This window comes from Nicotiana sylvestris, chromosome 3 (genome assembly GCF_000393655.2).
Source record: "Nicotiana sylvestris chromosome 3, ASM39365v2, whole genome shotgun sequence".
Classification (NCBI taxonomy): Eukaryota; Viridiplantae; Streptophyta; class Magnoliopsida; order Solanales; family Solanaceae; genus Nicotiana; species Nicotiana sylvestris.
The window spans coordinates 133,559,251-133,631,339 of NC_091059.1; the positions used below are offsets into that span (position 1 = coordinate 133,559,251).

The window sequence follows — 72,089 nt, forward strand, 5'->3', positions numbered from 1 at the left end:
TCCTTCCACACCAGGCCGAAGCGAAGGGCAAGTTCGCCCCAAATTGGCAAGGGTCGTTCATTATAACAAAAGTGTTGTCCAATGGTGCTTTGTATCTAACAGATATCGAAGGCAAATGTGTAGACATGGCTATCAATTCTGATGCAGTCAAGAGATATTATGTATGATTTCTTTGGTTCAATTGTTGATTGTTTGTACTTGGCATTGTTTCGAAGATTGGAATGACGAAGGCAATTTGTTCTGCTATCTAAACACTCTACCCTTTGTTTCCCCTTTTGAGCCTTATTTACTTTATTTCATACCCCTCTTTTGGAATCAATAACAAAAAAGAGAGAAAAGAAAGAAAAAAAAGAGAAAAGAAAAGAAGCAAAAAGAGAAAATACAAGAAGACAAAGAAATTTAGGTGTGAACTATGTTTGACCTGATTCCTGTTAAGGATACGTAGGCAGCCTCACGGCTCGGTCATATCATATCAAAATAAAAATAAAAAATCCCTAAGCAAGAAACTGGGGCAGAAGTTGTGATTGTGGTAAGAGCTCAGATTCCAAAAGTTGTAATTTTGACCCATTTAAGTTGCTTTGAGCCTTTTTGATACCCTTTTCTTTCCAAACATATCCAAAAAGCCCACATTACCGTCCAAAGAAATACCTACCGATCAGTCTTCGAGAGATGCCAAGTCAAGCAAGTAAAGAGGATTCATATCAGGGGCAACACTCCGGTTTAAGCAAGAGAAATCAAAAAATGAGAGAGTCTTATTGGTGAAAACCCTCGTGGGCACCATGAGGCGACGAAAGCTAAGAGAAAGTAAAAATGAGAGAGTCTTATTGGTGAAAACCTTCACGGGCACCATGAGGCGACAAGGAATTGAGGAATGAACAAATGAGAGAGGTTTGTCGATGAAAACCCTTCAGGGCACTGCAAGCCGAACAAGGTCTGTAAGCTGGCGGTAAAGTAAACATCGGGTTGCGGAGATCTTGGAGCACAAAGTAAAACAATTGGAAAAGTGATTGGTTAAATAGACTGGGTTGATTAATCCAAAATTCATACCATGATTATTGGTGCCAGTTACTCCACTCAGATAAGTTTCTTTTTCTCTCTCCCACAGTCATCCAAATTTGGATTTTCTTCTTTATTCTTAATTCTCAAAATCGTCGCATTTCATTGCTGTTAATTTTACTCCTCTAAAGTTCTTCCAAGGTTAGCCTTGTTTCAACAAATAAGAAGGAATTTCAAAGTTTATTACCAGTTTCAAAATTGCACAAAGCAAAATGCGGCTAGGACATGCCAGAGATAGTGTGATGAAAAGTGGGACATAGAGTGTAAGCAAAAGTTAAATCGGTGAAATGGTTCACTAATGTCGCGGGAGATGCAGAGGTCAGAAATGAAAAACAACGGTTGGGGTGTAGAGCACTCAGATCATCTAGGGCCCTGGGGTTAAGGATAAATAAGGTCAAACAATTCTCAACCGGCTCAAGGCAGCCAGTCAAAGCAAAGCATGGCAAAGGAAGAACCACCTTAGCAGGAATGCCACAACTAACCACCACGTTTTAAACTGACAAGATTTTTTTTTGATTTGAAATAGGGGCAAAAATTTCATTTGTTTCGGTGAAATTCTACGTGAAGAAAGAGCAAGTACCAAGCAGGTTTGATCGTAAAGTTCTCAGGACCCTCCTGGAAAATGGGACTTAGTTTAAAATTCAAAATAATCATGAGTAGCAGAATCTAGCATAAATGTACCCCAAAGGAATATAAGCGGAACTTCGAAGTTTGCATGTTTAAGGTAGGATTCACTAGAAATTTTTAGGACCCTCCTGAATAATGGGACCTAGCTTTAAGAACTCCATTAGATAACAAGATTTAGCGTAAGTTCTACTATAAGGGAGTATAATTTAGCCATAAAAATGTCATTCTTAAGATAAAACTTGATTTTGATTTTCAGGACCCTCCTGGATAATGGGATGAGTTTTAAGTCTGTCTTAGATAACAAGATTCAGTAGATGTCATACCTTTAGAAGATATAATGTAGCTTTGAAACAGGCATTTTGCTAGAAGTTTTCAGGACCCTCCTGGATAATGGGATCTAGCGTTCAAATTCTTATACATATTTGGTAGCATGATTCAATTAACACTCACGGATATGCCTGTCTACCAAACTGGGGCAGAAAATTTTCTTTTGTTTTGTCTATTTTGTGGAAGTCAGGTGCCCATCTGAAGAGCATGGAAGGACAACACTAGTTTCAAAGAATAGAAAGCAGTTCATACCCAAGAAATCAGGAACCCGCCTGGAGAAACAAGGGATGACAAGTCAAAGAAAAGTAGTTTCAAGAAGAAGACAGTTCAAGTCAAGCAATCAGGAACCCGCCTGGAGAAACAAGGGATGACAAGTCAAAGAAAAGTAGTTTCAAGAAGAAGACAGTTCAAGTCAAGCAATCAGGAGCCCACCTGGAGAGCAAGGGAATACAATTCAAGTTTTAGCAGTCAGGCACTCACCTAGAGAGCAAGGAAATACAATTCAAGTTTCAGCAGTCAGGCGCCCACCTGGAGAGCAAGGGAATACAATTCAAGTTTCAGTAATCAGGAGCCCGCCTGGAGAACGAAGGGAAGAAGTACAATTCAAGTTTCAGCAATCAAGCGCCCACCTGGAAAGCAAGGGAATACAATTCAAGTTTCAGCAATCAGGTGCCCACCTGGAGAGCAAGGGAATACAATTCCTGTTTTACCGGTCAAAGAAAAGTAGTTTCAAGAAGAAGACAGTTCAAGTCAAGCAATCAGGCGCCCACCTGGAGAGCAAGGAAATACAATTCAAGTTTCAGCAATCAAGCGCCCACCTGGAAAGCAAGGGAATACAGTTAAAGTTTTGGCAATCAGGCGCCTACCTGGAGAGCAAGAGAATACAATTCAAGTTTTGGCAATCAGGCGCCACCTGGAGAGCAAGGGAATACAATTCAAGTTTTGGCAATCAGGCGCCCACCTGGAGAGCAAGGGAATACAGTTCAAGTTTTGGCAATCAGGTGCCCACCTGGAGAGCAAGGGAATACAGTTCAAGTATTGGTAATCAGGAGCCCACCTGAAGAACGAAGGGAAGCAGTTCAAGTTTCGAGGAAAAACATTGCAAGTATTGGAAATCAGGAGCCCACCTGGATAACGAAGGGAAGCAGCAAGGTTCAAAGGAGTTCAGCAATCAGGAACCCACTTGAGAAATAAAGGGAAGTAGTTCAAGTTTCGAGGAAAAGCAGCGCAAGTGTTGGTAATCAGGAGTCCACCTGGAGAACGAAGGGAAGCAGCAGGGTTCAAAGGAAGACAACAGTCAGGAGCCCACTTGAAGAACAAAGGGAAAGCATCTCAGAATTCAATTCAAGTCAGCAACAAAGGAATCTCACTCGGAGAGTACAAGTCAGCAGGGCAGCAGAAACTGCAAGTTCAAGTTTGAAGATATAGATAGGAATTCTTGTAATTCGTATATCATAGTTTAGTGTGGCTTCTTTTATTTTGTCACGGTGTAATAAGGAGTTCAGTAAGCAAAAATAGCATCAATAGCAGCAAAATCACAGCTCTTCGGTAGTATCAGCTACCAAAACTTCTTGAACTACACACGACCTGATTCCCCTATAACCCGGGATATGTAGGTTGTCCAAAACCAAGACTCGGTTGCATCCTTTCTCTTTTCTCTTATCCTTATTTCTTCCCTTTTGAATAAAAATATGTTCAAAAATTAGTTATATGGCTCACCTTATCTTTGCTTGAAAACTCTTCATGTTTCCAAACAAAGAGGGGCAGCAGTGAGCACCTAATTTTTGACAATATTTAATTTTTTATCACTTCTTCTATGTAAATATTTTAGGGGTTTTAACCTACAATTTTTAGCTTTGTTACACTTTTTTATTATAGGGTAAAAATACAAAATTTTAAAAGGTGAATTATTACTATTAATATTATTTTATTTTTATTTTTATTTTAAAATAATAAAAACAAAAACCGAAAAATATTAATTTTTTTTAATTTTCAGGAGTAATTTAAGAAATAAGAAAAAGGAAAGTATTGAATAAAAAAAATAAAAGTAAAAGTAGGTGGAATTCTCTTTTAAAAAGTAAAAGAAAGTAGAAAATTAAAAAAAATAAAAGTAAAGGTTTGTGAAAATTTTAAAAAAATAAAAAGTAAAAGAAAGTTTGAATTAAAAAATAAATATAAAGGTATCTGAAAATTAAAAAATTTAAAGTAAAAGAAAGTAGCATTTTTAAAAGAAAAGCAAAAGAAAGTGAATTGTTTTTTTAAGAAAAGTTAAATAAGTGGAATTCTTTTTTAAAAAGTAAAAAAAAGTGGAATTTTAAATAAGATAAAAGTAATTAAAGTTGGAATTTAAAAAATAAAAGTAAAGAAAGGTGGGATTTCTTTTTATAAAAAAATAAAAGCAATTTGTAAGTGGGATTTCTTTTAATTAATAAATAATAAAATATTTTAAAACAAATCTGAAAAATCTCGAAAATTTTGCTATAAATAGAAGAGAAAATTTGAGGAAAAAAAAAAGAAGAGAGCGGGAGGAGAGAAATTTAGGTTGAAAATTTTCATTAAATTTTTCTTTCAACATTTCGGGCCTTGAATCTTGGGTTTGAAGAAGAGTTGATAGAGATTTTGTTGTTGCTGCTGTATTGACTCTACAACTTTTAGATTTTATTCATTTGAATTCACTCTCTTGTAGGTATGTAATTCAAGCTCTTGAGTTAAAAAATGTCGGAGCATCTTTATTAAAGCAGAAGCAAATTGATTTGGTTCTTTTGATAAAGTTTCTTTCGTATTTGATCTGTTTGCATGAATGATGTTTCTTTGATTGAGTGAATTGAGATTTGCAAATGTTAACGTTATTTTAGTATGTTCATGACTCTATTTCGTTTTTAATTTTTTTTCTTTATTTTTTTTCTTTTTTGTATTTTTCTTGGCTTATGACTTGTAACCAGCAGGTATTGTTTTGTTTACATTTAGATTTCAAGCCCATGTAGGACCATGTTCATATTTTGAAATTTAAAGAAGTATGTGAAGTTAAACAATTTGTCAACATTAAAAAAGAAATAGATTGCATTAGTGGAAGGATCTTATCTTCAAGTTATGTTATTGGCTGCATATTTTCTTAGATTAACCGTGTGAAGATTCAACTTCCTCTTCTTCAAAATGGTACTGTAGAAGTTATAGTGGTGATACTACAACTTTCTCTTTAGCATAGTGTTAAATAAATTAATTACTTTAAGTGTTCTTTGTTATAATCAAGTTTAAAATGCATTTTTATATGTTTATGTTTGTTTTGTTCCTTCTGGTTCATCCGAATAGTTCTCAGCATGGTTTCCTTTTCTTTTTGTGCTCGTATGGTCATTTAAGATGCATTATTTTGTTATAAAATTTTGTTGGTTTCTTTCTAGAATTTGAAAACGAAAGTCTGTCTTTTGAAAATGATATGGAGAGGAACCCAAAGCTGGCATCTGTCTTTTGTTATTTTCACATAAATGTCAACTCCACCTTTCTGAATTGTAGTATGCTATAACAAAAGGCTCCAGTGATATACATGTAGCTAACCTATTTCTTTAGGCCTTTTGTACTTATCAATTTATACCACTCCATCCACAATAAAACCTCAAAACTCATGGTCCTCATTTAATTAATTTTAAATCCTTAGAATTCGAGGCATGCCATTTAACGAATTTTCTATGGCCCTCGCAAAGTTGAAAAATGCGTAGTTGCTTTAGGCGCGTAATTTAAAATTACCTTCCTAAACTCGGGTGTGCATTTCATGTGACCCAAATCCAAATCTAAACAACGTTAAATAAAATGTATCTCGGACTGCAGGTGTATTTCATGTGGCGTGTTCCAAAGACGTGTTTTAGATGACGTTGAAATCTTCCTTAAAAATAATTAAAAGCGATTTAAAGTTAAAAATGCACATAGGTTTAAAAGTGTTTTAAAATCAGATAATTGAGCCAAAAATAATAGTTGAGCGACCGTGCTAGAACCACGGAACTCCAGAATGCCTAACACCTTCTCCCGGGTTAATAGAATTCCTTACCCGGATTTCTGTGTTCGCGGACTGTAATACAGAGTCAATCTTTCCTCGATTTGGGATTTGAACCGGTGACTTGGGACACCATAAATTATCCCAAGTGGCGACTCTGAATTTTTAATAATAAATGAATCTTGTTTCGATTGTCACTTAAATTGAAAAAAAAAACTCCCTTATACCCTTACGGGGGTGTAGTAAAAAGGAGGTGTGATAGTAACACTGTGAGTAATACCTAGTGTTGGTTAGTCGTCCTGCTCGTTTGCTTGTTGCACTGTGTGGGCTCTTGCAGTCTCTATGGTCATGCATAGAGCAGGTTTGTTGAGCACACTTGCTAACGTAACGGTCATCCACTCTTCGATGAGCTTTTTCATAACCAATGGCATACCCTTTCCTGTGGACCTAGAGGCCCATTTTCCATTTCATTTTGTTATGCTGCAATGGGGGAAGCGACCTCTCCCACCTAGGGGAGGCAGTGGGTGTCACGTCATCGCCTAACATTTCACAGCTCTCGTTGATAGTGTCCATGAGGTTGCTGGGAAAGTCACATGTCACTTTAGTCATATCTTCTTGGTTACCTGCCATGTAGGTTTCCTTACATGCGGAGAAAGAGAAAGAGTCTGTTAGGTTAGTGACTCACGCGAGTTGTAGATCTAAAGGAAACTAAAAAATTAGCTAAGATGTCCCGATAGTCAGCGGCAAACTGTTTGACCCAAAATTTAGATCCGGGTTCAACCAATTAGATTTAAATAAAGTAGAATCAATCTAAGCTAATATTAATATCCAAAAAATAAAATAACCGATTTTGTAATAGATAATATGTATGTTCGAAAGGCAATAACTATGGACAACAATAACAATATTTAATGACCTAAAAGGTAGAAGATAGCATTAAATAATAATAAACGATGATGAATGGCATCCAAGTAAATAAGAACATGTGAGTCACCCGAAAAGGGGGTGAGATTTGCGGATATTCCTTCTGACAATGATGAATCATTGATGAGCCATTGAATATTCAAGTAGTTCTTGGATCAAGTGGAAACTGGAAAGGTTGTGCAAGAATCTTAGTGAAAAGATATTTCTCGTGTGCTTATGGTAGAGCCAAATTCTCTCTAAAATCAATGTATTTTCTTACAAGTGAATAACTCTTTTGTGTCATATCTTAAAATTAGTCGTTATAACTCTGTCTAAGATGCTCGACCTCGAACTTGATTTATGACGTCTTTTCGGCCGTGATCTTCACTGACTCTTCGAACGCAACGTTCATCGCTTCATGGACCACTTCAACCTTGGGCAGGTCTTTATTGAAGTTGTACTGATAACATGTGGTAGTTTGCGAGTGCCTCTTTAATGTTAACATGGTCTGATTATGTCAAAGATAATTTTTGACCCATACAGTTTGCATCTGCTTCAAACTCAATTATACATCTTAAAAATAATTCACGAATGAAAATGTTCAAGATATCGGAAAGCAAAATAATTTTCGAAACCATACAAAAATATACTTCTAGGTGAAGAGTGCTATGCCTACTCTAAAATTTTAAACCATCTACCTTTTTATTTTATACTCCATCAGAGATAAAATTTCGCTGTCTAGTCCTGTCAAAGAAAAGTTTGATTCTCGCCATTGTAAAATCTTGAAAAAGACGATCTTGGTCGAATGTGCAAAGGAGTACAGTTCAAAATTAATAAGCTAAAAGGGAAAGGGTATAGAAAGAAAACGAAAGTCTAAATGAAGGGTGAAGATGGTACACTAACAAGATACGCAATATCAAAAGATAAGTAGAAATTAAGATTGATATGGTAGGGCCTCTAATAGCCTGTGCTAGTAGGATTTCTTTTATGATTAAATGATAAGAATTGAAAGGATTTGGTTGGAAGATTGTGGTGAGCACGACTTTCATCCACATGGAACTATTAATTGATTGCCACAACTCCCTGTAATGTAACCAACAAAGGTTGTGGTGCAGTGTAAGTATACTTTCATCCTTATTTGGAGATGTCATGTTGGATCCTTGGGTATGGAAGTATTTTTGCTAGGGATTATTTTACCCCATAATATAGAATTTTCCAATGCGAAAATAAATTTATTCGGGCCTCGATGCGGCACAGAATATCGCCTAAAAAAACCTCTCAACAATGAATCCATGCTCAAGTCACCAACCAAATAAGGCTTAGCTGTTCAAAATTTCCAAATCATGCCCAAAAAGAGGAGCACTGAGTACAGGGAATTATTCATGTTTTTCTGAACTATAGTCTTATCAAGAAAACACAAAAAAGGAATGCACTCATTTGCCATGCACGAGAAGGCAGGGGTGTACAAAGTAAACCGACAAACCGCACTAACCCGATAATTCGAGTCAAACCGAGAAGAAAAACCCGACTATAGTTTGGTTTGATTTGGTTTGGTATTGGAAAAAAAACACGATCATAATTGGTTTAGTTTGGTTTAGTTTTAACTAAAGAAAGTCAAACCGAAACCAAATCAACCCGACATTACATATATAGAAATTTTAAATATATTTAATATATAAATATACTTATTGTGATGTAATTTATAAACATTTCTCAAACTTTTTCATAATTTTATCTTTTAAGGTATTATTTCAAAGTTGGACTTAGAACTTTTGAATATTCCAATTAGTTTTATAGCCATTAATATTAGTAACTTAAATAATGCTAACAAAAGGCCAAACCACAATAAAATCAATATTAATGCTAACAAAAGATATTTAATTCAATACTATGAACGGCAATGTATTGAATATCTATTTTTTATTTTACAATAATTTAGATGAATATGCATAATCTATTTATTTTTTAACGTTTAGTCATGTAATTAATATTCCCTTATTAGTCTACTTATTTTAGCATGACTTAGTACTTTTAGATTATGTTTATTTTTATTATAGCTTTTAATTAGCAATATTTATATTACAAGAAATATTTTGAGCATAAGTTATATGTTTTGTGCTACGAAGATTTTACCGGAAAAAAAAATCGAAAAAATTCGAATAACCCGAAAACCTGAGAAAAATTGAGATTGAAAAATCCGAGCTTTATTGGTTTGGTTTGGTCTTTAAATTTAATAACTCGACACAATTAATTTAGTTTGGTAATTACAAAATCCGAACCAACCCGACCTACGTAAACCCCTAACTGAAGGTATAAAGTCTCAGAATTTTCAACGAGAATCAGCACACTTTGCATTTGGTTAGTGCGTGTTAATGGGATGTTATTCATAACCTTATTATTCACTTTAATAAAGTATTCCAAACATCAAAGAAGATATAGAAAGGAGGAGCCCCTTGCCGACATTAAGAAAGGGCGTTTTCCACTTTTAACCCGCCCCGACACTATTTATATTCGGTAGCTGAAAAATATGTAATATTTGTATAATCTTTTTTATATAATATACATAATGTATATATATGAAGAAAAAAATAGATATTTTCGACTATTATTTTAAGAGCGACTATAGAGTATCATTTTCCCTTAATAAAATGAGAACATGAAAATAAAGGGCCAACTATTACCTTAATGATAAGATACTTTAGAAGAGAGGGAATATAATAAATGTTGTTAGAGCTATAAGGTCCCCCAAATTCTCAAAGAAGTGTATCAAATTTAGCTCATACAGATATAATTCGCTTGATCAGATAAGGTTTTGACAAAACTGAGTTGAACATATATTTATTGGCAGATCAATTTAGGCATAACTCAAGTTAGCTCGTAAAAAAGACTATCAGAACATATTTGAAAAATAAATCTTTCAAGTTTAGTTTGTTAAATATAGTCCTAATAATTTTTTTTAAAAAAATATTTTCGTTATTTTGAATTAGTAGTTAAACAAATTTTAAAAGAACGAACAAACAAATGAAAATATATTATGAGTTTGGTTTGGGTTATGACCCATTAGCAAAAATTTATCAGCTCATCTTGACCTAAAAATAGGGCAAAATATGATCCAACCAGCTAATTAATTTAAATTGTTTAGATTAAATACAACTCGCCTATTTGACCCTCTAAGCTTAAAAGATGACATTTCAATCAAATGAATTTAAAAAACATAAGCTTTAGGGATTTCACCCAAAATCATGACCGATAAAAAGACCATATATAAAAGTAGTCAAGACATGCGTAATGAGGTGTAGCTGTATGGTTGGGGGGGCAAAGTCACAAAGAAAGAGCACAAACAAAACATAGCTTCTGGTATTAAGAAAGCGTCTTAATTTGCTTGGCTCAACAATTGGTGATTGGAGGGGTCCCCCCACACCACCTATTAAAGCAGTTTGGCATACGTAGCCTTCAGAATCTTTCCAAAATAAACGACATGTGTGGTGTGGTCATTCTTGCAAAACATATCGATTTGTTATCCACACTAACCTTATACTAATTGTATATCCATTTGTATTAATTTCTGCTTGCTATCATTTTTCTTTTTACTTTCTAGCAAATGTGATGCATGAATAGTACTTGCCATGTCCCAGCCCAAGTTCATGAAACATACTGTCCACTTTGATCCAATTGGTCTTACAGATTTGTCCTTCGAGCTAATGTTATTATCGAGATCAAAGGTGCGTGTACCATATGAACAGTCCATTTTATATATTTTATATATTTTTTTCGGTCTATTTTAAGTAATTTTTTTACCTTTTTTTGTGGTCCATAATATTTGATTTTTTCAGATATCAAGAAAGAATTAACTTCTTCTTTTCAAAATTACCCTTGGAGTAAAGAGCCTATGAGTATTTCTTATATTTTCAATGAGCAAATTGAAGTTAATATGGTCAATTTCATTATTAATTAATGCTAAAAGGTAAATTCCTTAATATGTGTGAAAAGAGCCAAAAAAATTATTTAAAGTGGACCGAAGGGAATAGTACTTTACTTTTCTCTTTTTCCTTCTAACGGTGGATTTGCCTAAGGCGTCATACATATTGTTAGGGTTGGGCGTTCGGGCAGTTGGATTGAATATTAGAAGTTCGGTTTGGATTTTCGATTTCCATATTGAAGAAATAACAATCCAAAATCAATCCAAATAAGCTCGGATTGGATCGGATTTTCTAAGTTCGGATTTGGATTAATTGGTTTGGATATTTCGGATTTTCAGTTTTGCGCCTATAAGTTGAGATGTTTCTTCTTCTTCTTATAAAAATGAACAACCAAATGATGTATTCATGTTAAACTGCTTCAAAAGTTCCTCATTCTCACCGCAATCATTCAAATAAAGTATTCAAGTAATGAAATAATCATTAAAAAATGCAATATATACGTTGATAAAGCCGATAAGAATTAGCAATAGTAAAATCATGTCCAAATAGAAAGTATTCTTACAATAACTTAGTAGTTAATATTGAATACATGAGATAATTTCTAATGGGTAGGGTATTGAAGTTATTATTATTTGCACTTGGATAATGAATTAAATATAAATTATAAAAAAATTGAATTTTTGGATATCCAAAATTCGAAGTAGCAAATCCAACATCCAATACGAAATTCAAAAATTTTAAAAATACATTCGAAATCAAATCCATAATCTGAAAATCCAGACCAAAAAAACAAAAAGATCGGATTTCGGATTTGCCCAAACTATGTCCCCACACCTGCAGGTTGCATTTCTTTATTCCTTAAATTTCCGTAGCTTTCTGGCGTTGCTATAATTTTTCTTGCAAAAAGGATTATAGTTGCTTTGAAGTTGTGTCTGCCCTTTGCTGGATCGCTCTTCCATAACAGCGTGGATTATCTTTACATAAGATGATGGATTGCACACTTTACAACTTATATAGAGCCACCTACATTATTTAATTGCACAAGTTGGGGAAAGCTCTAAAGGGAGGTTTAAATATATTTATTATGTAATTTTGTTATTCGAGAAGAAAATTCATACAAAACTGATCACGAAAGAAGGATTGTTACTATACTCTCAAGTAACTTACACAACTCTTTTTAACCAAACACGGACAAAATTCTTAACAAATGTATATTTTTAGCTGTTTCCAACAATAATAGCCGACAAATTCAATATTTTTTTTGTATGTATGTATATTATATACAAAAAAATATACATATTTTATTTATTTTTTGGTTAGAAATGCTAGTATTACTTTTGGCCGAGTGGTCAATTTTGTATTTTGCCCAAATTTCTTCTTTTCTTTCTTACAAATTGGGAAAAACTATTCAAAAACTACTTTTAACTAGCTTTTATAGTTTTCATTTTTTTTAGAAACTTCAAAGTTTTCTTTTTGGCGTTTGTTCTTACAAAAAAGTCGGAAAAAATCTTGATTTAAAACTTTTTTCTAATTCTAAAGATTTGAACTCAAGTTTTTGATGACATTTTAACCTTATATTATCAGCATAGGAGGATATCGTTGGCTATGTCACAACCATATTTCAATCATTGAATTAATATGGAATTTATCAGCCGACAACGGGTCGGGTAGATCTTTCTGTTGGGCCCCGGTTGTCAGCTCATACATGAGTCCCCTAGCTGTGGATATTAGTATTAACTATTTCCCTAACCCCTAGGTATCTTTGCGATGGATTCTCCAAAATTAAATTAAACAGATAAAAAAAAAGGTTATGCTCCCCACCATGTTTAAGCAACCACATGAACAGAATAAAAGGATAAAGACCCTTCTTAGTGAAGACATTAATTGTTCAAGAATCAAGCATTTGTAAAGGAAATATACGGAGTATTTAAGTTAAAAAAATGATAATTAAGAAATTCAAATTGATTTTATAGGAAAATGGTTCTTCAAAAGATTGATAGTTCGAGATTTGTGCATATTAGACTTTGATATTTAGCAATTCAAATTTAGCACAATAACATAGGCGAGCTATAATTTTATCTGCATCTTTCAATTTACTGTTATATATCAGCTTATAACCATCTAATCATGAGTGGATGTAGAGTAATTGATCCAATAATTCTGGCTCAAATCTTGTACTATGTGTTCAAATATTTATTAAATATGTATAATTGTCAAATTTCACCAAATAACTCAAATAGTCAATATGTTCAATGGCATTTCGAACCTATATAATTTAAATTTTGGATCCACCTCATATTAATATTAATGAAAAATTGGCCCGCGAATAAAGGTCATCAAAGTGACGATGCTGAAATGTTAGAAACTTTGAAATTGTGGGTTCTAGTCTAATCTAATGTACATAATTTTACCTTTAGTAACTTCTGATTATTTATTTAATAATCAAGGCAAGAAAAATAAATTGAAAATCAAGCTAAAAAAACAGAAAAAATGAATTAAGTAAGACGCAAAACTATAGTCATGGACTCATGGTAATGAAAGACTTTCTAATTACACAGTCCAAATAAAATCCAAACAAAATATAAGGAAAGAACTTAATTGTCACTTAACAAAAGTAGTGCTATTTACTTTTTCTTACAATATCCATTTCTCTTTCCCCTTAATGTGAGTGTTCAAAAAAGCAAAATAGTACTTTGATAATCATTTACACAATTACACCTATAAGAATGTATCTACCATTTCTCAGAAATTAAGAGATTAATGGCCACTTTCAACACCTTTAAGGGTCTAATCAATAATCATCTCATCTACTTAAATAATTTGGAAACCACTTTTAACTTTGAAAAATGGTGCTAGTTGATTTGGAAAGAAAGGATTCAGTGTTGGTAGATCTTTGATAATAAGTGTTGGTTAGTTTAGCATATTCCCTTTTGAGTAAGCTATACTTTTAACCTGCACTATACTACTACTAATTAGTGGATCTTTATGTCCTTTAAAACTTGAACTACAGTTATGCAAAGAATGGCACCAAATATAGATGAAACCAGATCTTCACGCTTTTGTCATTAAATGCAAAGATTTACATCTTTCAATTGACTTGCTCCCGTTTTTTTTCAAAAATCTAGTTGTTTATACATTTTGAAAACAAAATCTTCAAGTCCCAAAATCAACTCTAAAGTAGTTTTTTCTACTCACAAAACTTCAAATTCTTTTAAAGTAAAATGTATGTCCAAACATAATTTTAACTTTTAAAGTGGCTTTAACTCTCATCTCATCTTCAAATTTTCATTTTTTTCAAATTTCAACCAAATTTATGTGCAGTTCCAAGCTAAGTTCCAGGCTTCCAGCTATTGAAAGCAAAGATTGTAATGACTACTAAGTAGTATAATTGTTTGTCTCCCCGCTTCCAATTAAATAATTCCACTTGACTTATAGAGAGAGGGGACAATTGAAATTTCAACAATTTACCAAACTATTCTCAGACAAAAACATGTTAGAAATTTTTCAACGGCAAAACTACAAGCAGATACCAGCATTTTCATCTATTTTATGTAGGAAAATTTTTCAAACAAAAAGAAGAGTTAGTTAAAGTAATCACAGATAATTGAGAACAAAAAAAAAAGAATTTGAACAAAAGAAGTATTCAAAGCATTCAAGGCCTCCCACCACAATCATCTAAATACAAGTCTTAGCTCCCATATAATAACATACACATCAAGATTGTGCCATCTTCAAGATGGAGATGCATAATTACAGTAGTGCAAAGAAATCGGATCATACTCCACTATACGGGTAGTTGATCAAAGACATCAAAACAAGAAGACCAAAAGTAGAAAGGTAGAGGCACCAGTAAGAGTATCTGCTAGTCGACGTGCAATAGAACACAATATGCAACAATAGTTGAGTGGAACTCATGAGATGGCAGAGTAACTATAATCATCCTCAGTAGGAGCCTGAGAAAGAATGGTCAGAAACACAAAGACCCCATATAGAACTGTAGCAATGGCAGTAAAGTTGACTAGGAAAGCCTCGGAACCATATTTAGCCAAACCGTTAACCTCAAGGAATGTAAGCTTCTCAAGGAGTCCTAGACAGGCATTACCAACAGCCATGACATACACAAACATCCCAAAAAGCACATGCCAGGGAAGTGAATCACGCCTAACTTCAGCACTACCCCCAGGGTAGAAGAACACCACAAAGCCATAAATCCACTGCAATTATGTCATCAAGTGATGAGAAACAGCTCCTCATCAGCATATTTCTAGTTATACAGATAAATATTGGATTAAGCTAGGAGCTACACTATATGATCAGCGTACGTGTTTTCTGCTAATATTTAGACGTTTTGAAGAATCCGCTAAAAGTGACAGACCATACCTATGTACACCTTACATTGGGTACATCAAGGCAGATAAAGGATTAATAACATAGACCAGGAGATTCAAGCAAGAACGAATGGACATATTGCGAGTCAGTCCACTTGCAATGAAAGGGCCTTAAACGGGGGCTCTCCCACAAAGTTTTCATGGTTGACATCTAAGTAGTGTATTGCCTCATTGTAAACGGCTATCATTTACTTATGTATAGTGAAGAATAAAGATCACGAAATGCAAAATAAACAAGAAATATTATGAAAATGTCCTAAAAAGAAGTCAAACTCTGTTTGGATCAGAGAACACATGTAAGAACCTACTGGAACGTCATCTCATGACAATTTACAAGCCTCAAACTACTCCTGCACTATTAAATTAGATAAGAGGATTAAAATGGAGCATGGTCTCAGGTATTTGCTAGAGAATCTGATCGGACAAAAAATAACAAGGAGATGAAAACATATGTAGTCATATTACCAGGTATATGGAGTACTCAATATGGGATGTTTACCTGAATGCCATAAAGAACAATAACACCGATCCCGACCCAGGAATGTAAACTGTACAGGTTGGGGATGTTGCTTTCGTTGTGATTTTTGAATGCAGCGCAGATTCCAACTATACCAAGTACGAGCGCAATAGCATGTAAAATTAGATGGATTACTTTCTTCACCTGCTTCTTCAGGGGGAAAGATTTGTAACTCATGATGGCTGCACATTTTGGATTAATAAAACATTAATCGTCAAATGGAATTATTCAAGAAGAAACAGGATAAAACTAATAAAAAAGGCAAATAAAAAAAAGATATTTATAAACATCTCAATCACCTTCTCCCCCAAGAATAATGAAGCCAATAAGCATCAGTACAGGGTGAATCTGGAAACCAAAAAACAATGAGAAAAGATGAAAATACCATAACAGGAAAAATGATGTTATAAGCATCAGTATCAGTACCGCTTAAAGTAGGGAAAACTATCATGTACTTAGCTAAAAGAATCTGGAAGTGATGGTTGAGTTTTTACCAGCTGAATCCATAACAAGAAAAAATCTTCCTCTAGTTTTCTCTTTATAAGTAATTCAATAACATTATCCTTAATTTTCATAATTTGACTCAAATTTCATCTAGCAACATTGTACAACTACAAATTATCCATCATTAGTGTAGGAGGGCTGCAGGTCACATAGTACTTGTTCTCTTGTATTCTAACTTCTACAGTCATAAGGTTCCCCCAAGAGCATTTAGGTACGCATAACACTGAATTAATAAATTCAATGACTTTCCTATATTTTGGATCAATGTTAATGATTTGTAAAATAATCAAATTTTGATCACCGTGCTGCCTAAACATTAGTATTAGAAAGAGAAATGTAGGGATCACTACTTCTATGGTGTTGTTGGACAACTAACTGCGTCAAGATTAACAGACTCCTGATTTGTACATTCCAATGTTTCATATTTTAGAGGCACATACCTACCCATAAAGAGTTAAGGTAGGTAGTGAAATGATCGAAAGCATGGATGTCAACTTCAAAATATACATATAACAAAAAGAACACACCGAAAAAGGGAGAAATATCACCATATAATTCATCCTTCTCCTAAACCAACCCAACAGGGCAAACACCACTAAAAACTTCTGCTTGCACTACGCATAACATCCAACACTGAAGATTTCTCTCAAATTAAACACTGAAGATTTCTCTCAAATTAAACCCTGAAATTTCTATTTTGTAACGACGGCAATTGCTTAAAAGGAAGAAACTAATCAGATTCAGTTGCGAACAGCCTGTTAAAATTTAAAACCAGGAGGAACCACTTTACATCAAAAAAGAACCAGAAGAAAAACATGTCTCCTCGTCTCAAATAGAGTTGACTAGTATTACAAAACTTATTGCAGCTGAACATATCATGATCCACACTACAAAAGGTTATTATCACTTTACAAATCAAATCTTCTAATCTTCATTAATTAAATACATAGAATGACACCAAAAAAAAAAAACTATACAGAATTGACAGACAACAAGATTCCATATTTCCATGTCAAATAAAGGGGGCAGAGATAAACTTGAAAATAAAGAAGGCAAAGATGAAGGGCGTACATTAAAAATGAGATTTTTGTTATCAGCTTCCCAAGCTAAGCCACCCCTAAAGTGAATAGACCAAACCAACACCATAATAGCCGCAACTACGGCCAGAAAGTGTGCCCCAAATGAGAAAGGCAGTGCCTTTAACCCTGTTGCCATCTCCCTTCCTACTCTCTGATTTTCTTCCTCTTCTGTGTTACTATGCTAAAACGTGGAACCACACATAAACGGAGAAATTTGTGGAGTATTATCCTATTACTCTGAAGTCGCTATTGGCATTTGATTTCTGGGAAATTCTCTGGGTTATTTTAACTGTAAATTTTACAGGTGATAATCTTTAAGCCGTCGGATGATGAGGATCTGTCCATCATACGTGGGTCTTTGACAATTGTCCAAATTGGATAGGTTCAGACAGCAACACACGTGTTTCGTCGTGTTTCGGGATTCGTGTTTACCTCTGCGTTTGTCGCTTTTTAGTTTTTACCTCCCCTGAATTCACACGTGAGAGATTATCTTAAGTAAGTCCAAAACAAGAGGCCAAGTATGGTAAAATCGATTTCGATCCACATTCCAAAATTAGGTACGATATATGTAGAAGAAAGGAACACGTTGGGGTAGGTGGACCGTGGGAACTCGAAAGGAGGAAACTGAAGATTGTTATTACTCCGTTATATACGCAACTTTACTTTAATCCAGAAACATATCCAAAATTTCATTCTATGGGTCAATTTTTAAGATTTTAGCCTTAAACCCATTAAATTATCAAAATAACGGTTTTATCTCTACTATTTTGTAATTTTAATGATTTTTTACATATAATTTTATACTTTGCATCGAAAATTATAAGTTCAATTGAACCCGTCATTTACACATTACATCCGCTCGTGCTTAAATCTCATATTATCCTTTGGAAGAGGCATTATCAGTCTTAGGAGTAGGGTGTACAAATCGAACCGGAAAACTGCATAACTGAAAAGTCAAACCAAACCGATTAAAAACTCCGACTAGGTTTGCTTTAATTTAGTTTGGTATTGAGTAAAAAAACCCGAAGCAAACCAACATATAAATATATAATTTTTATATATACTTTTAAGATTTTATATAGAATTTTCTTTAAAAAATGTCTAAAAATATTTGGGATTATCTTGCGGGATATAATATTTAACAATATATGAAGTGCTCCATATTTATTAACCTTAAATAATGGGTTGTATGATCACTTTCTCACCAAGTGTTGCTGAAATGCGTCAATCTTTTTGTTCTTCCATATTCGTATCATATATTAAGATCTACTAAATTGTTATATCTTTGTCGAATGTAAAGTTGATTATTATTATTATTTAGGTATCATATTGATTTTTATGTTTAATTACTAAATTCGGTTAACCTTGAAAGTGTACATCAACGAAACATTATTGTTAGACGACTAAAAATATAACTATTATGTGTTACTAAGAAAATTCTCTCATAAGAATATTTTAATAGATAATATGTTTGTCAAATTTTTATATTTTTACTAAACATATATTTATTACTTATAAAAAATTTAATAAAGTAAGATTGAAATAATATTTAAGTAACAAAAAAAAAATCCGAAAACCCCGAAAAATCCGACAAAACCGAACCAATCCAAATCGATATAGTTGGTTTGGTTTGATTTTGATAAAAACTGAACCAACCAGGTCCACGTACACCCGTCTTTAATATAGATTGGGGGTAAAGATGACTCCATACTTGAGGGTAGATTCGAGATCTTTAGCCAAGTATACAAGACAATTTACCATTTCATCATAATTTTGAAACAATTAAATGTCAATTTAAGTTTAACAAAGGCGAATAATATAATGAATTTACATGAGATGATAATTATGCACTTGCATAAGTCAAATGATAACTTTGCATCCATATGCTTTAGAACTTAATTATCTTTAATGATTAAAATGAAACAGAAGAGGAATTTTTATACAAACAGCATTAATATGTTCACACAATTTTATGGCTAAAATTATTATAAATTTTCAAAAAATCTCTATAAACTTCTGTTTTAGGTTTTGAAACATTTGAAAAATTAACCTTACAAATTTAGCAACATCCAGATTTTTATACAAAAATTTAAAAATCGAATTTGCAAACTTAACAAGTTCCAAAACTTAAACAAGCGCCTGATAATGGCACCTAACGATGATAAAGTTATTTATTTCGAAAATACAAAGAAAGATGAAGAACTATACTGGAGTTATGTAGCCGTTGAAGTAATCAATGATATCAATAGGATTAGATGGACCCTACACTAATGTATTCCTGGACCAACCTGGTTCCATCAATCACGACTACTCCATTTCTATTTGCATCTAATCCTTCATACGGGCCCTACTAATCATACGGTATTGGCTGAGCAGAAGATATCAATGACAGGCTTTGAGGTATTGAGGAAGCAGAAAATGATGCCCCATGGATCTTTTGTAAAACATGGTTTGTATTTTGACCCATGTTGTTGTCTGAATGCTTATCTTTAAGAATCAATCAACCAAAGAAACAATCAGCAAGTTAAATCAAAATTACAACGAACATATGAAAAGTCTTTACATTATTGAGAATATGTATAAATTCTAAAACTTTAATCTTGTTTTCATCATTGTGAAAAAAATAGAAGGATGAGTTCTTTTGTGGAAGAAAAGGGGGGATAGGGTAGGGATGCCACGTTACATCACGCACTTACAGATCACAATTGCAAGGATGCAGAAACCAACAATGGTATATATAGACTAAGAAGTCAACAGTGTGATAGTCTTAACAAATAACAACGTCTTTGTTCGGTCTTGGGGGCACATCTGGAAAAACTCAAATCAGTTCAGATGAGAGTCTGAAGTTCGAATATTATATATCAACCGCAAAGGTAAAAGCAGGTGCCAGCCTTTTCATCCATTTTATGTAGGAAAATATTTCAAACAAAAGAGAAGTTAGTTAAAGTAATCCAGACAATTGAGCAAAAAGAAGTTAAAAGAACAAGTATTCAAAGTATTCAAGCCCTCCAACGACAATCCTTTAAATACAAATCTTAGCTCCCATATAATAACATACACATCAAGATTGTGCCATCGTCAAGATGGAGCTGCATGATTACAGTAGAGCAAGGAAATCGGATCATACTCCACTATACAGGTAGATAATCAAAGATATCAAAACAAGAAGCGCAAAGTAGAAAGGTAGAGGCACCAATAAGAGTATCTGCTAGTCAACGTGCAATAGAACACAATATGCAACAATAGTTGAGTGGAAATAATGTGATGGCAGAGTAACTAAAACCATCCTCATTAGGAGCCTGAGAAAGAATGGTCAGAAACACAAAGACCCCATAAAAAACTGTAGCAATGGCAGTAAAGTTGACTAGGAAAGCCTCAGAACCATATTTAGCCAAACCGTTAACCTCAAGGAATCCTAGACAGGCATTGCCAACAGCCATAACATACACAAACATCCCGAAAAGCACATGCCGCGGAAGTGACTCACGTCTAACTGCATCACTTCCCCCAGGGTAGAAGAACACCACAAAGCCATAAATCCACTGCAAATTATGTCATCAAGTAATGAGAAAAAGCTCCTGATCAGCATATTTCTAATTACATGGACTCATCATAGGTACATATTCAATATGTATGTTTTCAAGTATCCAGTACAAATACGTAAATTTTCTGCTAACTTTAGATGTTTTGAAAAATCCGCTAGCTTTTTTTTTCAATTCTTTTTTCTTTTCATTATGGTAATGCAATGCAAGAGGTCGGAAATCCGGTTGTTTCTGATATGAAAAGAGCTTTTATCTTATGTAAAATTTATGAAAATCCGAAATGAAGTGACCATACATATATACACCCGTTCAACATCATTGGCAGACCCAGATTTTTTATCAAGCGGATTCAAAATACAAAAAAGTAAATATAGAAAAACGTCAACAAAACAAATTATTAAAATGATGTAGTTTTCTTTCCCTAAATTGTATATACATGGCAAAGCTTTCGTAGTCTAAAAAAGAGAACTTTTATGTCTGTTGGAAAAAGTGTTGTATATAGGGGGAAAAAACACCATATGTAGCTGACTGGGTTCAAATTATATAACAGCAAGGAATCTCAAAGGCATGTATGGCTAGAATTAGTCAAGGGAAAGAGGAGAGAGAAGCTCTGACTTGGGAAATGTGCAATTTTACTTTTCTCTTTCCGATGGCCATCTCCGACCCCTTTTCCAGTTGACTTTTTCTTCTCTTTATTATGGATAAAAAGATTTCCTTCCCAGCAGAAGGGAAATCTTTCCTCCTACCCCTTTTCCAGTTGACTTTTTCTTCTCTTTATTATGGATAAGAAGATTTCCTTCCCAGTTGGAGGGAAATCTTTCGATCTAATAATCACTAACTTGAATTTCAACAGATGGTTCTTATTAGTAGAAACAGCAAACGCTTCACAAACAGCCTAAAAGATCGACGAGGATAATCTCAGATAGGCCTGCGAACAGCTTCAACAAGCTTCAATGGATACAGGTGATTTATGCAGACGTTGGGGGCGAAAGATTCAAGCTTACACCTATCGAGTATATCATAACTTCAACCGTTATGGTCGTTTTGTAAGGATTGAAGCATGCCTAGGGGATAAGAAATCATGAGTGATAATTCCAGAAGAGGGGTATAATACTGGATGGAGAGATATTGCAGGTAAAATTCTGCAATTTCTGGGTAATCATCGCATCACCATACATCGTCGCACTAAGCCAGAAGTATCATACTTTGAAGCTGCTAGCAAGGAAGAATGGACAGAACAAGGTTCAAGAGGGAAAGCTGTGGCGGAGGATAATATGGTCAAAATCATACCAAATGCAAGCAACAACACTCAATTTTTTTTGTCTATGGTCCTGATTGCTACTCTCAACGACCCATTCAGTCCTTCACCATCACTAGAGGTGTTACGAAACTAGTTTGTTAAGAAATGGCAAGTCACAGCAGGAACCAGTGTAACAAGTCTAACCCACAATCAATTTCTTTTTCGACCGCCATCACATCAGGAAGCCGAGAGAGTTAAAGCTGGGGAGTGGTTTTGGAATGGAAGAAAGTTATCACTTAAATGGTGGTCGCCGGTGACTGGGTCTAACATGGCAAAGTCACGCTCAGATCAAACATGGGTTATAGCCCGTTTGGCCATGCTTCAAAAATCAGCTTATTTTGAGAAGTGTTTTTTTCAAAAGTACTTTTTAAAAAAAGTGCTTTTGGTGAGAAGTAGTTTGTGTTTGGCTAATTAATTTGAAAAACACTTTTGAGCAGTAATTAGTGTTTGGCCAAGCTTTTGAAAACTGCTTCTAAGTGTATTTTTCTCAAAAGTGCTTCTCAGAAAAGTGCTTTTGGAGAGAAGCTACTTTTTTCTGCTTCTCCTCAAAAGCACTTTTTTTCCTTCCAAAAGCTTGGCCGAACACCTCAAATTTTTGCCAAAAGTGCTTTTGGCCCAAAAAAAGCTTGGCCAAACAGGATATTAGAGCCGTGGGTATTCCATTACATGTCTGGTCGGAAAGCATATTTCCGGTCTATCGGGGAATAATGTGGAGGCTTTATCGGAATTGACATGGATACACAATCAAGAACCAATTTGATATGGGCTCGGATCTGCGTGAAAGAATCGCTGGCAGAGATTCCAAGCAAGGTGGAGGTAGAAATGGGTGATTGGAGATATGAAATAGCAATTACGTACGAATCGCCGGAAAGAAAGTCGCCGTTTCTTTGAAGGGGATGGGTTAGGGAAAGGACACCTCGAACCCCACCAAACCTATTGTCAAGTCTATTGACAAGCATGTGGAGGATCATGTGGGGGTCAGACCTAGTAGGGATCCAAATTCGATGGACAGCTTTTGCAAAGAACCGATGCCGGTTCAATTTTCATTTAAGCTGGATGATGCTGGGCCTTCGGGTACGAAAAGTTTGGATCAGGCATACTATTCTAAAAGCACGAAACACAGGGGAAAAGGAAAGGAGAAATTTATTTATAAAAGGCCCAAATAAATCTGGAAATATAAAGGCCCAATTACTACTACACCAATTCATAGCCAACCTATTATATTACCCACTCTTCATATCAAATCCTCGTCATATTCTCACCTCCCAAAAGATACAGAACAACACCTGGAAGCGGATGATGATCTAGAGGAAAGGAACTACCCTCTTCTTCTACCTGGGCCAACTATGGGGATCACTTCACCATTGGTAAGTGACACTGATTCTGCTCATTCTTCTCTCTCTTTCAACGACTGTCCATCTCTCCCATGGTACGACTCTGTAGACCAGAGAATTCAGAATCCTTTTATAATTGAAGCATCCAAGTGGACCAAATTGGTGATGGGGAAAGCATGCAAGGTGTTTGGAATCTATGTAAAGGGTTTTGATCATGAAATCTTCGACATGAATATGAGAATGGAATAAAAAAGACAACAACTGGTAATCAATAAAGCAAGACATAGGGACAAGAAAACAAAGAAGACGAAGGGAGAAACTGAAGTCAAGAGGTTGATCTGCTCCGTGAATTATGATGGGGTTGAAAAGAAGAACAGGGGTAGGAAATACCAATCATTTTCTGGATGAAAGTTAAAATTTTAAGCTGGAAAATAAGGAGGTTGAATAGCAATGGGAAGAGGGACACTCTCAAATCACGAATCAGTAAGTGGAAGCCAGATGTTCTCTCTCTTCAAGAAACTAAATTAGAAGAGTGGAACATATTCTTAACAGGCAGATTTGGGGAAACAGATGGGTTGAGCTCAAAGCTAGTGGTACTAGGGGTGGGATCATCATCATGTGGGATAAAAGACTGTGGAATTGCACTCAAATACAGCAGGGGATTTACTCTATCTCTTGTATGTTGGAAAGTCTAAATGAGGTCTTCAGTTGGTGCTTTTAGTTGGTGCTTTAGTTGGTGCTTAGTTGGGTCTATGGGCCACACACTAACATTGAAAGGGAAGAGTTGTGGAATAAACTTAGAGCTATAAGAGGGATTTGGCCTGATCAGTAGGTGATAGGGGGTGACTTTAATGTATGCAGATTCAAAAATGAGAGACTCAATTGTGTGAGAAGATCCAGGGCCATGCGAAATTTTTCAAATGTAATTCAGGATTTTTGCTTAGTGGATCTTCCTATGCAGGGGGCTTCTTACACATGGACTAGATGGGAGGACACTATTCAAGCATCTAGAATAGATAGATTTTTTATCTCAAATGCATGGAATGATTCCTTTAGCAAAATCAACAAGATTGCTCTCCCTAATGTCATCTCTGATCACATTCCACTCATGCTAGAATATGGTGATTGAACACTAACCCTTCTTACTTTAAATTCGAGAACATGTGGTTGGGGATGGAGGGCTTCATGGATAAAGTCAAGGCATGGTGGCAGAGCTATAAAGTCAATAGCAATCCCGACTTCATTCTTACACAAAAACTCAAGCTACTCAAAAAAGATCTTACCATCTGGGATAAGGAGGAATTGGGATTGATAGGACTTAAGACAAGAAAAGCACTAGAAGACCTTCTCATATTACAACAAAACACTGAAGGTAGAACACAAAGTCAAGAAGAGAAAGAGAAGATCATAAGCCTAAAAATGGAAGTGGAACAAATGGCCAAAGCAGAAGAAGTTTCATAGAAGCAAAAAATCAAGATGCATGTGGCTCAAAGAAGGCGACAGGAACACAAAGTTTTTTCAAAAAATGGCTAATTCCAACAAAAGATCAAATGGAATTGATAGGCTCAAAGTAGGGGATGAAATTACAGAAGACACAGATTTCATCAAGGGTGGAACCAATATACTTAGGAAGATGGGGTATTGTGCAGGTTGGATCAAGTGGATCAAGTTTTGTGTAACCACTGTGAAGTATTCAGCTCTTGTCAATGGAAGTCCTGTTGGTTTCTTCTCCCCACATAAATGATAGAGACAAGGGAATCCTCTCAATCCTTTTTGTTCGTTTTGGTAATGGAAGGCCTTAGCAAAATGCTTGACAATGCAAACCAAATACACCGGTTAGAGGGTTTCAAGGTGGAAAGTTCTGTTGGGAGCTCAATTAGTGTCTCTCATCTATTGTATGCAGATGACACACTTATTTTCTGTGGAGCTGATAGGTCGCATGTGCTCTATCTTAACCTCACACTCATGATTTTTGAAGTTATATCTGGCCTCTACATGAACAGATTGAAGAGCACTATTTGCCCCGTAAACACAGTCCCAAATATGGAGGAGCTAGCCGAGCTAATGGGTTGCAATGTGGGATCTTTTCCCACAACATATTTGGGTCTACCACTTGGAGCTAAAGTCACCAGATATTTGGAATGGGGTAGTAGAGAAATTTGAGAAAAGGCTTGAAACTTGGCAAATGCATTTCCTATACCAGCTAGGGTGCAGAAAAGGCTAGACAAAGCTAAAAGAAACTTTGTGTGGGAAGGAAATAGTCAAAACAACAAATTTCATCTAGTGAAATGGCCAACAGTGATTCTGCCAAAGGAGCATGGAGGATTGGGCATAAAGACCTAACATCGCACAACAAGAGCATGCTAATGAAATGGCATTGGAGGTACAACATGGAGAACACTGGGATGTGGAAAGATGTCATCATGGCAAAGTATGGGGTGCTGAGTCAATGGTGCACCAAACAAAGCAGGTTACCACATAGCCCGGTCCCTGGAAGCATATCTCAAGCCTATGGGGTGAATTCCAGCTTAACTGTTCAATAAAGCTAGGGAATGGAGCACATGTATCATTCTGGAAGGACAAGTGGTTAGGGAACCAGACTCTGAAAGAAGACCGCCCAAATTTGTATCTCATAGCTAGCAATCAAAACTCCACAGTGGGTCAAAGATGGCACAACAACTCATGTGACCTACAGACAAGGAGAAACTTAAAACTTACAGGACTGGGAGCTAAATGACTATCCGGAGCTTCAATCTAAGCTAGCAGGGGTCACTATCAAACCTCACGACAGACTATTACGGGCGTAGGTTAGCGTCTCGTCCTGCAAATGATAGCCTTTGAAGGCCGCTAACGAGATGCATTGTATGATAGTAGTTTATGTTAGCTACTTATCCGGTGCCTTCTTTACGACTTTCGACCAAGCCATTATTGAAGAAACTCTTGTTTAGTCAGGACGTCGTTCCCGTCCTTTGTGGTGCTTTTTCAACCCCTTGCTTTGACTTGGTAAATTTCATCTGGATTTGCTCCAGAAAGGTTATGCACATTTGTGCTCAAACAAGGATTTGATTGACAACTGGCCATGGAAACTCATCTAGAGAACTAAACTCCCACCTAAAGTAATTGGCTTCACTTGGATAACCTTATATGAAGCATGTCTCACTCAAGATAATCTACGTCGAAGGAACATCTACATTGTGAATAGGTGCTACATGTGTCAGATGAAGGCAGAGAGTGTGAGGCATCTTTCTATCCATTGTGTAGTTGCAGCAGATTTGTGGAGTATGTCCTTCTCGATTTTTGGACTAGCATGGGTCATGCCTAATAGTATTAAAGAAGCCTACGAAAGCTAGTGCTCCTGGAGAGTTGGCAAACCTATCAAAAAAACTTGGCTTTTGGTCCCCGCTTCTATTTTCTAGTGTATATGGATTGAAAGGAATAGCAGATGTTTTAATGGGATATCAACTCCAAATCATGCTCTTAAATCTAAATATTTATTTAACCTTTTTACTTGGCTTAATCAGGCAGCTATATCTAGTTGTGATCATTCTTTGGATTGTGTCTGCTCCTTAGTATTAGCATAGGTTTCTTTTGTTATGTTTATGTACAGACACACTCTATTTACTTGTACCCTCTTTTGCTATGCATCTTCTTGATGCCCTTAATGAAATTCTCTTCATAAAAAAAAAATTATATAACAGCATTTTCTCGAAGAAAGGTAAGATATACCTATATACGTAGTGTTATTTTTCGACAAAGCGGGTTCATATGAATCCTTGACCCATGTGGGTCCACCCCTGTTCAACATAGGGTACATCAACACAGATAAAGGTTTATATAGCATAGACCAGGAGATCAAAGCAAGAACAAATGGACATATTGCAAGTCTTGCAACGGAAGGGCCTTAAACGTGGGCTCTCCCACAAAATTTTCAAGGTTGACTTTAAGTGGTGTGTTTTCTCGTCATATACAGCTAGAGTATTATTTTACTTATGTATGGTAAAGATCAAGAAATGCAAAATAAACAGGAAGCATTATGAAAATGTCCTATCAAAAAGCCAAACTCTGTTTGGATCAGAGAACACATGAAAGAAGCCATGTGTGGAACTTCATCTCATGAGAACTACAAGCCTCAAACAATTGTTCCTTCATTTATCAATTAGATAAGAGGATTAAAATGGAGCACTATCTCAGGTATCAAATCTGATCCCACAAAATATAGCAAGGAGATGAAAACATCATATTACCAGGTATATGACTAACTTCTAATTTTAACTTTGGATCATGAACATATCATGATCCAAACTACAAAAGGTTATTATCACTTTGCAAACCAAATCTTCTAATCCACATTAATTAAATACATAGAATGATAAAGATTGCCAAAAAAAGAAGACAAATATACAGAAATTGAAAGACAACAAGATTCCATATATCCATGTCAAATACTATTCCAGAAAAAGGGGGCACAAAAAATCTTGAAAATAAAGAAGGCAGGGATGAAGGGCTTACATTAAAAATGAGATTTTTGTTATCAGCTTCCCAAGCTAAGCCACCCCTAAAGTGAATAGACCAAACCAACACCATAATAGCTGCAACTAAGGCCAGAAAGTGAGCCCCAAATGAGAAAGGCAGTGCCTTCAACCCCGTTGCCATCTCCCTTCCCACTCTCTCATTTGCTTACTATGCTAAAACGTGGAACTACACAGAAACGGAGAAAATGTGAGAGTAATATATTTTTCTGATGTAGCTACTGGCTTCTTCTGGATTTGATTTCTGGGAATTTTTTTTTTTTGAATAACCTCATTCCTCCATAAAAATTAGAATTGTCTTCTAGTTCTACTAGCTGTCGGAGCAGTACACCCTTATGAATGAAAATTAATTTCAGTTTTGGTTCTCCTATAGAAAAAAATAGCATTCAAAATCATATGTCTACAACTTACAAGAGGAACACAAAATTAAAGATAATTGGACAATCTGCGTCAAATCAATGGCCTTGCATATCAAGCGTCTCATCCAAACGTTTGACTCTTTCCAAACCTTCACTAATCAAGAACCGAATTCTCTGCTTGTCATTACAACTCTTGTTATTCTCCATCTCTTGTCTTATAATCTGCCTCAAATCAGCTCTAGCATGAGAAGGCGCTCTATTTGAGATTCTCAAAGCTTGTCTGTACAGCTTCAGTACTCGGCCACGAAGAAGGAAGTCCTCTAATGAGAGAACCATTGAAACTGATTCTCCAATGCAATCAAAGAGTTTCAATAGTATAGCATGATTTCGCCGAGCAAGAGATGGGCAGGAGCGAATTTATTCAGAATTTGATTTCTGGGAATTTCTCAACCCTAGTTTTAACAGGTGATAACCTGTATGTGTGTCCTTTGTTACAAATATTTTTGAACTTGTACGTGTTGTTGTATAGGGATTATATTATAGATGTCTTACTCGTCAATGGTTATTTAAAAATCCATTGAACCAACCGAATCAATTTTTATTTTTTTTTAATAAAATCATAGGTTTTTATATAAATTTATAATCGTATCAAAAAATTAGGGTGAGTTTTTTATTTTATTTAAAAAACTGAAAAATAACCAAACCGATATATATATATAAAATTAAATTTTTGGTCTTAGGCCTTGGGCCTTGAGCCTACAAGAAGAGAAATTTTCGGGGGAAGTTCACGGTTAGCAACTAATAACACATGTATTTATTTTTAAGTCACTAATTAAAATGTCTTTAGTCTTTAGCCACTGCTTTAATAAACTTTAACTTTCCGGACGAAAATACCCTTCTGCTCATGTCCTTAACTTTTGAACTTAACTTCACGACTACATGTCCTTAACTTTTGAACTTGGAACTCTAAGTTCAGGACTTCAGGACTACGTGTCCTTAACTTTTGAACTTAATTTCAGGACTTCAGGACTACATTTCCTAATTTTTGAACTTGTAACTGTAAGTTCAGGACCCATTGTCTTTAACTTTTGAGCTTGTTAGTCTAAGTTCAGGATTTCAGGACCTATTGTCTTTAACTTTTGAACTTGTAACTGTAAGTTCATGACATATTGTCCTCAACTTTTGGGCTTCTTAGCCTAAGTTCAGGACCTATTGTCCTTAACTTTTGAACTTGTAACTGTAAGTTCATGACCTATTGTCCTTAACTTTTGAGCTTGTTAGGCTAAGTTCAGGACCAAGTGTCCTTAACTTTTGAACTTGGAACTCGAAGTTTAGGACCAAGTATCCTTAACTTTTAAACTTGGAACTCGAAATTCAGGACCAAGTGTCCTTAATTTTTGCTCCGGCTAAGCATTGAAAATGCAGAAACCTCCATTACTTCTTTTGCTTTCATTCTCATCCCTCAAACTTGCTAATTCTGAGTTACTACTACTTGACTTGGAAATATTACAAGTAACCATTTTGTTCCTATAAACTGTAGTGTTTTCTATTACTCTGAAAAAACACAAGAATTGAGTTCTGTTTCTTTTTAGATCATGAACTGTGAAGAGATAGAAGAAATATGGCAGAAAGAAATGAGATCGCTGCAGTCAAGTCTTTCCATTGCAAAAAAGAGCTTAACCCTTGATGATTCTAGGAGAAACTCTGATGCGTCCGTCAATCCAACAGATGAGAAAGAGTCTAGTTGCACAGTTCTTCTCCCGAAAGAGATAGAAGAAAGGGTAACCCAATCTTTTCATATTAATTTTAATAGACTAGTGGCTACTATTGCTAAGCATTGAAAATGCTAGATAAAAAATAAAACCACTTTAAAAAGTGGCTACCCCATACAATTTTTACGAATTTTTCATAAGCACTATCTTTTAGTGGTAATTAGCTATCTATAGATATCATTTGCTATATTACGGATTGTAGATACATTTTCTGTTGTTATAAGATGTATTAGATGTATTTAAGCTACTGTATTCATGAATACAGTAGCAAAAATAGGCATGAATTAGGGAAGTCCAGCTAATCAATTGTTGTATTCGAGTGTAGTCGACTATATTCATGGCATGAAACATGGGATTACAGTTGGACAGATTATTATATTCGACTGTATTCACTGCGTGAAACAGGGGGTTACACTGTTTTTAAACGGAAAGTGAATCAATTAACATAATAGACTCCTAATATAACTCAACAAACTCAATTATAGCACGCAAATTTTGTATTTCCAATTATAAAAAAGATTCTCAACCGAAAAATACCCCAAAAACATAGAAATCTTCAGAGAAATTATATAATACATCTGAATACATAAATTATATTAATTAAAAAAATATATTAATATATTCATGGCATATAGCTAGACAATGAATATAATAAAATACATAGAATATAGCGGGATACATTAAAATACAATAAAAAAAAGACAGTGAATACAATGAAATACATGGAATACATCGAGATACATTGAATTACAATAAATAAAAAAAGACAATGAATACAATGAAATACATGAAAATACAGCGTGATACGTTGAAAATACATTGAAATATATTAAAAGAAAATCAAGTTGCTCAGCCCTAAATTTCGTCGTCTTTGTTCAAGAACAAACCCTAATTTCCGGCGAAATCGAGCAAAAACCCTGAACACTATCTAGACCATCAATGGCGATTTTAGGGTTTGTTTAGGGTTCTTGGTTTGGTCCGATTTGATGTGCACAAAACAAGAACACCTTTGATTTCCAACGATATCTTGCATTATCATTCGATTAAAGTAAGTTTTTACAGCTTTAAGTTATTAAATTGTAGGGTTGGGGAATATTTGGTAACTAACAAGTTTATGTCTGTTGCATGTGATGTTTTTATGTTTTCTGAGCTATTTTTGTAGCTTTCTAGAATTTTTATGTTACTTTTATTTTTGGTGGTCCTTATCGTGTTGGTCCTGCATTTTAAAGCTAGGGTTTTTGTCGATTTGTATTATTAATTGATGGTGGGGTTTCATATCTTTATATTTTTATTGTTTAAGCTTTGAATGATGTGGTCCCATTTTGCCTTTTTTTTATTGTTGTTGCATGTGATTTTATCCGAAGGATGGTGGATAAAGTGAGTTCATATTTTAATTATGAGGGTGAGTGGGTATAGGAACCTACGCTGTCTTATACTAAGAAAAATGTGCGCATGTTGAGTGGTTATGAAGTAGACCATCTCTCTTATATTGATTTGTGTAAAGAATACACTGAAGTGATAGGATTTGTTGAGGTACAACAGTTAATATTTCTTGACCCATCGGGGAGGTATTTTTTGTTAGATGGGGATGAAGGGATTTGGAAGATTCAAACCCTAATTAATGATAATTTCACTGATGTACAACTATTTGGTGTTGACCTTTTGGATGATACTCTAAATGTTCGTGTATTTACCCAGTTTACAGCAGCAACAGATAGTGTACCTGTTGTTGTAACTTCTGACTGTGATTGTAGTGAAGATGATACAGATATTGAAAGTGTTTATAGTGATTATTATAGTGATTCCCTAGGTTTATTTGAGAGGAGAAGAAGTGTGAGGTAACTGACCAACTTGATAGGTATAAAACATTGGAAAAAGGTATGACTTTCAAAGATCTTGCTAAAGCTAAGGAGGTTATTGGTTATTATGTTGTTTCTAATAAGAGGGGCCTTCAGGTAGATAAGAGTGATAGGAGAAGACTTAGATACAAGTGTCAGGTTGGGTGTCCCTTTAAATGTCTTATTTATAAGGATGGCAAAGATCAAGGAGTAAAGATAAAAACTTGTAGGGATGAACATGAATGTGGTAAAGTCTTTGAGAATAGAAGAGCTACTCCTGCTGCTTTAGCACATAATTTTAAGAGAAAGATTCAAAATAATCCTAAGTTTAAGGTTAAAGAGATGAAGGTTGATTTAGAGGATAGATTTAGTTTGAATGTGAGTGACTCAAAGTTAAAAAGGGTGAAGAGAATGGTTTTAGAGAAATTAGAGGGCAGTTACTTAGATGAATACAACAAATTGGAGGCATATGCTCAAGAATTGGGAGAAACCAACCCTGGTACTGATGTGGTGATACAAATATCCAAAGATGCAATGGAGGAAGGTAAGAGAGGATTTTTGAGGATGTATGTCTGTTTCCAGGCCCTCAAGAATGGATTCAAAGCAGGTTTGAGACCTTTTATATGTCTAGATGGAACCTTTTTAAAAGGCAAATGCAAAGGGATGTTGTTAGTTGTTGTTGCTCAAGATTCTTGCAAACATGTGTATCCACTCGCTTGGGCTGTAGTGGATAAGAAAACAAAGAGAACATGACAGTGGTTCATGGAGAACTTGAAGGCTTCTTTGGACTTGAAAGATAGTGAAGGGTATACATTCATGTCAGATATGCAGAAGGTATGTTACCATATGCTCAGAATTTTTACATTCAGCAGATTATTTATTTATGTTGTTAATGTAATGTTTCTTCATGTGCAGGGTCTATTAGATGCTGTAAGGAATGTATGTCCACAATCATATCACAGATATTGTGCAAGGCATATTGAAGCAAATTGGAGCAAAAGTGGAATACTGATGAGATGAAAAGTTAATGTGGTGGTGTTCTTGGAGCACATATGAGGAAGAATTTAAGAATATGTTGAAACAATTAGGTGAAGTGTCTGAGGATGCTGTCAGGGACTTGCTGAAATATCCTCCAGTAACCTGGTGTAGAGATTACTTTGATACCCAATGTAAGAACCCAATGGTGGACAACAACTTTACAGAGTCTTTCAACTCTTATATTCTTGAAGCTAGACATAAGCCAATTGTGAAGATGCTTGAGGATATAAGAGTGAAGGTGAAGTCTACTGTTAATCTGTTGTTAGTTACTGATGACTAACTGACTAAATATTTGTTTACTATGTTATTGATTGACTAATGTTGATTAACTACTTGTTTACTGGTTGCTAATTGAAGGTGATGAATCAACTAAATGATAGAGCAGAAGAAGTTAACAGTTGGAGAGGTGAATACAACCCATATGCAATGGAGTTATACAATGATTATAGAGAGATGGCTTCAAAGTGCCAGGAAAATTTCAATGGAGAAAGAGGTTTTGAAATAAGTGAAGGTGAAGATAGGTACACAGTGATTCTAGAGCAACAAAGGTGCACATATAGACTTTGGGACTTGTTTGGAATCCCTTATGCTCATGCTATCAGTGCATTCAACTATAAGAAATAAGACCCAACACTTGGGATTCACTGGTGGTATTCAAAATAAGCCTGGCAGTTGGTGTATCAGCAACACAAACTGTAGCCTATTAGAGGTGAAAGATTCTGGAAAGTTTAGCCACACCGAGCCATGGAACCACCACCATTACAAAGATGGTTGGTATACCTAAAGTCAAAAGGTCAAGAGAGAAGGATGAAGCTAGGAAAAGGCAAGGACAATGGTCAACATCTAGGAAGGGTCTTCAAATGACTTGTGATTTTTGTGGCAAGCCAAGCCATAATAAAAGAAGTTGTCCATTAGTCAATAAGGTATACTTTTAATCTATTGTTTATACTTTCAAACTATTGTTTATACTTACAATCTATTTTTTTACTCACAATATATTTGATTATAATTACAGTAAAAAAAAGTGCAAGACCACACTTAGACAAATGAAGACTAAGAATCAGAATTTTTTATGGTCCCTAATCCAAGTTTTAAAGCACAAGACCAAGAAATGCCAAGTCAGGCTAGCCAACCAAGTCAGTTGTCCAGTCAGCAATCTAGTTAGAACACTCATATGCCAAGTCAGTAATCCTGTCAATACACTCAGCAACCAAGTCAACAATCCAGTCATGACGCTCAGCAGCCAAGTCAACAATCCAGTCTCTACACTCAGATGCCAAGTCAGCACTCCAGTCATGACACCCAGGCAACTCAGATGCCAAGTCAAAATATTCAGACTAGAAGAAGGTTTATTCAAGCAGATTTTGGTGCAGAAGCTGAACCACTTTTGAGGCCTAAGGTTGTGTCTGATATTAAGAGTAGACTTCAGCGTAGAAATCAATAAAATTCTGGGACTAGGAAGATACCATTCACAGGTGATCACACTGGTATCTCACAACCAACAAAACTGCCATACTCCCCAAAGAGAGCTACTTGAAAGGGGAATGAGGCAATGACAACAACTCAACTGTTGGGTGTGAAAGAGAAAACGATTGGCAAACTTAAAGCTAGAAGAGGCAAGGGTAGGGGCAAGAGGGAGTAGTGTAGCAACAAATGATGAATGTAATATACATTAAAACCCTTTTTTTTACATGATGTTTGAGTACATGATGTTTGTTTATGTTCTAGATTTTTAGACAAGTAAATTTTGTGACAGTGGTACAGGTTTTTGGATCACACATTAACTTGTCTAATAGCAATATTTTGTTGCGCTTAAATCTTGAAACAATGTATATTTGCTACTCGATTAATGACAATGTTCTTCTCGTCTATCTTGTCTATCTATAAGAGATATTTCTATTTGTTATTGTGATTGTCTGTGTATACAAAATGTTGTATGAGAGTGAAGAGAATGGTAACAAAATTCATTTCATACCAACAGAGAACCATTACAAATGCAGGATTACAAAATCTGAACCTAATACATATACATCTGCAAACTTCATATTTCATTTTTGTAGTTTAACTTCAAACTTCATCTGAACCTAATACATAAACTTCAAACAACTGCAATATAACATAACTACACTACATCATCTTGAAAACTAGCACCAACACAAAGGCAACCCAAGAAAACACAATAAACAACTTCATATTGTGAAGTTTATCCTTCATCCTAGCGACCTTCTCTAATTTTGCTAAATTAGTTCTCTCCACCTCTTCCATTATTTTCTCCATTTTCAGTCTTTCAGCAGAAACAACATCTTCCAAGTTAGCCACCATTTTCTTCAGATAATTTCTTTCAACTTTCACTGACTTCAGTGAAGTATTCAAATTATGGATTAGCACCGTCACATATGGTGGCATCTCTTCATCCCGCCATTCCCCCAAACTACATGAAGCTTCCTCTTCAAAACGAGGGCATTTGTATAATCGACGACCACCGTTCAATTGAATCTTAGCCACAAAATGATTTGCAACTAAACCACAACCACAACGACGCGACAAACCAGAAGAGACAAAATTTTTAGATATTTGCTTTTTTTGTTATTCAATAAAGACGGAACTTTTACAGCCAACCACAAGATTCGAAGGAAAAAGACAAGATTTGATTAGTTGTAAAAGAGAAATTTTGGGGAAGAAGAATCAGATAACCAACCTGATGACCTAGGTTCTAAATTGGGGAAGAAGACAAGTAACAAATATGGGTATAGGGTTAAAAGAGTGGGTATAAGGTAAAAAGAATGGATCAGATCGATTTAATGGGTCGAAAAATACCCCAATATAATGCCAACCCCACTGAACCACGTGGACAAATGAAATGATGCCACATCATTTAATGAGATGCCCACATGGATTTCCGTTAGTCGCGGGGGTAAATTTGAAAATAGAAATAACGTCCTATATATTTTCAGACGGATAGATGGACGGGGGACTTTTATAAACTATTTATCATACGATAGGGGACGTCCTATATAACGTCCTATAAACTATTTTATAAACGTCCTATATATATATATATATTTTTTTTAAGCCGAGGGTCTCCTGGAAACAGCCTCTCTACCTTTCGGGGTAGGGGTAAGGTCTGCGTACATATTACCCTTCTCAGACCCCACTTGTGGGATTATACTGGGTCGTTGTTGTTGTTGTTGTTGTTGTTGTTGTTGTTGTTGTTATCATACGATAGGGGTACTTTAAGCCCTTTTCCGCTTTTAAAACCTATTTTTCCTACTAAGACTATTCGATTGGAACCAAACTTGTGAGTTTTGCCGGCATCCTTAACTTAGCAGCAAATCACAAAGCACAAGGTTTGATTTCTCTCCTCTTGTATGCCTACTAGTTTCTTTTATTCAACTATGCATATTGCATGGTATATAAAATAAATTTTGCAAAAACAACTCAAATTGGCAATATCGAATTTAAATAAGTACTTCTGTTAGCTATTACACGCAACGTTGCTACTAGAATATTATGCTTTCATATGCTACCATCATTGATTTGTTAGTCTTATTTTCTCGAAAATTTTATCATTTAAAGACTTAAGAATATAGAATATTTACGTGTACAAAAACGCAATAACTAGTAGTAAATATCTTACATTGTCCTTTATATTTTATTATAAAGCACTATTTTATTTATATTTTTTTATAAAGATTTTACTAGAGCAATATTGCTATTACTGTTTAAAGACATATATATTTTGAACATGATAATCTTACTTTTTGGAATCTTAATTCTTTCTTTTGGTTACTAATAACTTAGTTTTGATTCTGTATAATTGGTTGAATTTATGGAGCAATCTCCTCTACAGAATATCTCTGATCGTGGCAATGCAAAAAATAGTAAAACAAGTTCTAAAGCAGGTATTCCTCCCCGACCACCTCAAAAAGGAAAAAAGACCAATCAAAAAGTCCCTCAAAAGAAAAATAGTGATCATGGGTCAGAAGCTTGGCATCATTTTACTAGAATTGAAGGAGGTGAACTAGTTAAGCCTGCATGTAATTATTATAAAAAAGAAATTGCCGCTTCAGGGCGAAATGGAACTTTAGGCATGTGGAACCATCTAGATAGGTGTAAATTATATCCTTACATAAGAGAAAAAAAAACAAAAATCTATAACTGATTTTACCATCAAAGGCGAGGAAGGTGATAAAACAGAAGTTGGTAAACTAAGGCCTCTTAATGTAGAGGAAATTAGAAATGCCCTTGCTGCCATGGTTATTATTGATGAATTGCCATTTAAGATTGTAGAAGGGAAGGGTTTTAAGAGATATAGTAGAGTACTTGAACCTAGATTTATAATTCCTTCAAGTAATACATTTGTAAAAGATTGTCTCGAGCTTTATATGAAAGAGAAATTTATTTTGAAAACAATAATTAAAAATCATTGTGTGTGCCTTACCACAGATACTTGGACATCAATTCAAAATCTTAATTACATGTGTCTCACAGCACATTAGATTCATGATGATTGGTTGTATCAAAAGAGAATTTTAAACTTTCAGCTTATTGAGAACCATGCAGGAAGGATTATTGCTAGCTCTATTGAGGAATGTTTAATTAATTGGGGAATTGAAAGTGTTCTTACAGTAACAGAAGACAATGCAAGTTCTAATGATACATGTCTTGATTATTTGATGAAGTGTGTTAAGTGGAAAGATTCAATTTTAGACAACAAATACATGCGTGTCAGATGTGCTGCTCACATTGTTAATTTAATTGTAAAAGAAGGTTTAGCAGAGCAAGATAATGCCATTATTAGAATTCGAAATGCAATAAGGTATGTGCGATTCTCTCCTGCCAAATATAGCTTGTTCAAAAGATGTGTTGAGAAAGAGAAGATTTTATGGAATCATCTTGTTTGTCTTGATGTTGCTACTAGATGGAATTCCACATATAAAATGTTGGAACATATTAAAAAATTTAAGAAAGCTTTTGTAAGGATGGAATTAGATAATCCAAATTATAAGTACTTTGATGGAGGTTATAATGGAGCCGAAAATGAAAGAAAAAAAGAGACAAAATAATAAAAATAAAGGTCAAAAAATTATTGGATTTTCAAATCCAATATGAATGATGTTAGTAATTTTTGTGAAGAATTGAGAGATGGAAGGAAGAAGTCAGTGAATAAGAAAAAAAAAGATAAGAAAATCATTGGCTTTCCTAAGCATGAAGATTTTCAAGTTGCAAGATGCTTCGCAAAGTTCTTAAAGTTATTCTATAATGTGACATTGAAGTTTTCTCGCTCATTGTATACTACTTCTAACACTTTTTTCCGTGAATTGGTTGCTGTTTATTCTGCAATTGGATCTCTTTCCCTTAATGAGGATGATGGCATGAGAAGCATGGCATTAAAAATGATGGAGAAATTCGATAAATATTGGTCTTTTAATAGTAAGACTAATTATTTGTTGTTTCTTGTTATTGTATTGGATCCACGTTTCAAGTTAGAATATGTTGAGTTTTGCTTTGGTGAAATGTATGGTCATAATAATATTTTAATAAAATCAAGAATTGCTAGTGTGACAGAGTGTTGTATCATGAATATAAGAGATTATACACATTTGAACACGAGAAATTTGAATATTTAACTTCTAATGAAGTTTCTCATGGCATGGATATTGATGAATGTGATAAAAGTTTAGACTTTCTTGACTCTCAATTTGCAAAGCGTATAAAATAACAAAAGAAATCAGAGAATGCATCGGATATAGCCAAATACTTGAATGATGAGCTGGTTAAAACGAGAATTGAATTTGATCTATTGGCTTGGTGGAAAGGAAATAAAACTAAATTTCTTGTTCTCTCAAAGTTGGCCAAGGATGTTCTAGCCATTCTAGTGTCTACTGTATCGAGTGAACAAGCTTTTAGTACTAGTGGTCGTGTAATTGATTTATTTAGGAGTTTTTTAACTCCTAAAACTGTAGAAGCTCTTATCTATGCACAAAATTGATTGTGTTCTACTCCTATTGATTTACGTAAATTGCTGGGTAATATTGAAAGTCTTGAAGAGATTGAAGAAGGTAATAAAATTTTCTTTACTAATTTAATTATTTTCTTTATTAATGTGAACTATAACAATATTCATTAAGTTAATTTTTTTTTGCTTTACTCTTTGCAGAATGTTTGAATTCAACACCATCCATTATTGCTAATTTTGATGACTAATTGAGATTCATGACTCGCTTGTAAGAGAACCAAATTAATTAGTTTCATCACATAGGTTTTTTCTTTATAAAAGAATGACAATTTACTTTTTTCTTTCTTTACAGATAGAAGGTGAGTTGATGAACCTGATGGGCAATGAAGAATTCCAGGAAAAAAAAATTCTATTTTTCACTTTTGAAGCTAACAAAGAAAGAAGAAGGCATCAGATTTTGTCATAACCCCAAATATCCGGTCGTGATGGCGCCTATCACAATACTAGGCAAGCCAACCCAACAAATAACCACAATCAATTTCTTTTACCAATAACATTTTTCTAATATTTAGTTAAGACTCAATTTTCATAAGGAATTCATAAATCACTGAAATGTGCGGAAAACATTTCAGAAAATAGACCAACACAGCCCAAACATCTAGTGTCACGAGTCTAGAGTCTCTAAATATACAAATCCGACTGTCTAATACATAACCAGTCTAAAATGCAGAAAGAAACAAGATATGAAGGAGGAAAGCAGGGCTGTGGACGCCATGCAACTACCTTGCAGTCTCCGGCAAACTCCGACAATGCTGGAGACCCTCACTCTGCCGCTCGGGCACCTGGATCTGCACACAAGGTGCAGGGAGTAACGTGAGTACACCAACTCAGTAAGTAACTAAAGTAAATAAAGTCTGAAAGCAGTGATGAGCAGTTAAAAATCATATAAAAGAGTAAACAACAGAATATATGACAAACTCAACAGTTTTAAAATCAGTTCCTTCATAAAGCTTCAGTTTCAATTAAAATATTTTGAAATCATTTACTTAGCAGTTTTCAACAGAGGCTCATTATAAAAAGGAGAGTGAAATCAGCAAAAATATCATATATGGGCTCCTCGGGCAAGGTATCACTCATAAATATAGCCTCTCGGGCAAGCCTCTCAATCACTCGTGACTCAGCTCTCGTCACTCAATACTCACATTCGGCACTCAGGCTCATAACACCTCATAATAGTAATAATCATTGTCACACCTCCTTTTTACCTACACCCCCGGAAGGGTGTATAATGGAATTTTTCCAATTAAAGGACGATCGAAACGGGATTTATTATTAAAGGATTCAGAGTCGCCACTTGGGAGATTTATGGTGTCCGAAGTCACCGATTGAATCCCGAATCGAGGAAAATATGACTCTGTTTAACAGTCCGCGAACCAGAAATTTGGGTAAGGAATTTTGTTAACCCGGGAGAAGGTGTTAGGTATTCCCGAGTTCCGTGATTCTAGCACGGTCGCTTAACTGTTGTATTTGACTTTACCTGATTTTCAAAACATGTTCTTACTTATGCCTTTAATTTTGAACCGCTTTTATTATTATTTTTAATAAGAATTGCAACGTCGTGAAAACGCGTTTCGAACCACGTCACATCAATGCGCACGTGGTTGTTGACACATTTCGACTCCGTTGAGATTCGGATTTGAGTCGCATCAATGCGCACCCGAGTTTAAGAAGGTAATTTATTAAAAACGCTCCTAAAGTGTCTAACGCGTTATTATCCTTAGGGCAGGCCGTGAAATTCGCTAAACGGCCCATCCCGAATTCTAAGAAATTAAGACAATATCTATTGAGGGCCCCGCAATTTGTAGTTTTATTTGGCGAGGCTCGTCTCATTTATTATTTAAAAGGCCAACCTAAAAGCAACTATGATTTTTTTATTTTTTATTTTGTCCACAGTAATAAAAAGAATTCCTAAACAGTTATTCCATTTGAAATGGCCCAATCCTTATGAATTTATTTCATGATTGATGGTCCAATGAATCAGGCTTGTGAAAACCCAATTCTCGTTAACTATAAATATTGGGCCTGCTTTTGGCCCAAAGTAGGTGAACCCTATCAGGCCACACGGAGCCAGCTGGATGGTCGAATCCCAGCAGGGGCAAACACAAACCAAACGATTTTTAATTCCAACAATTATTAATCTAAGAAGCTAACAGTCTACCAAATTAACACTAATAGAGATTCAAACTCAAGTGACTATGCCCAACCTTTTAAACAAAATAAAACTGCAGGAATTCCATAACCTTTTCCATAACAATTAGCATTCTCAATTATAATTGTCAACTCCAAACATTGATCAACAATTCAAACACCTACATGGCCATACATATGACTGGACTCAACCTAGCAAAACCTAAATCAATTACCGATTCACTAGGTGTCTGTTAACTATTGCAATACCAGCTATTTTTGATTTTTTATTTTATTTTAACAGAACTATGATTACACAGAGTCCAGTACATATTATACTAAAATCAAGTCTAAACGAACACAGGCTACATTTTGAAATGGCCCAGGCATACAGTCCATAATTGATTAGAGTGTACAGTTCACTAAGTCACAGGATATGTTTATAACATAATAAAATTTAACAGAAGAAGAAAACTGCAGCAGAAACTTTGATTTCAATTCATCATTGGACAGGAGAGTCTACATTGGGACAGTTCAAATGTGTACTTGGATTTCAATAGAACAAAGAACAGAAAAAGTCAGCAGTAGCTTAGCACATCAGGCCAAGGGAATTCCAATTAGATCCAAATGCGCAGTCCAGAAAAGTTCGAAAACCAACAGCAATAACAAGTGATAAACAACAAACAAAGACAACCAAACCGAGGTAATTTTGATCGAAATAAGCTTTAACCAACACTCAGGACACACTACCAAAGCATCACATCAACTGGTTGGCCCAAAATGACTCAACTGAAGCTAAAAACCACCCGAAATAGAACAAACAGATCTCTGAAGTTACTGTAACCAGAAATTGAACTAAAAATTTGTAAATCAACAGCTGTAAGCTGAAATTCACCTACTGCTTAATGGGACAGTAGCCTTTTTTCTTGATTTTTGATGTTTTATATTGTTTTTGGGTTTTCTATATGAAAGAAGTTAAAATCTAAAAGGATTTCGATCTGAATTTTAATCTCAGATCTGGAGAGCTTGGGGAACCTTTTGGGGGGAATTCTAGAGGTTTCCCCGAATGAAGTAAAGGGCATGCCCTTTTATAGGCACCAATGAGGGCAGCCCTCAGATTTTTCAATGTTAGTCCCTTACCTATTTATTTAATTAGTCCCTTATTTTCTAACTTTTTACCCAAGTAAACACTACTATTCTTTACAAATTACTTAGCAGCCCCCTGTCTAGAAGTTCCTAGGGGTTTCTATAATATTGAAATCCCTAAACTAACCCTATACTATACTGATTTTTACAACTTAACTAAGCTTGACCTGAACATTAAACTCTGCCTGATATTCTTAACTGAACCAAAGTTATAAACTAATGAAAGCAATTAATAAAAACTAATCAAGCATTTGCAATTAACAATTAGCAATCCCAACACTGAATATATGGACCCAAATAACAGATAACGAATAGGAATCAACTGATTTAACTAAACATCGTCGATAACTAAAAAGCAGAAAGGATTCGGAAACAATTAACTAAGCAAGAAACGGAAATTAACTTGTAAACCTTCTTTAATTACATGCAAAATAAAACTAAATAACAAAACACAAAAAAACAGAAAATGACTCACTAAGATCCGGCCAGTGGTTGCTTCTCCAAATCTTCCGAAATTTCTGACCCGTAACATCCCTAACCATGTGCTTTCATAAGAAAATACCTTGTTAGGGTTATTAGGGTCTGAAATCATGAAGATCTTGCCTTAGAGTTTTGGTCGGAAACCTTTGATTTGATATTCTAGCTTTTCCAGACAGATTCGAGAGACAAGGCCATGGGGGTTGGGTAGAGGAGGCCCAGACGGTCACATGGTGTTAATTTGGGGTTATTTGGGGTAGGTCTCATCGTGGCCGGAAAATCTTTCATCGAAGATTTGAGGAGATAGGGAATGATTCGAGGGCGATGACCATGGGGTTTGGAAAGAGGAGGGGAAGGAGAATTTACGGTGAAATTTTGGTGGTCAACGACATAGGTTGTGTTCACCGGCGGGGAGTTCCGGCGGGGCTTAGAGATAGTACGAGGAAGAAGCTGTCTATCTCTAGGGTTTGACTTGGCTTCAGACATTTAAAAGGAGATAGGGAAATGATTGTGGACCGTAGGATTATGATGAACGGACGACTCAGATCAAATGGGGAAGGGAAACAACGCCGTTTGGATTTTTTGAAGATACGGACCTGGTCTGTGTTGGATTGGGCTTGGGGCGTGGGAAAGAAGAAAGAAATGTTGGGCCCGGGTGAAATGCATTGGGCATGGCCCAAATCGTGGGCAGCCCTTTCTCTATTTCTTTTTTTGTTTTCCTTTTTTCATTTGTTTCTTTTATCTATTTTTTGTATATTTTTCTGATTTTATAAAATTACAACAATTAAAATAAAGTCCTAATATATCTCACTAATTGATTTCTAAAATTATTTTAAAAATATTTTGGGACGAATTCACAATTAAACAATTAAAAATGCAAAAGTGAACTATTTTTGTTATTTTCTTCATATTTTGTTCTAAAACAAATTAACCTCTAATTAATACTAAAAATATGGAATTAAATCCTAAATGCAAATGCATATTTTTGTATTTTTCATATGAATTAGAATGCACATATAAATGCGACAATTAGCAGAAAATGACACCAAAATTCACAAAGATTATAAAATAATAAAGAAATTATTTTGTTTGAATTTCTGGGAATAATTTGCTTTGGGCAAAAATCACGTGCTCACAATCATAATAACCGCTGCGACGTGCAGCCCGATTCATAGTTTATAGTCGACTACGCTCCCTGGGAGTGTACAGACTCCGGAGGGGCTCCTACACCCCAAACGTCATATTGCTGCGGCCCGCAGCCCGATCCAATATATATATCACCGCGATGTGCAGCCCGATCCATATAAGTATCGTTGTGGCACGTATCTCGATCTATAATATTTATATAATCCTCACCATTAGGTCCTCAACCTCTCTTAGTCATTAACTTCACAGCCACTCGGGCATAACAGTGGAAATCAGGGAAACTCGACCCAAACAGTTTTCACATTTTTTAGATATAGAGTGATAAAAACCAGGTTTAAACAATAAACAGGTAAAACATGACTGGGGATATGCTTTCAAATAATAGAGTGAGGAAAAACAGTAAAAATGCCCCTAAGGGTCTCAACAGGTCGGCACAAGGCCCCAAACATGACATATAGCCCATAATATAGTATCAACCTCTAAAATAAGTGATACCATAAGATTTAAAATCAAATACATGGCTTAATAATCTCTATGGGACGGACCAAGTCTCAATCCCTATCGGTGCACGCCCAGACGCTCGTCACCTAGCATGTGCGTCACCTCATTTATCAAAACAATGCGAAATACCGGGGTTTGTACCCTTAGTTCCAGATTTACAATGGTTATTTATCTCAAACCGGATGAAATACTACTCCGTGATGCCTTTGCCTCTTGCCTCGGCCTCAACTCGCGCTGAATCTACCCAAAATCAGAATCATAACTTTAGAATATGCTAAGGGATCGAAGCTCATGCGAAAATAATCAAATTATACCAAAAATCCCGAAATTGGTCCTACTCGACCCCCGGGTCCACGTCTTGAAATTCGATAAAAATCACATCAACGGAATCCTTATCTTCCCACGAGTTCATGCATACCAAGAATACCAAAATCCAACCACAAATGGCCCCTCAAATCCCTAGATTAAAGTCTCAAGTTTCCAAGCCCTAACTCCCCAATTTAGGCTTCAAATCCCCCAAATTTCATGTTTAATTTGGTAGAAATCACAATAGGATCGAGTATTAAGTCCAAAATTCTTACCTCCAATAAGTTCTCTTTGATTCCCTCTTCAATCTCTCTCAAAAAGCTCCAAAACCGAGTCAAAAATGGTGAACTTAGGCCAAAACTCGTGAAAATGGCCTTTTAAACATTCTGCCCAGCGATCAGAAATCCTTCTTCGCGAACGCGGTCAAAGCCTCGCGTTCGCGAAGCACAAATGCCATTGACCAAAAATTCTCTTATGCGAACGCGACCACCCCATCGCGAACGCGATGCTCCAGCCACTCGAACCTTCGCGAACGCGATATACCCATCGCGAATGTGGTGAACAGTGACCCGACCCTTTGTGAACGCGGGACCCACATCACAAACGCGAAGGCCAATGCTACTGCCTCACACCCCAACCCTTCGCGAACGCGAAGCACAATTTGTCTGAAACACTACAATAGATTTTTGCAATTTTCTTTAACTTGAAATGATCCGTTCAACCATCCGAAACTCAACCGAGGCCCTCGGGACCTCAACCAAACATGCCAACATATCCCATAACCTCATTCAAACTTGTTCCAACCTTCATAATGCCCAAAAGAACATCAAAACACCAAAATCACATTGGATTTAAACCTAAGAATTCCCAAAACTTCCAAATTCCGCTTTCGATCAAAAAGTCTATCAAACCACCTCCGAATGACCTGAAATTTTGCAAACACATCCCAAATGACACAATAGACCTACTGCAACTCCCGAAATTCCATTCCGACCCCTATATCAAAATTTCACCTATCAACTGGAAAACGCCAAAATTCCAATTTCGCCAATTCAAGCCTAAATCTACTCCAGACTTCCAAAACACATTCCGATCATGCTCCTCAGTCCCAAATCACCTCCCGAAGCTATCCGAACCATCGGAACTCACATCCGAGCCCTTTAATACATAAGTCAACATCCGATTGACTTTTCCAACTTAAGCTTACTCAAAAGAGACTAAGTGTCTCAAACTTTACCAAAACCTCTCCGAATCCGAACCAATCAATCCAATAACATATAATACAGCGGAACAAAACAATAAGAAGAATAAATGGGGGAAAACAGAGTGGTAACTCATGAAATGACCGATTGGGTCGTTACATCCTCCCCCTCTTAAATAAACGTTTGTCCTTGAACGAGTCAAGAAACATACCTGAAGCCTCAAATAGGTGAGGATATCTGCTCCGCATCTCCCGCTCGGTCTCCTAGGTAGCCTCCTCCATGGGCCGACCTCTCCACTGCACTTTCACTAAAGCTATATATTTTGACCTCAACTTTTGAACTCGATGTTCCAAAATAGCTATTGGCTCCACATCATAAGTCAAATCATCATCCAACTGAACCGTGCTGAAATCCAAAATATGAGACAGGTCGCCAATATACTTCCGGAGCATAGAAACATGAAATACTGGATGAACACACGATAAACTAGGTGGCAAAGCAAGCTCATATGCCACCCCCAATCCTCCGAAGCACCTCAAAAGGCCCAATGAACCGAGGACTCAATTTACCCTTCTTCCCAAACCTCATAAAACCATTCATGGGTGAAACCTTCAACAGAACCTTCTCACCAACCATGTAGGACGCATCCCAAACCTTCCTGTCAGCATAACTCTTTTGTCTCGACTGCGCTGTACGAAGCCTTTCCTGAATCACCTTCACCTTGTCTAAAGCATCTTGCACCAAGTCTATACCCAATAACCTAGCCTCACCCGGCTCAAACCAACCAACTGGAGATCTACACCGCCTCCCATACAAAGCCTCATATGGAGCCATCTGAATACTCGACTGGTAACTGTTGTTATAAGCAAACTCTGCGAGCGATAGAAACTGATCCCACGACCCTCTGAAATCAATGACACAAGCGCGTAACATGTCCTCTAATATCTGAATAGTGCGCTCGGATTGCCCGTCCGTCTGAGGGTGAAAAGTTGTGCTAAACTCAACCTGAGTACCCAACTCTCACTACACAGACCTCCAAAATTGTGAAGTGAACTGAGTGCCCCTATCTGAAATGATGGAAACTGGGACACCATGGAAATGAACAATCTCCCGGATATAGATCTCTGCCAACCATTCTGAAGAATAGGTAGTACACATATGAATGAAGTGCGCGGACTTGGTCAGCCGATCCACAATTACCCAAATAGCATCAAACTTCTTCAAAGTCCGTGGGAGACCAACTACAAAGTTTATGGTGATCCGCTCCCACTTCCACTCTGGAATATCCATCCGCTGAAGCAAGCCACCCAATCTCTGATACTCATATTTCACATACTGACAATTGAGACATCGTGCCACAAATCCCATAATGTATTTCTTCATTCTCCTCCGCCAATAATGCTGTATTAGATCTTGATACATCTTTGCGGCACCCGGATGAATAGAATACTGTGAGCTATGGGCCTCCTCTAGAATCAACTCCTGAAGCCCATCCACATTGGGCACATGTATCCGGCCCTGCATCCTCAATACCCCATTATCACCAATAGTCACATCTCTAGCATCATCGTGTTGAACTCTGTCCTTAAGGACAAGCAAATAAGGATCATCATATTGGCGCTCTCTGATGCGATCAAATAAGGAAGACCGAGAAATTACACAAGCCAATACTCGACTAGGCTCTGAAATATCTAACCTCACAAACTGATTGGCCAAAACCTGAATATCAACTGCATGAGGTCTCTCCTCAACTGGAATATATTCCAAACTCCCCATACTCACCGCCTTCCAGCTCAAAGCATCGGCCACCACATTGGCCTTTTCTGGATGGTACAAAATAGTAATATCATAATCCTTTAGCAGCTCCAACCATCTCCGCTGCCTCAAATTGAGATCCTTCTGTTTGAACAAGTGCTGGAGGCTATGATGATCACTAAACACCTCACAAGATACACCATATAAATAATGCCTCCAAATCTTCAACGTATGAACAATAGAAGCCAACTCCAAATCATGAACAGGGTAGTTCTTCTCATGAGGATTCAACTGACGAGAAGCATAAGCAATAACTCTACCCTCCTGCATCAACACATACCCAATACCAACTCTCGAAGCATCACAATACATTGTATATGAACCTGAAGTTGATGGCAACACTAACGCTGGAGTTGTGGTCAAGGCGGTCTTGAGCTTCTGAAAGCTCTCCTCGCACTCATATGACCACCTGAATAAAACACTCTTCTGAGTTGACTTAGTCAAGGGCGATGCGATAGATGAGAATCCCTGAACAAACTGGCGATAATAGCCCGCCAAACTAAGAAAGTTGCGAATCTCTGTAGCTGAGGACGGTCTGGGCCAACTCTGGACCACCTCTATCTTCTTTGGATCAACCTGAATACCCTCACTGGACACCACGTGCCCCAAGAAAGCCACTGAACTGAGCCAAAACTCACACTTGGAGAACTTTGCATAAAGCTTCTCCTCCCTCAATCTCTGCAACACAACTCTCAAATGCTCCGCGTGCTCCTCCTGACTACGCAAATACACTAGAATATCATCAATGAAAACTATGACAAATGAGTCGAGAAATGGCTGGAACACGCTATTCATCAAGTGTATAAATGTTACTGGGGAATTGGCCAACCCAAAAGACATCACCAAGAACTCATAAGGACCATATTGGGTCCTGAAAGCCATCTTAAGAATATCTGAGTCCGTGATCTTTAGCTGGTGATAACCTAAATGGAGATCAATCTTGGAGAACACTCTCACTCCCTGAAGCTGGTTAAACAAATCATCAATGTGAGGCAGGGGATATTTGTTCTTAATTGTAGCCTTGTTCAACTACCTGTAATCAATGCACATCCTCATAGTGCCATCCTTCTTCTTCATAAATATAACTGGCGCACCCTAAGGCGACACACTAGGCCGAATTAACCCATTATCAAGGAGTTCATGAAGTTGCTCCTTTAACTCCTTCAACTCCGCCGGTGCCATGCGATGCGGTGGAATAGAAATAGGCTGAGTGCCCAGCACTAGATCAAGACCAAAATCAATATCCCTATCCGGTGGCATACCCGACAGGTCTGCAGAAAACACATCGGGAAAATCCCTCACAACTGAAATAGAATCAATACTAGGAGTCTCTGTACCGACATCCCTCACAAAGGCTAAATACGAAAGATAACCCTTCCCAACCATACACCAGGCCTTCAGAAAAGAAATCACCCTACGAGGGACAAAATCAGTAGAACCTCACCACTCAATCCGTGGCACACTCAACATAGTCAACGTCACTGTCTTAGCATGACAGTCCAAAATAGCATGACACAGAGATAGCCAATCCATGCCCAATATAACATCGAAGTCTACCATACATAATAACAACAGATCCACTCGGGTCTTCAGACCCCCAATAGCCACCACACACGACCGATACACACGGTCTACAATAACAGTATCACCCACCGGAGTAGATAAACGAACAAGTGAAACAAGAGACTCACAGGGCATATCCAAATAACGAGCAAAGTATAATGACACATAAGAAAAGGTAGAACCGGGATCAAATAACACAGAGGCATCTCTGCGGCAGACTGAGACAATACCTGTAATCACAGCATCTGAAACAATAATATCTAGTCTACCTGGGAGGGAATAGAAACGAGCCTAACTACCACCTGGACGACCTCCCCCCCTCTAGGGCGACCCCTAGCTGACTGAACCTCGCCCCTAGCTGCCTGAGCGGGTGGTGAAGTAACTAGAGCTGAAGTCGAGGGCTGACCCCTCTGCTGAGACGGACCCTCAAGAAGATGAGGATACTGCCTCCTCATATGCCCAAACTCTCCACACTCATAACAACTCCCCGGTGCTGGAGACGGGGACTGAAGGGAACCCTTGGCACCGAAATGACCGATAGAAGGACCTAGCATGGAAGAACCCTGAACTGATGGAGCACGGGACGAACTCTGGGCTGGAAGGGCACTGAGTGATGAATGGACCTGATGAGAACGGTGAGAACCATGACCCGATGATGCCCCACGATAACCTGGGAGAGCTGACTGGGCCTGCCTGGACGACCTCTACCATGCTGAAACTTACCCCTCGAAGGAGCACTACCAAAGCTACCAGATCCCCAAGGCCTAATGGCCTCCCTCTCCTCTCACTCCTGGAGACGTACCAACTAAATCTCGCGGGCGATGTCAACGACATCCTCAAAAGTAGCACCTGACACCCTCTCCCTAGTCATGAGAATTCGAAGCTGATATGTGAGGCCATCAACGAACCTCCTGATCCTCTCTCGATCTGTGGGAACCAACCAGACCACATGATGAGCTAACTCAGAGAATCGCATCTCATACTGTGTCACAGTCATATCTCCCTGACGCAACTACTCGAACTGCCTACGCAGTTCCTCTCGGAGAGACTATGGCACATACTTCTCCAGAAAGAGAACAGAGAATTGCTGCCAGGTAAGAGGCGTTGCACCAACAGGACTACGCCTCTCATAAGCCTCCCACCAAGTAAAGGCAACTCTAGAAAATTGAAAGGTAGTAAATATTACACTACTGGTCTCTAGAATACCCGTCGTACAAAGAATCCTTTGACACTTTTCGAAGAAACCCTGGGCATCCTCGCCCTCAATATCGCTGAAATTTAGAGGCTGAAGTCTACCAAACCTCTCCAATCGACGCTGCTCGTCATAAGGCATAACTGGTACCACATACTCCTGAGTTGGTGCAACCAGTTGGGCTGGAGGTGTCCCCGGTGTCTGAAGTCCCTGCACAACCTACTTAGGTGTGTGAGCAACGGGAGTCTGAGTACCTCCCCCTGCCTGAGAAGTAGCTGCGATTGTAGTAACTGAGACAACCTGAGCCAAGCCAGTGCACACTGATAGAATCTGAGATAGAGCCTCATGAAGGCCTGGAATCACAATAGGCACAGTTGGTGCCTAAGCTGGTGCTGTTGGAGCGTCCGCAACTGGGACCTGATCATGAACTGAGGCAGCTGGTGGATCTGCAAGTGCTGTCGTAGCTGTTGTGCGAGCTACACCTTTTCCCCTACCACAGCCTCGACCGCATCCTCGGCCTCTAGTGGCCCCAGCTGGTGGTATTGGTGGTCGTCCATTCTGACCGGTAGACCATATCTTCACAATCTGTGAGAGAATGGTATAACAGAAGTTTAGTACTCGGATCAACATATTCGCATGACAAGAATTTCAAGAATATGAAGTTTTTCCTAAAGGTTCTGCAGCCTCCCGAGGATAAATACAGACGTCTCCATACCGATTCGCGAGACCCTACTAAACCGGCTCATGAATCGCAAGACCTATGTAACCTAGGCTCTGATACCAACTTGTCACGACCTCAAATACCCGGTCGTGATGGCGCCTATCACAATACTAGGCAAGCCAACCCAACAAGTAACCACAGTCAATTTCTTTTACTAAAAACATTTTTCTAATATTTAGTTAAGTCTCAATTTTCATAAGGAATTCATAAATCACTAAAATGTGCGAAAAACATTACAGAAAATAGACCAACATAGCCCAAACATCTGGTGTCACGAGTCTAGAGCCTCTAAATATACAAATCTGACTGTCTAATACATAACCCGTCTAAAATGCAGAAAGAAACAAGATAGGAAGGAGGAAAGTAGGGCTGCGGACGCCATGCAACTACCTTGCAGTCTCCGGCAAACTCCGACAATGCTGGGGACCCTCACTCTGCCGCTCGGGCACCTGGATCTGCACACAAGGTGCAGGGAGTAACGTGAGTATGCCAACTCAGTAAGTAACTAAAGTAAATAAGGTCTGAAATCAGTGACGAGCAGTTAAAAATCATATAAAAGAGTAAACAACAGAATATCATGACAAACTCAACAGTTTTAAAACCAGTTCCTTCATAAAGCTGCAGTTTCAATTAAAATATTTTGAAATCATTTACTTAGCAGTTTTCAACAGAGGCTCATTATAAAAAGGAGAGTGAAATCAGCAAAAATATCATATATGGGCCCCTCGGGCAAGGTATTACTCATAAATATAGCCTCTCGGGCAAACCTCTCAATCACTCGTGACTCAGCTCTCATCACTCAGTACTCACACTCGGCACTCAGGCTCAATAACACCTCATAATAATAATAATCATAATAACCGTTGCGGCGTGCAGCCTGATCTATAGTTTATAGTCGACTACACTCACTAGGGGTGTACAGACTCCGGAGGGGCTCCTACAGCCCAAGCGTCATATTGTTGCGGCGCGCAGCCCAATCCAATATATATGTCGTTGCGGCATGCAGCCCGATCCATATAAGTATCGTTGCGGCGTGTAGCCCGATCCATAATATTTATATAATCCTCACCATTAGGTCCTCAACCTCTCTCAGTCATTAACTTTGCAGCCACTCGGGCATAATAGTGGAAACCAGGGAAACTCAGCCCAAACAGTTTTCACATTTTTAAGATATAGAGTGATAAAAACCATGTTTAAACAATAAACATGTAAAACATGACTGAGGATATGCTTTGAAACAATAGAGTGAAGAAAAACAGTAAAAGTGCCCCTAAGGGTCTCAACAGGTCGGCACAAGGCCCCAAACATGGCATACAGCCCATAATATAGTATCAACCTCTAAATAAGTGATACCATAAGATTTAAAATCAAATACACTGCTTAATAGTCGCTATAGGATGGACCAAGTCACAATACCTATCGGTGCACACCCACATGCTCGTCACCTAGCATGTGCGTCACCTCATTTATCAAAACAATGCGAAATACCGGGGTTTGTACCCTCAATTCCAGATTTACAATGGTTACTTACCTCAAACCGGATGAAATACTACTCCGTGACACCTTTGCCTCTTGGCTCGGCCTCAACTCGCGCCAAATCTACCCAAAATCAGAATCATAACATTAGATTATGCTAAGGGATCGAAACCCATGTGAAAATAATCAAATTATACCAAAAACCCGAAATTGGTCCAACCCGAACCCCGGGCCCACATCTTGAAATTCGATAAAAAATACATCAACGGAATCCTTATCCTCCCACGAGTTCATACATACCAAGAATACTAAAATCCGGCCATAAATGACCCCTCAAATCCTTAGATTAAAGTCTCAAGTTTCTAAGCCCTAACTCCCCAATTTAGGCTTCAAATCCCCCATATTTTATGTTTAATTAGATAGAAATCACAATAGGATCGTGTATTAAGTCCAAAATTCTTACCTCCAATAAGTTCTCTTTGATTCTCTCTTCGATATCTCTCAAAAAGCTCCAAAACCGGGTAAAAAATGGTGAACTTAGGCCAAAACTCATGAAAATGGCCTTTTAAACATTCTGCCCAGCGATAAGAAATCCTTCTTCGCAAACGCGGTCAAAGTCTTGTGTTCGCGAAGCAAAAAATGCCATTGACCAAAAATTCTCTTATGCAAACGCGACCACCCCATCGTGAACGCGATGCTCCTGCCACTCGAACCTTCGCGAATGAAATATACCCATCGTGAACGCGGTGAACAATGACCGGACCTTCGTGAATGCAGGACTCACATCGCGAATGTGAAGGCCAATGCTCCTGCCTCTCACCCCAACCCTTCGCGAACGCGGAGCACAATTTGTCTGCAACACTATTAGAAGATTTCTGCAATTTTCTTTAACTTGAAATGGTCCGTTCAACCATCCGAAACACACCCGAGGCCTTCGAGACCTCAACCAAACATGTCAAAATATCCCATAACATCATTCAAACTTGTTCCAACTTTTGGAATGCCAAAAACAACATCAAAACACCAAAATCACATCGTATTCAAGCCTAAAAATTCCAAAAACTTCCAAATTCCACTTTTGATCAAAAAGTCTATCAAACCATGTCCGAATGACCTGAAATTTTGCACATATATCCCAAATAACACAACGGACCTATTGCAACTCCTGAAATTCCATTCCGACCCCTATATCAAAATTTCACCTAACAGCCAGAAAACACCAAAATTTCAATTTCGCCAATTCAAGCCTAAATCTACTCCGGACTTCAAAAATATATTTCGATCATGCTCCTAAGTCCCAAATCACCTCCGAAAGCTATCCGAGCCATCAGAACTAACATCTGAGACCTTTAACACATAAGTCAATATCCGGTTGACATTTCCAACTTAAGCTTACTCAAAAGAGACTAAGTGTCTCAAACCTTACAAAACCTCTCCGAACCCGAACCAATTAACCCGATAACATATAATACAGCTGAACAAAACAATAAGAAGCAGAAATGGAGAAAACAGAGCGGTAACTCATGAAACTACCGGCCGGGTCATTACAAATTTGGATAGAAATTATCTTCTATAATGTTCAAAAATGGAGAATAAGGTAGAAAGAAGAATATGGTTGTTAAATAGGCAACATTATTATCATTAGGGCTTTTTAAACCGCCTTCATGCCCCTTACAGGCGTGTGAATCACGCATTAAAGCCACATATGACACACATAAGATCAGCCATATTGGATAAATGTTTATTATTCACATTTTCTATGAGTATAAGTGTTCAATTGGCAAATATCTAAGTTTGCGGACCGACATGACAACGTGGTTGAAGTACATATGCCATTTAGGCTATTCTGCCTTTTCTTTATATACATATTTGTACTATTTATTAAGCATGCTTCATGCATTAATAACGCTATTAGCAGGTTCGAGGAGAAAATGCAAAAGTCCGGTTAAAAGCAAAGTGGATAAATTTTTCAGTTTATAAATTCTTCACCGGTGCATTCGTATTAAGGGTGTTAAACGGGTGGGCCAGGTCGGTCCGGGTTGGGGAAAAATAAAATCGTCCGGTTTTCGATTCGGGCCGATTACGAGTTAGTCTTTACCAGACTTAACGAGTCCGGGTCCATTCGGGTAAAAAATAAACCAAAAGGGTTACGGGTCCAAGGGGCCGGGCCGAGTTAGTTTTTTTTTGTATTTTGTATAACTATTGTACTTTATATTAATATAAAGAATACAATGAAGATGGAAAAAAATTGCACTTATAAATAGCAAGTGCTACATTTATTTTAAAATTCAAAATTACATATTAAAAGGTTTACATTTAATAGCAAGTAAATTAACTAAAAAGAGTAAATTCAAAGGTTTTGCATTGCCTTAGACTCTAAAACCTTAAAAAAAATTGAAATCTAGCCGTTAAACTGGTCCGGGCTGGTTAACCGGTTCTACAAGGATTTTGGTTGACCGTATTTGACTGATCCAATTAATCGGATAAATTAAAGTGAACGGACCAACCCCCTAACTCCAGTAACCCATCCCACCCGCCCCTAAGTAACGGGCCGAGCCAGGTTTCAACCGGTCTGTGCCTGTCTGACACCGCTAATTCGTATATCGTTCAATAACATGACTAGAAAGTACATGGTAAAATAAAGACATCAAAGAAGTGGATTATGAAGAAGAAAATGACACAAACGGGTTTTATTTTCTTTACTAATTCTTTTTTTTTTAACGTAAAGGAGTTAATATTAATAACTAAGCATTCCAAATATTATACGTTAATGTCTGTGCCTTGCAAGGCATCTAAGTTACCTAAAGCATCCAGCTTCAAACATACACTACTACAAACATATTTAACAGAAGAAAAACCCTCAAGATCCTGTTGATACTGTTGTATCGCCGTCTCCGATGGAGTTGCCAAAAGGATGATTTTATTTATGCTGGACTGCGTTAGTGCCATTTTTGCTAAGGCATGGGCCACCCTATTTCCTTGCCTGAAGCTATGCCTTAGTACCACCTTGCCCTTCCTCCTTGTTTGTTGCATCAACCACCTGCATTCATAGATTAATTTAGTGTTAGTAGGGTGGTCATTAGCTAGCATATTAATAGTCTCTGATGCATTTGTCTCAATCTCCACCAACAGTAAATTGTGCTGCATTATAATTTGTAGACATTCTCTCAAGGCTTGGAGCTCCACTTGTGTTGCTGATAGTGTTGGAACCTTTATATGAAACCCTAGTATCCAGCTTCATGTATTACTTCTAGCTACTCCACCTATACCACCTTGGCAATTATTTTCACTGAAAGCACCATTAATGTTAAATTTGTACCAACTTTTATGAGGTTTATGCCACTGTATTTGAATTTGTTTCTGCACAGTACAATTGATACCTTTCTTTGTAAGAAGGGTATATTCAACTGCATGTTTTAAAATAGTGTTCCAATTAAGGTTAATGCTTGTATTATTATGGTTATTGTTATTCCTATTTTTCCAAATTAGCCAGATTGCAAAAGGATATATGTCTTCCCATTTGAGGTGTATATGGTCAAAAGTATGGTCCGTATGTCTTATTTGATCTATCCAGTGGTCTTTTATTGTGGTATTGAGCTGAATTCCTAGGTCTGCCCAGATGTGTTCAATAGTGGAGCATTCCCAAAAGATGTGGTGAATATTTTCATCATATAGTTTGCAAGTGGGACATTTAGGGTTTGTGTTAATCCCTATATGTGCTAGATAGGACCTTGTTGGGATTCTATTGTGGTAGCATTTCCAGATGAATACTTTTATTTTGTTTGGACATTGAAGCTTCCACAACCATGTGTAATCTTTGTCACCGGGACTATGTTGATCAATAAGCTTATAGCACGAAGAGGTAGAGAATAGTCCATTTGAGTTGAGACTCCATATGTTATGGTGAGAAATAGTTTTATAAGAATTATAACTCACAATAGCATTTATATTATTAGATATGCTAGTTGGCAAATCAAAGGATATATTAGTGGGGTCCCAATTTTTACCGGATATTATGTTGTCGATGGCGAGCTTGTCTTCGTTGAGATATAGGGGGCCTTGAATAGAAGCTCTTAATTTATTAATATTAGGAATCCAGTTTGATTCCCAAATATTAAGATTAGTATTACTTATGTCCCATCTGTTGCAATAGTACCAACCCTTCAATAAACTTTTCCAAATGAAAGAGTAATGGTTTTTATTTCTAGTCTTGGCATATTTACTAATCAAAACATGAGTCCATAGGGAGGTAGTATTTATAAGTCTCCAGGCTAGACTGGTGAGTAAAGTTAAGTTCTTGCTTCTAGCTTTCCTAATTCCTAGTCCCCCTATGTGTTTATCCTTCGTAATTATGTCTCAATTCAGGAGGTGTATCTTTATTTTATCAGGAGCAGAATTCCATAAGAAATTTCTTTGTATCTTGTCAATTTTCTTGATTGTTTTTGTAGGGAGATGAGAAAATTGCATGATATGGTTAGGAATATTATTAAGAGTTGAGGTGACTAAGGTGCATCTACCAGCCATATTTAGCCATCTAGCTTTCCAGTTTTCCAACTTTATTCTCATTTTATCAATCACAAATTGATAGTCTTTGTGACTTGGTTTTGTGTTAATAATTGGGAAACCCAAGTAGATGCTAAATTTATCACTTAGCTTAATGTTGAGGATTGAGGAAAGTTCCTTCCTAGTTGTTTTTGGGCAGCTTGGAGATACAATTAATTTGGACTTTGTTTTATTAATAGATTGACCCGAAAGAAGACAGAAGTTATTGAGGCTTTGGATCATTGTGCTGTTTTAGTATTAGCTTTACCTGTGATGGTCATGTCATCAGCAAAGAATAGATGTGATAAGGTAGGAATTTTAGGGAAATTTTTAAGGCATCCCACTTCCTGGTATCGATTTTGTGATTGATCATAATAGAAAACATCTCCACACATAAAATGAATGTGTAGGGGGATATTGGGTCACCTTGTCTAATCCCTCTTGTTGGTGTAAAAGGGTCCAACTTGGTACCATTCACTAGGATCGAATAGCTAAGGGTGGTTATTCAAGACATAATTAGGTTTGTGATTTTTGGAGGAAATTTGAAATACTTTTAAAGTTCTATGTATAAAGGACCACTCAAGTTTATCAAAAGCCTTTTCAAGGTCTAGTTTTAGTAACATGTTGCCTTCTTTTGATTTTGATTTCCTAATGTAATTCACTACTTCATGAATATTTAAAGAATTATCACAAGCACGTCTTCCCTTAATAAAACTAGCTTGATGAGGACCAATTAGATTATTGAGAAAGGGTCTTAATCTATTGGCAATGATTTTGGTAATAATCTTATAGATGGTGTTACATAAGCTGATAGGCCTAAATTCTTTATATTGTTAGTATTTTCAAACTTTGGAATTAGGCACAAGTAAGTGTTATTTATGGGTGTAGGGATGTGGCAATCTTTGAATACCTTGTGACAGAAGGCATTGACACTATCTTTTATGGTACTCCAATACTTTTGATAGAAAAAGGGGTACAGGCCATCCGGCCTAGGAGACTTATAGGGTTTGAAAGAGAATATTGCATTCCTAATTTCTTGATTATCAAGGGGTAGGTCCAAACTTAACAAATCATTATTAGTGGATATAGGAGGATCCTTTCCGTTTGTATGCCAATTTGAATAGGAATGAGAGGTGTTAAAGAGGTCTTTGAAGTAGTTTATAGTATGAGTCATTATACTATGGTGGTCGTCTATCCAATTTCCCATGTCATCCTTGAAGAAAACTATTCTATTGATCCTTCTTCTATTTGTAGCACTTATGTGAAAAAATTTGGTATTAATATCACCATCATTTAGCCACATCACCCTGGACCTTAATTTCCAGTAATCTTCTTCTAATTTGAAGATATCATTATATTGTTGTGTAAGGGTGTCTTCTAATTTTTGGAGAAAGGGACTTGTATGATAATTAGGGCTTCTTTGTAATCCTCCTAGTTTAGCCAGGATTTTCCTTTTTCTTTTATGAATACTACCAAAATGTTCTTTACTCCACTATCTTATATCTTCTTCAAAAAATGTAGTAGCATTTAGAAGGTCTTTATTAGTCCAATTCTTTTTCACAAGATTAATAAAATCCGGATAGTAACACCACATTGTTTCTAGTCTAAAAGGTTTGTTCATATAATTTTTATTAAAATTATTAAGAGAGACTAGGATAGGGTTGTGGTCCGAGTATGTCTTGGGCAAGTGGATTATGGAGGCTTAGGGGTATTGGTCAAGCCATTCCACATTTGAGTACACTCTATCAAGACTTTCCATTATTAGACCCTTATTTATTTTTCTATGGTTTGACCATGTGAATTTTGGTCCTTTAAACCTAGGTCAATAAGTTTACAGTGATTAAGGCTATCAATTATTTTCTTAGCCCTATTTTGATTGACTGCCTTACCACCAATTTTTTCATAAGATCTAGTAACGTCATTAAAATCACCCCCATTAACCACAGCCCTATATAATTTTTCGAAATAATTTCTAAGTTTTTATAAAGAATATATCTATTATATTTATTAGTACTGGCGTAAATAGAACTAAATAACCAAGGTTTATGATTGGATTGTACCTCTATCATTGCATGGATCTCCTGATTTCTTCTTGTGAAGTTGTTCACTACAACCCTATGTGATTCCAAAGGATCACCATTCCACCAGCCTGACCTTCCGCTGAAACTTTTATCATAAAGTTGAACTCCTCAAGTATGGAAATATGAGTGGCCATCCTGGTTTCCAGTAGTGCAATCAAACTAGGCTTGTGAGTATCCATGAGTTCCCTAAGATTTCTTCTAAAGTTTGGGTTGTTAGCACCTCGCACGTTCCAGATAATGAAGTTAATAGGTTGATTCATTAGTGGGTGGGTCAGGATGTTGTGGGAGTTGTCCCTCATTGCCATTGCAATGTTTCTCTTGTGTGATGGAACTAGGACCACCATATTTTTTCAACTGTTGGATCGTATGGTGGCCTTATATCGATTGAGCATTTGAACAGGGTTATTGGACAACTGAGGATGCATTTCTTGTCGAGACTTTCTTTGAATATGAGAATTTTTACCTCATTTAGGCTTGAGAATGCCACCCTTGGTTCCTCCTGGTGATGGATGTGCTCTTCCTCCTCCTATGGACCTTGTTCTTGCTCTTGCATGTTTTCTTGAGGTTGTGGTTGAACTGGTTCTTCTGCTTGAGCAAGTGGATCTTGTTGTTGGACAGTTGGAAGAGGGGATTGTTGCACATCCCAGTGAGTGAAGATGGGATTCATCATTGACATCTCTTCCAGAGCAAAGAAGGGGAGATTGAGGGGAATATTTTGTGACATTAGGGTCTGAGGGTTCCCTGGAATATTCCGCATGTTTTTCATGTTGGTCGCAATGTTTTGGTTCATTGATGATACCAGTGATTGCAGGATGTTGTTCATCCACATCTGGTTGATATAATTGTTCATTGCCGATGCATATCTTCTGAGATTAGTTGAACCAAGTAGTTCGTGTTCTGGATTATGAGAACTGAATCCTAGCCATTGATTTGTAAGTTGAACGATATTGCATGGCCCATGAGACCCAGCTCTATCCAAGATTGGGGTTGGTGATTTGGAGGATTTGAAGGTTGTGCATAGATCACTGGAGAGGTTGGAATTTATTGTGGAGAGGGGGGGGGGAGATTGTCCATCGAATAGGGACGATGGAGGCAATGGAGTTGGATTAATCTGTATCTTCTCCTTAGAGTTAGTGGTGTGCGAGGCATTTTGGGAGGGATTATTTGTTAATATAGGGGAAGGAGCATCAACAGTTAGAGTTGATAATAGGGTAATACGTATGGTAGAAAGTTGTGTATCTATTTGCATGGAGGAATGGAAAGGTTTCGTAGGGGATTTATCAAAATCTGCCTTAATGTTTTTCCTCCGACACTTTCTGGCTTGTGTTTGCCAAGTGTGTTAATTTAGAGTGGTCATTTGTTTGCATGCATTTGCTATTAGCCGGATAACTTGAGAAATCATCATGATTTATGTCTATTACGTGAGTAAGTGAATTGTTACGAGGGAGGTCATTGGTTGTTATGGGTTTAGGAGGGTCATTACCGGGGTTATTAGTATAGGCAATCATTTAGACGTTGGTATTAACGGGGGACTTTTGTGGAGACACGTTTCCTCCACTTGGCTGATGGTAGGAATGTTTTGCATGGTTAGGTTTAGTGGTATTAGGGAAACCACTGTTTTCTATAGAAACTATGTGCCCATGGGTATTAAGTTGATCATTAGTAAAGTAAATATGGTTAAGGGTGTCTTGAGTTTCATTAGTAGTATTGGTCAGCTTTAATTGGTTATTATTATTATTTCTTGTATTTTCAATATTATCAGAAAGTATAGAGTTTTTATCAACGTATTTTAATTTTTGGGTGTTGAGGAACTTACCTGTTGCTGCATCGAAGATTCTTACATTTATACCTGGTGCATTAAGGATTTTAGTTGCTGTCGATTCTTCTCCTCGATCAGTGAATAACCCTTTCTTCTTTTAAGGAAAGGAAACAGTCTGCCACTCGCTTGTAGTATTTTGTGACAGTTTCTTTTGGTTCTTATTCTCCTGATTGGCCACCGATTGGTTATGAGGACTTTGAGTGGAACACTTCAGACTTTGAGTGGAACACTTCAATGAAGAGTGACCTAGGCAACCACAGGATTTGTATAGGATATTATCCCCTTCATAAAGGATTGGTTGTTTGTGAGATCCAATATTTATATAAGATTGACCGTTTGTTCCAGTAGAATTTGGACACACAACCTTGCATATCTGCCTCTAATGGTAGATGATGTACATGCGTCTATTTTGAGTAATTTTCCTATAGCATTCCCAATCTTTGCTAGTATGATCCCATCATAAAATTCAGTTGGGAGTTGAGGCAGCCTTATCCAAATAGCCGTATAACTTTAAGTGGCCTTGGTTGCTACAAAATTTGGAGTCCATTTTTGGTTAGAGAGAAAGAATCCATTGACGAACCAAGGACCATGTTGTAGTGCTTTCCTTGTGTTTTCCTCTTTGTTAAATTTAACTGTATAGTAGTCCTTACCAAGGTCTATTTGGGAGAAGTTCTCTGTAGGTCTCCAAAGATTTTGAATTTTTGCCTTGAGGTAGTGATGTAGAACTCTTTTTCCTATTAGTTTTATAATCACTGAGAATTTCCAAGGTTCATAGATTCTTTGGATATCATCAACGGATAGAGCTATGCTTTTTATCCCATGATCATCAGATAGAGCTATGCTTTTTCTCCCATGATCTTCTATCCTTTGTGTTTCTGGGATAGTAGTGGTATGTGGGAGATCCAAGGACATTGGTGAAGAGAAGCTTTCACTATGGTTTTCATTGGGAGATTGTATTTTCCCCAGCAGTTTATCCTTATAGGAGTTAATTTGATCTAGAGGATTATGTTGGGGAGGAAGTAGTTTGATGTCAGGAGGTTTTGGAGGAAAAGGTATTCCCAGATTACTCGTGTTTTGGTTGGTGGTAGCCATGGCTGGGAGGATTCGGAGTAGAGAGAAGGAAGACCTTCTCTCCCGTGCTTATTTACTAATTCTTTAATTATCAATCATTTGTCATTTATATAAAATTTACTATCTATAAAGTTAAGAATCTCATAATTATCTGGTACATTGTATGCATGATATAATTAAGAATAACTAAAGGTTGATCGTGTTATATATATATATATTAAAAGTGGGAAGCCCTTAAGATAACTTCTAATTAGTACGAATTAGAAAAAAGGGAATGGCAACGAAACTGCCAACATGGTGTATTTAATTTTTGTAATTATTGTTGATAGAATGACATGAGTTCCTCAATATAATAGAAATTGACTGATTTAAAATTGAATTAATTTTAATTGTAATTGTGATTTAACATTATTACAAGTGCATTCAATTATGTGACATGATTTCAACTTAAAATGAACATGTGTTATTAGAGAAATTATTACTAATTCTTGAGAATTGGGATGGAAAATTTTCTTTACATGTGAAAAATTGCTTAAAATTGTAGTATTAGCCTTCCTTCGTATTTGTCGAATTTTTAGATTACAGTACTATAGATGGAAAAAAAAAGTAGGAAAATATTACTATATTATTTTACAAGATTGGTAAAAACATTAACAAATAAATACATTTCGCTAATAAAGAGGATACTTCTGATCTTAACCAAAAATCGATCCACAAATTAATTTTGGTTCACTGATCATTTTTTTCTATCTCTGAATCAAGTCGGATTAACTCAAAATCGGACCAACAAACCAGATATATGTTGTTTAGATATGTAGCCGGTGATGGGTTTACGTTAAAGATAGTGGAGCGTCAGTAATTTTAAAGTTTTGGCTCCCTAACTGTTTATATCTCCTATTGTTGAATGACGATTTCTTCATTTAAACCACTTCACTTCTGAAAAATAATATTTATCTTTTGATAGTATCATTTTTAATTCATCAAATTAAAGAGTAAAGACATTCTAAGTTGTTTGCTGGAAAAAAAGAGAAGATATTCTATGAAAGTAGTGCCATTTTAAATGTCTGTTTGTAGCTAGGGGTGACAAACGGACGGGTAGGGTCGGATATGAGCGGGTTAAGACGGATAGTTTTAAAACGGATAAATTATCCGACCCGATCCGTATTTGAGACAGATAAAAAGTGGGTTTATCCGGCGGATAATATGAATATCCATATTATCCATGGCTTCATAAATATGACAATTTATGAGAGAATTCCTAATCTTCCAAACTTAAGGAACTCCAATTTGAGGCTTTATAAATGTAAAAGTTAAACACATTAGTTATCCATTTGGTTAACCATTTTCTAAGTAGATAATATGGTTCTTTATCCATATTCGACCCGTTTTTAAATGGTTTATTATCCAATCCATTTTTTGATAGATAATATGGGTGGATAACCGTTTTCTTTTAACCATTTTGCCACCTCTAGCTACAGCATTCCACACTTTAACTTGACAAAAAAAATGAAATAGTGAGTTATGTTTGGCCCATAAATTTTAAGAGGTCATGTCAAATAATCCAAGTGTTACGGTGTTTGATTTCTAATTAAAAGGCAATACTAGCCTTAATATTTAAGATAATATGAAGAACTTGAAACATTATAAAATATTCATTTAGATTTTGTATTTCTTCAACTCTTACAAATTCTCGGTAAATATGCGATTATTTTGTGTTATTTTGTCGATTTGTTGGTAAGCAATGATATAATCATCAAATGTGAAGACTTTTAGGTAAAGTTAATTTACTAAAATGCCCATAAAGCTGAATGGCTATTTTACCCCTCATTTAAACATAATTTCTTTAATATTTTTGTACCAAAAACCTACCTTTCAATAAATGATAAATTAAGTTGTATAACAATAAATCTGGCAAATGAGTATAGAAACTGGTGGAATAATTTCCTTACAACAGCAGCCTATTCAATGTCTTAGAATTACTTTTCATCTTCCTATACCTATTTAATGTTTGGAAGTTCTTTTCAACTTCCACGACTAAATTTTTTAAAACTTACAGAGTGCCAAACTATTGACGTTCTCTTCGAGAAGTTTTGATATTCATCCTCCTCCTCCTCCTCCTCCTTCTTCTTCATTATTCATCTTCTGATCTTCAATGTGATGCTCTGTTATGCGTCTATGTCATGGATTTTAGTGATATTGGCATATTGCTCATGCATCAACTCTCTTAACCAGTGGCGGATGCAGTATAGAACCATCGGGTTCAACTGAACCCAATACTTTTAACGGGGAGCATAATTTTATGTATAAAAAATCAGTAAAATTGCAATAAATAGTAAGCAATTACAAGAATTGCGAAACTTAAACTTATGGCAAAAGTAATTGGGTTTAAGTTTCGCAATTCTTGTAATGCATAGGCCTGCTCCAAAATGATGTGTTAACAACTATTTTTTCTTGACGGTATAGACCTGGCACATGAAAATTGAAAGGATGTATATTTGTTGCTTTTTTAGGTCTCATTGTTGGAAAAATTACTACACTATTACCTCTCTCTTTTTTTTTGTGTGTGTAATACTTTTATTTTTATTTTTTTAGTGGTTTTTATTTCTAGCTTGAAGATTCTTTTTTAAATTGAAATTATTTATGGTGACTACTTCTGTTTCGTATTTATTAAATCATCTTTAGATACTCTAAAACAACGGAGCATCGGTATATATTTATTTATAAATTTATGTGAAGATAGGATTCTAATGTATGTTGGAAATTATACTCTTTTATATATGTTAAAGGAAGATATAAATTATTGCAGTGATTTGGTAATAATAACATGTGCAAATGCTTATTGTGTTTAACGTTTGAATAACTTTTATTTGTATTTAATTTTATTCTATATTATAGAATTTAGGTGAGTTAGTCTATACCAATCACTTGACAACCGCAATGAAGTAGTACTATTGGGTGGGTGAAGAACTAAGAGCTAGAACTCTTCAATCATGGTTGTCATGCTTTAGTCATTTTAGTTGAAAAAATTAATGTTGCAAGAATTTTAAGAACTGACGTCAATAGTGAACTTTTTAATGACCTTGAGGTAAATGCAGGTGATTCTTGAAAGAACAAATTTATTATCTTGATATGCACAAGATTTCTAATAATTCTCATAGGATAATAAGTGTTGCGTATGTAAAAACCATGAATTGAAAATTAAATAAACTTCAAAGAGTTTTGGTCATGATGTACCAATTGAAACGTGAGAATGAAACATATATCAAAAACATCATTTCAAAATAAAATATTAGGTGTGAGATACGATTGTATCATATGTTTGGACCTAATAACATCAAAATTAATTTCATTACATGTTGTTTGATTGTATTTACCAGCCTCAACTTCACAGATTTAAAAGATGTTAAATGATGTTGCATTAGTTACTCGTCACACTCATGTATACTTTAATATAATAAAATTATTTTAAAAAGTTTATATTGATTGATATGAAATACATGTGTAACATACGTGTCCAGAAGCTAGTGGCAAGACAAAAACAAAGAGGTTTCTATTTGCACACTTGAAGGAGAGGATCTTCGAAAATTGATATATACTATATTAATATCAAGATTAAGAGCAACATTGGAGTTACCTATTGAGTCAATTTATATTAAGAAAGTGTTAAATAAATTTAGGAAGTTAAACATGAAAAAGGTTAGTATTCCATTTAATCCAAGTTTCAAGTTAACTAAGAATGATGAAAGAATTGTGGCTTAATCAAATTGTACATGCTCTTTTGGAAAATCAATGGACGAGTTCTTTGTTTTTCTAAGATAACTAAAGATTTGAATTTTCAACACTCTAAAGTTTTTACGTGATTCGATATATACGTGCAACGCACGTGCTGAGAGACCAGTAAACTAATAAAACATCATAGGTTAAACTTATTTTCTCCCAAACGGTTCCTCTTCCTTCATTGACAGTCGTATCCCATCTTTACCAAACCGTTTCTTTTCCCTCTTCCATGGGAAAAAGTAACGGTAATTTTGGACGCTACTATCTCTTCTCTCTATTCCATTGAAAAAAGTTGTTTTTTCCCCTTTCATGTATTTCATTCTCCGGAGTTCCTATATATATATATATATATATATATATGTTTTTTTTGCAAACCGCTGAAAGTTTATGAAGCCCACAAATGTTACCTGCACTTGAATTCCACTAATTGATGTTCACGATGGTCACATAAGAAGAAAAGGTTGGTAACTTTTTTCCCATTTTAAGAAAACGATTAAAAAATTGTATTTCCTCTGAAAGCATCCCTGAATTACTTCCTGAAGTTTCGCCGCAAATGGAAAAAAGAAAGAGATGTCCTGCAAAGCTTGTGCAGTCTCCGTTCATTACTGTATTTGATTCAGGTTCCAATATGTAACGACTCGGCCGGTCGTTTTGAGAATTAACGTCCCGATCCCATATTAACTGCTTCCCCGTATCTATTTTCTGCTATTGTAATTTGCCGGGATGATTCGTTTTGAGTTGCGGAGTTTTTTGGGACACTTAGTCCCTAAATAAGAGATTAAGTCTTAAAATTTGGAAGGTAGTCAGAACAGTGTGAAGACAACTCCAGAATGGAATTCCGTCGATTCTGTTAGCTCCGTTGGGTGATTTTGGGATTAGGGGCATGTCTTCATCGTATTTTTGAGGTCCATAGCTCATTTAGGCTTGAAATGACGAAAGTTGAATTGTTGAAGTTTCGGGCCGGTAGTGAAATTTTTGATATCGGGGTTAGAATCAGATTCCGGAAGTTGGAGTAGGTCCGTAGTGTTGAATATGACTTGTGTACAAAATTTGGAGTCAATCGGACGTAGTTTGGTTGGTTTCGGCATCAGTTGTAAAATTTTGAAGTTTCAAGTTCTTAATGTTTGGATTGGAGGGTGATTCATGATTTTAGCGTTGTTTGATGTGATTTGAGGGTTCGACTAAGTTCGTATCGTATTTTAGGATTGGTTGATATGTTTGGTTGAGGTCACGGGGGCCTCGGGTGTGTTTCGGATGCTCAACGGCTCTTTTTGGACTTGGAGAAGTGGCAGATTTGAGATCACGATCGCGTGAGAAGTGTCATGGGCGGCTTTTCAGTCGTGCCCCATGACCCATTGGGCACGCCCCGTGGCGTCCTAGCAAGCCTTCCAATGCCTAGCGCCACGGACGGCCCCGTGGTCTTGGCCGTGCCAAGTGACAAGCGCGCATGTGCCTCTGTCGCCCCACCGATATCCCTCGCCAGCGCCCAACCGCAGGCGGATGCCAACAGCGCCGCGCGCGCAGACCCTGATGCCAAAGACTATGCTGCTGATAATGGACCTGTTTCTGCCTTTTAGAAAACTAAGTCTTTTTCATTGTAAATATAGAGTAGTTTTATTCCATGTACTTCCATTATGTTTCTCTAGCTTAATCAAGTCTAGTCTTGTAGCTTTGGTTTATTTTTTTAAGCATTATTAGGGGGATCAAGCAATCAAACTTTCTAGCAAGCAAACAATTCTCTGTACTGGTGTCTCTCCCTTTCGACACCGCGTTGCCTTTCTGTAATAGCTTTCATTAATGCAATCAAGTTTTCTTTCATTCTTAATTCTCATTCATGTTCTCTCAATTGCTCTTGACATTGATTTTCCCGTACGGCACTGACAATCTAGTCTAGCATACGGAGGGGACCTCAGTTGGCGGACAACAACTGCACTGACATCAGTTGCTTAGCCTTACTTCGCTCTTCCAAGGAATCTCATGAAGGCTCCGCGTAACAGTTGGTATCAGAGCCTAGGCTCGACATCGGACGAGGGAACGCATTGCCATTACCACCATTTCTGACCATGGTGAATCATGGGGACCGCATTGTGGCCCTTGAACAGATGGTTGACGGATTACTACCCATCATGGATACGGTGCCTGAACTAAGAACCAGCCTAGGGCAAAAGTTAGACGACCTGGACCGCAGGGTGCTCCAGGCCGAAGTTGACATAGAAAACATCAGTTGTGACTCCGAGGGAGACCGGCAAACGGCAGCCACAGAGGCAGCCAAAATTTTTGGCAAATTCGAGGGACTCCAACAGGAGCTTGCCGAGGATTTAGCTTACAGGGCACAAGAGGCAGACAAGGTGACCGCCATGCAACAAACTATTGACGACTTGACAGATAAGCTCAATGTCGTCAATGCTGCTTTACAGGGCCTGCTGCGAAGCGGTGGAAACCAGATCGGGGGCGCTGCAAACCCCACTTCCGCGGCACAAAAACTAAAAATTCCTGAGCCAAAGCCATACAGTGGAGCTAGGAATACCAAGGAAGTGGAGAACTTCATCTTTGATGTCGAACAATATTTCGATGTTGTTGGGGGCCTAGAAGAAGCTAAGAAGGTAGCAACTGCTGCCATGTATCTTCACGGTGATGCTAAACTCTGGTGGCGGGTGAAATACAAAGCCATCAAAGCCGGTGAAGATGCTCTCGAAATATGGGCAGAACTGAAGGCAGCCATACGCCTACAGTTCTTCCCCGAAAATATTGAATACAATTCAAGGAGAAAGCTACGGGAGCTCTGCCAGACCAAATCCGTGTGGGACTAAGTACGGGAATTCTCCGCGCTCATGCTAAGCATACGCGACATGGGGGACAAAGACAAGCTCTTCACTTTCCTAGAAGGGCTGAAACCTTATGCCCGTATGGAGCTACAAAGACAATGGGTAGATACCCTGCCCAAGGCGATCCAAGCAGCTGAATACCTTGGGGACTATCAAATGGAAGCTCGGAAGGATAGGCCTCAGCCGCCTGCCCGAGCGGGATTCAAAGGGGGCCAGTCTAGCAATGGTGGCCCTAGCAGAAGTGGGGGAGATCGGGGCTCAACCAAACCTAAGGCTTCCTCCAAAGGCAGCAACAGTGTTGCGTTTAACAATAATGATCGGGGGAGGAAACCTCCTTCAGGATGCCGTTATTGTGGCAGACCACATTGGAACAATAAGTGCCCACATGCACAGATGAACACCCATCAGACTTTTGATGATGGGACTGATGACGACTCAGACGATGCGGATCAGACTGAACCAGTAGGTGCTTTAATGCAATTATTGGCTCCATTTTTGAGGCATTAGCAGAGACTAGTGCTGATATTCGTAAGAAGAAGGACCCATGTCCAGTCACCAAGAAAGGGAAAAAGAAGGCGGATGATGAGACTCCTCTTAAGCACGAGAAGACCTTAATGTTCGTTGAGATGAAGGTGAATGGCAAGCCCATTCGGGCCATGGTAGACACGGGTGCTACCCACAACTACTTAGCCTCGACTCAGGTGGAGTGCCTTGGTCTAGTTGTAGGGAAAGGTAGAGGCCGTGTCAAGGCTATCAACTCACCTCCCCAGCCAGTGGGTGGAATAGCCAAAGAAGTACTGGTGAAGCTTGGCCCTTACGAAGGAAAATTCAACCTGCGCGTGGTGATCATAAATGGCTTCGAGTTGATAGTTGGATTGGAATTCCTGAGGCAAACCAACACCATACATGTACCGTATGCTGACATGTTATTGATGATGGGAGCAAACGGGACCAAGCCCTGCATTATCCCATGTATGCCCATGAAGATGGCCGTTGAAAACATCTCGGCCTTGCAGTTGAAGAAGGGGGTCAAAAGAAACGAACCTACGTTCCTGGCAACCCTCTGCATCGAAGATGTAGAATGCTCCTCGGGTCCCATTCCTGAACCCGTGAAGGAGCTACTACTAGAGTTTGAAGATGTCATGCCACAAGACATGCCAAAGCGACTACCGCCTAGGCGCACTGTGGATCATGAAATTGAGCTGGTGCCGGGCGCGAAGCCACCTGCCCGGGCGCCTTACAGAATGTCACAACCCGAACTCACCGAGCTTCGGAGACAATTGACGGAAATGCTAGACACAGGGATTATCGTGCCCTCCAAATCCCCATACGGGTCCCCTGTGCTATTCCAAAAGAAACATGATGGTAGTCTACGACTCTGTGTGGACTATCGGGCTCTAAACAAAATTACTGTGAAGAACAAGTACCCTATTCCGTTAATGGCAGACTTGTTCGATAGACTGGGTGGTGCGACAGTGTTCACCAAAATAGACCTGAAGACAGGTTATTGACAAGTTCGGATTGCAGAGGGTGATGAGCACAAGGCGACCTGTGTGACAAGATATGGGTCGTACGATTTCCTGCTTATGACATTTGGCTTGACCAATGCCCCAGCTACGTTTTGCACTTTGATGAACCAAGTCTTCCGAGAGTACATTGATGAATTCGTGGTGGTCTACTTGGATGACATTGTGGTATATAGCCAAACATTGGAGGAACACCTGATGCACTTGCGGAAGGTCCTAGCTCGATTGCAGGAGCATGAACTATATGCGAAGCTATCTAAGTGCTCCTTTGCTCAAAAGAAAATTGACTTCCTTGGACATGTCATCGAGGAAGGGAGGATCAAGATGGACCATCAGAAGATTCAGGCAATCACATATTGGCCGCCGCCTAAGGATATCCACGCCTTGAGGGTGTTCCTTGGTCTATGCAATTTCTATCGGCGATTTGTGAAAAACTACTCCCTCATTGCAGTACCATTGACAGAACTCCTCAAGAAGGTCACGCCTTGGGAATGGGGACCCAAGTGAGCGGAGTCCTTCAACGCATTGAAAGCGGCTATGTCTAGTAGCCCCGTCTTGGCCCTTCCTGATTTGGCCAAGCCATTCGAAGTAAAAACAGATGCATCTAACTATGCCCTCGGTGGAGTCCTGCTACAAGAAGGACATCCTGTAGCGTACGAGAGTCGGAAGCTGAAAGATGTAGAGTGACACTATGCCGCCCATGAGAAAGATTTATTGGTTGTCGTCCACTGCTTGCGCCTCTGGAGGCACTATCTACTGGGGACCCCGTTCATGGTCAAGACAGACAACACAGTTGTTAGCCATTTCATGACCCAACCGAAGTTGAATGGTCGACAGGCCAGGTGGCAGGAACTCCTAGCTGAATTCCACTTCAACCTGGAGTACCAAAATGGGAAGACCAATCATGTTGCTGATGCGCTCAGTCGAAGAGCTGATCTAGCATCAGTGTGCCTACTCGCCACCCTAAGGGGGAGCGAAGTAGCCACCTCCATCAAGGACCAGATTCAGGATTTACTCATCAAGGATCCTGCTGCACAATATTTGGTTGATTTGGTAGGACAGGGCAAGACTCACCAGTTCTACATAGAAGATGGTTTTCTGAAAGTGAAAGGGAACTGACTTTATGTTCCTAAAGGAGGAGATCTGTGAAGGACTCTTCTGGCTGAATGTCATGATACTCTGTAGGCCAGCCATCCCGGTGAAGAACGCACCATGGCGTTACTTCGCCGTGTATATTATTGGCCTCAAATGGCCGATGACGTTGCTCAGTATGTGAAGACTTGTCTAGTATGCCAGAAGGACAAGTCAGACCGCTTAACACAAGCAGGACTCTTGGAACCACTAGCTGTCCCAAAGAGACCTTGGGAAAGTGTTTCCCTGGATTTCATCACCGGATTACCCAAGGTCGGAGATCTAACAACTATCTTGGTTGTGGTAGATCAATTTTCCAAGTATGCTACCTTTATTGCTGCCCCACAATATATATCAGTAGAAGATACAGCTCGACTCTTCTTCTCTCATGTCGTCAAATATTGGGGCCTGCCCAAAGACATTTTTAGTGATCGTGACTCACACTTCACTAGTAACTTTTGGACCCAACTCTTTAAGTGCCTTGGGTCGAAGCTGAGTCACAGCTCAAGTTTTCATCCGCAATCTGATGGCCAGACGAAGCGGTTCAATGGTATGTTGGAGGAATATCTCTGTCATTTTGTAACCGGATCGCAGAAGAATTGGGTGAA

General features: G+C 37.2%; 2 protein-coding genes across 3 annotated transcripts; one reads left to right on the top strand and one right to left on the bottom strand.

Moving 5' to 3' along the window:
• Nucleotides 1-14,494: 14,494 nt before the first annotated feature.
• Nucleotides 14,495-28,873, bottom strand: LOC104227622 (transmembrane ascorbate ferrireductase 1). 2 transcript variants are annotated; one of them, XM_070171026.1, is made up of 4 exons: nucleotides 27,992-28,873; nucleotides 16,023-16,071; nucleotides 15,706-15,905; nucleotides 14,495-15,032 (listed from the first exon to the last, which is right to left on the bottom strand). In XM_070171026.1, exons 1-4 carry the CDS (start codon nucleotides 28,133-28,135, stop codon nucleotides 14,730-14,732), a joined length of 696 nt encoding a protein of 231 aa, XP_070027127.1. In that variant the 5' UTR covers nucleotides 28,136-28,873; the 3' UTR covers nucleotides 14,495-14,729. The 2 variants fall into 2 exon arrangements, with proteins under 2 accessions (XP_070027127.1, XP_009778201.1); XM_009779899.2 differs by lacking the exon at nucleotides 27,992-28,873 and adding an exon at nucleotides 17,299-17,632.
• Nucleotides 28,874-32,022: 3,149 nt separating this feature from the next.
• LOC104227625 (uncharacterized) lies at nucleotides 32,023-32,733 on the top strand. The gene has a single exon (XM_009779903.1). The coding sequence runs from the start codon at nucleotides 32,023-32,025 to the stop codon at nucleotides 32,731-32,733; it is 711 nt and encodes a 236-aa protein (XP_009778205.1).
• Nucleotides 32,734-72,089: the final 39,356 nt, after the last annotated feature.

Coding starts and splice junctions, on each gene's coding strand:
- LOC104227622 (XM_070171026.1), bottom strand. CDS start 28,135: ATGGCAACGGGGTTGAAGGCACTGCCTTTCTCATTTGGGGCTCACTTT. Junction 15,906..16,022: donor CATTATTCTTGGGGGAGAAG/GTGATTGAGATG, acceptor CAAAATGTGCAG/CCATCATGAGTTACAAATCT. Junction 15,033..15,705: donor TTGTTCTTTATGGCATTCAG/GTAAACATCCCA, acceptor ACATAATTGCAG/TGGATTTATGGCTTTGTGGT.
- LOC104227625 (XM_009779903.1), top strand. CDS start 32,023: ATGACTTTCAAAGATCTTGCTAAAGCTAAGGAGGTTATTGGTTATTAT.